Source organism: Dendrobates tinctorius, unplaced genomic scaffold (genome assembly GCF_039654945.1).
Source record: "Dendrobates tinctorius isolate UK_male_01 unplaced genomic scaffold, ASM3965494v1 ptg000192l, whole genome shotgun sequence".
Classification (NCBI taxonomy): Eukaryota; Metazoa; Chordata; class Amphibia; order Anura; family Dendrobatidae; genus Dendrobates; species Dendrobates tinctorius.
Genome location: NW_027361859.1, coordinates 7462644 through 7534732, shown reverse-complemented (window position 1 = coordinate 7534732; position 72089 = coordinate 7462644). Strand labels below are relative to the sequence as shown.

General features: G+C 46.5%; 1 protein-coding gene across 1 annotated transcript; it reads right to left on the bottom strand.

Annotated features, from left to right (window-relative positions):
• Window positions 1-19295: 19295 nt before the first annotated feature.
• LOC141055818 (C3a anaphylatoxin chemotactic receptor-like) lies at window positions 19296-64988 on the bottom strand. The gene is made up of 2 exons (XM_073552532.1): window positions 64901-64988; window positions 19296-20334 (listed from the first exon to the last, which is right to left on the bottom strand). The coding sequence occupies exons 1-2, from the start codon at window positions 64978-64980 to the stop codon at window positions 19380-19382; spliced, it is 1035 nt and encodes a 344-aa protein (XP_073408633.1). The 5' UTR covers window positions 64981-64988; the 3' UTR covers window positions 19296-19379.
• Between the last annotated feature and the right edge of the window lie 7101 nt (window positions 64989-72089).

Sequence of the window (72089 nt, the reverse complement as noted above, 5' to 3'; positions counted from 1 at the left end):
GGATGGCAAACATATCAGGGTGCGTAAGCCGCCGAACTCAGGCTCCCAATTCTTCAATTATAAGCAATACTTTTCTGTTGTATTGTTGGCTCTGGTAGACCCTCAATACAAGTTTATAATTGTTGACATTGGGGCCTATGGAAGGACGGGAGACTCTAGAGTCTTCAATACTTCCATAATGGGTCGGCGGCTACGCACCAACCAGTTGGATCTACCACCACCACGCCAGCTACCAGGCTCCCCCGAACAATCAGTCCCTTATGTCCTTGTGGCAGATGAGGCCTTTCAGTTATCACGTAATGTCATGAGGCCATATCCCCGGCGCAACCTTGACCACAGGGCAGAATTTTTAACTTGCGCCTATCACGTGCTAGGCGACTGGTGGAGTGTTCCTTTGGGATTCTTTGTGCCAAATGGCGGGTACTCCAGTCTGCCATTCAGTTGAGTGAGCAAAATGTGAATGAAGTTGTCAAAGCCTGTGTTGTTCTGCATAACTTCACCAGGATACATGATTGTTCCTCCTCTGATGGTGTTGTGCGTAGGCCGGACAATGTGCGCAGGGTGAGACCACCTATGAACCCTATACGTAGACCGCTCTCTGGCCTCAAAGTGCGTGATATTTTCACTAATTACTTTATCTCACCTGAGGGGGCAACTTCTTGGCAAGAGCATGCTGTGTCTATGTTATAATTTGTTTTTTTAAAAGTGTGTGTAAATATATATTACTCAAGCCTTTTTATGATTCTATGAGTGTTTCTTTGCATTGGTTGGTGTCTGTTAGTATGTTGTGAGGGATAGTGAAAAATCACACAGAGACGTTAACTAGAGTAGACAAATTTTTAGTTTTGCCTTTTTTTTTTTTGTTTTGCTTAAAGGCAAACATAATTTTGCCATAACACAAATTTGGCAATGGCCAAAATGACCCTTTGGGCCTTCTTTAACTTGGTGTAACATTAACATTACAGAAAAAAACTGCAACAAACATTATGCAATAACAACATTGCTGCATGCCTACATTAACCTTGATTAGGCAACAAAGGGTGAGCTCCATCACCTAAATAAAGTCAATAAGATAACACTCACATTTCCTCATAATGTTTTCCAATCATAGAATGATTCCACCATGACAGGCAAGGCTACCTCACAGCTTTCACACAGATATTACCTGTCTGTAGAACAGACAATATTTAAGAATGCTATACTGGAAAGGATGAAAATACAAAACTCACTTGTTAAGACATAGAGAGAGCGTGATATTGTGAATGCTGGTCGCCTCAAATTGTTTTACTAGAGATTGCTAATAACAAAGTTGACTACTTAACTAAAGGCAAGCACGCCTTTCCTATGCATTAGCAAGTGATTAGTGTACTTTCATCCTTTCATGTAACAGTATAGCGCATTTAAATATTCTCTTTTATACACACATGTAATATCTGTGTGAAAGGCGTGAGGTAGCGTTGCCTGTCATGATGGATTGTTTCATATGTTTGGAAAACATTGTTTAAAAATGTGAGTGTTAAATTATGTTCTAAATGTTGGTGAAGGAGAACACCTGTTTTTTTGTCTAGATTAGAAGCACCAGTTACATGTAACTGGACATCTCCAAATTTTTGATTCATAAATCCTCATATGTAGGGGATGGGGAACGGGGAGGAACAGCCTGTGGGTGCTGCTGGACATTGTGGGCAACATCGCCCTGTGTGGGGCCATACTGTTGCCCATGATGCTGTTGTTGTCCAGCCTCCTGGGCCTGTTGGTGATACTGGCCAGAGTAATGATGATGGTGAGGGGCTTCTTGTTGGCTATGGTAGGCCCGTGGCTCATACCCACCAAGATAGCCAGATCGTCCCCAACCAGGTTGGGACCAGCCTCCAACACTGGGTGGGTACAAGTGGCCATATTGGTGGGGTTGGCTTGAGGAAGACATTTGGGGCTGCGGAATAGAAGGCTGGGTAGGGGGAGGAAGGGCTTGAGGTGTTGGCCCACGTATTAGGGGCTGTTCAGACCCTGCTTGAGCAAGCATCTGTGTGGATGGTCTCATGCGCATTAAATTTCTTGGTGAGAGCTGCCACCTCTCCAGAAATTCAAACACCTCATATGGGGTATTGGGGGGGTGCTTGCATCAAGCAGGATCTGAATACATCCCCTAATACGGAGCCTGACCTCACGGGTAAGGGCACGGAGATAAAGGGTGAGGCTACGTGCATAGGCCTCCTCACCATCATCTGTAGTGACTCTGGACAAGTAATTCAGCACCCCAGTGTCCACATTGGTCCTGCTCTCTTGAATGGTGACCTGGCGCCTTCTTCTTACTCGCCGTGATGCTAGAGCAGCCTGTGGGGAGGGCCTGATCTGGGCAGTTGGGCTGCTGCTCAAGTTGCCCAGCTCTTCCAGGATGGGTGAGGTTGCAGCTGCAGACCGTCCTGGTGGTGTGTTGTGTAGGGCAGCCATTGTGTGTTCTGGTGATGCCTCCTCTTCCGCCATCCTTCTTGTAGGGGGAGAAGATGGGCCAGCCACCTCATCCCCTACAGGATCTATAATGGGCTCTGCCTCTGAGGCCGTTCCTCGATCCGTAAGGTTGGATTGAGTTCTGTTATGAAATAGAACAGAGGCATAAATACATCAATATTTTTGTCCCTGTAAAGTATTTGTGTAATGTTTTTGTGTCATGTGGTGTGAGGTATGTACTTACGGTCTCAGAGCCAGAATTGGGGCGAGGAAGTTCAGCCGGTCATAGTAGATATATTTGCGCTTTACATGGCCAGCATCCCCACTCCTGGACCGCTGCTGGCGTTCCCGGCGGTACTGGTCACGGATGCTTCTCCACCGTTTCATCACATCTTCCACTGCAATGTGACAGGAAAGATTGTCAAAATCACATATTTGAGAGGTCACATTTTCAAACAGTAGTCTAGGCATGGGGCCTTATGGGGTGTGCGTTCTACCCATGGTGGCATATGTAATTGGGCCGATACCCAGGGTCTCATTAGCTCCCCTGAAACTAATTTTAGTGGCTAGGAGGATGAGGAGCTTGTGGCCTAACCCCTAATTATGGCTGTGTGAAGCCACGTGTCACATCCTAATGTAACGGCCTCATGAGGCTAATAAAAGTACATGCACAGGAAGGGGGGTGCTGATTGTAGATTCATTTTATAGCGCGCGCTAACGTTAATTATATTTTTATGGTTGCACTTACGAATTTTATGCTGCTCATCACGTGGTCTGTCACCAAAGTCATGGTACATCTGGCGACAGATGCGCCTCCATGACGCCTCCTTTCTTGTGCGGTTCGCATAGTTTGCATCGCGTGGGTCCCATATTTCTGGACGCTCCTGCACCAGCACAATTAGCATCTCTACATTAATATATGTGGACGCCATGCTGCTGCTGTACTCCGTGGAGGCGTACTTCCTGGATGTCTGGAGCGCTTTTTGAGCTCATTTGCATGTCTACGCTTCCTGATGATGGATTGGCCCATTTCCTGTTCACCAGCCAAAAGACCTGCGTATTGCTCGCAGGTCACACGTGTGTTCCGTGTGTAATGCGTATTTTTTGCGCACCCATAGACTTGCATTGGCGTACTACGGGCGTAGTACGCTGACAATCGCAGCATGCTGCGAGTGGCACGGAGCGTAGGATACTGAGGAGAAATATACGCCTGGTGTGAGTGACCCCATAGAATCATTTGTCCGTGTCTAATGCGTGCTTTTAGCGCCTCTCACTCTCCCGTATTCCTCGCCAGTGTGACTCCAGCCATACACAGCTCACACACACACAAGTAGCTCACACAAGTAGCTCACATGCATGTATCACACAGCTCACGCTCACATGTATCACACAGGTCACACACGTATCACATATACACACAGCCTCACACACACATACACACAGCCTCACACATACACACACAGCCTTACATACACACACAGCCACACACATACACACAGCCTAACACATACACACAGCCTCACACATACACACAGCCTCACACATACACACACAGCCTCACATACACACACAGCCACACACATACACACACAGCCACACACATACACACACAGCCACTCACAGCCTCACACACAAACACACAGCCTCACATACACACACAGCCTCACATACACACACAGCCACACACATACACACACAGCCTCAAGTACACACACAGCCACACACATACACACACAGGCTCACATACACACACAGCCTCATATACACACACAGCCTCAAATACACACACAGTCACACACATACACACAGCCACACACATACACACACAGCCTCACACACTCTCCTCTGTGGTGCACGGGAGGCTGTTGTCCACGTGCAACTCTTCAGCTTCTCCTGCTCACAGCAGTACTGTCCGGCACATCCCCCGGTCTCTCCTCTCTACCGGATAGCAGATGAGAGTAGGGGGAGCTGTCACCTGCTGACAGGAGCTTATCTCTCCTTGGGAATAGCCACCTATGCATTGCCGACCTTATGCTGATGTTCCATCTTGATTGCTGCGCTGGCTCTCTCCCTCAGAGCTGCACAGGAGGACAACAGCCCCGGAGCTTTCATAGCGACGCCCCTGGAGGAGAGCAGAGAGGCGTCCTGTGCACGCCAAGACGGCCCTTTCAAATTTCTGACCTGGTCCCTGTGTGCGCGCACTCCCCTGCTTGCCGGCACTGACGAGGGCCGTGGCCACGCTGACAGACTGATGCGGGTTGCTGCGGCCCTTATCAGCGCGTGCACCAACAGGAGCGCAAGCGCACACAGAGCCTAGTCAGAAGTTTAAAAGAGCCCATTTTGTAGTTCAGAGCCGCCAGCCCACTGATGTGATCATAAACAATGTCTGACAAGCCAGCAAGTTACAGGGTCTGTTCTCCTGAGTGTCTCCAGTACAGCTGAGATATCAGGTTTCACAAAGCATAAAAAAAACCGCACCATGAGCACAGCGTTTTTGAAACCTCATAGGGTTTCATTGTTCTGTACCATGTCAGCGGAACTGCTGCGTTTCCGCAGGGCCAAAACCGCTGCGGAAGCGCAGCAGAATCCACAACATGTGCACATAGCCTTATAAAGCTTTCCCAGGAGATGTTTACCCTAATTGGAGGCAGTTTCAGCCTCCAGTACACATACCTTGTTGACATCAAAGAAGTTGATCCACATAAAAGAGCACACATATACAGGGAGGGAGGACACACAGAGAAACAGACTGAGAAGAGAGAGATGGATGCAGATTGAAGGACTTTCTCCCTTAATAATGTAATGTATGTAATGCTTGTTTTTAATTCACATGTGTTTTGTTGTTCATACTGTTTGTTATTTAATCTTATCATTTATTAAGTAAATCCAATTTAGTTTATTCATTTCTTGTGTGAGCATTTTTCTTGTTCATTACAATCCTTTTTGAATCTGTTACAATACACAGACATATATAATTATTAGTAATTAGTGTGAAGAAACCAGAGTATATCTTAATTGCCCAGATGGCTATGTTTTTGCAGGCCTGGAGGAATTGACTTTTTGTCTGTATATTTGGCTTGTGGATTTAAGTGTGGATTATGGGGGGTCAAGAAAACTGACTTGCACAATGATATACCATGTAACATAGTGTGTGCTTATCTGATGTTTGCTTATATTCTGGAATCAGTTTCTCGACTTTGAATGTAGATAGTGAAAGGCTGTGAGGGTGTACTGAAGAACACTGGGTAATTCTAAAAATAGCTTACCTGCCTCGGGTATAAAAAGACCCTGAGACAGAGAGACTAGGTCCCATCTCATCACACAGAGCTACTAGCTGGACATTCTGCTAAACACCCAACGGACGAGAAACTCTTCAGGATCCCAGCTGAGGGTATGTCTGACCCAGCTGAAAGAACACAGGACTGCCCTCGGTTATCTCCCTATGCTTGTCATGACCTCCTTTCTGTGTGTTATCACAGTTGGAATAGCGTCCCTGGGAGCTCTGACACAGCACCCACTAGCATCCTGGTGAGTCAGCTGAGGGGTGAGACATTGTAATGTGACCATCTTGGGGAAATTGCTGGAATAGTTCTGTTTGTTATTGGGTGTGGTGGTTCAATAAAGCATGGCTACACTGTTTTACCTTACCCCTATGTTGTCTATGTACTGTTCTGCCTACAGGGAGATAGAGCGGGCGTTCAGTGATATGAGCCCTGATCCATGCAGTCTTGCTAAAGACAGCCAGGCCGGCGGATGTGAGCACCCACTAACCCCATTACTCCACAATTAGTAATAAGCTGTAATATCAGTGCTATAAAGATACAAATCCATGTCCAGTAATATTCTCAGGGCACAGGACACATCCTACCAACTGCACACATGTCAGTGTTGGAGCTGGGGGGCACCACCCTGTGATTGATGGATAAATGTCTGACATTTTATTACCTCTGTAAGAAACACAACTTTATTGGGAATGTGAAATACAAATATAGATGGCACTTATCAGACTGCAGACCACTGCAGGTATGTACTGTAGGTGTAAGGGGAACCTGCCATGTAATATAAGGCTAATAATGTGCAGATATGGGGCTAATCTGCAGTCTAATAGCGTTCTTACACTGTGCGTCCCCCATACTGAGAGTCCCGTTGCCAGGAGGAAATGGACGTTATTCCCCCAGGTAGCGTTAGGGTCTCAGTCACCACTCTGTGCATATGAATTGGTGAAATAACGTTTGTTTCCTTCTCTGATTCCTTCACAATCTCCATCATCTTCCAATGTTACAGGCCTTCTTTATCATGGAGAAATAAATAGAAAAAAAGTCTTTGGCCACAACAAGGTATGTGTGGAGAAAAAAGGGCACAGAATTTCAGGAAAAGAACATCTCAACAACCATTAAGTATGGCGGTGGATTAATCATGCTTCAGGATTCGGCTGCCACCAATGGCACAGGGAACATTTCACAGGTAGAGGGAAGAATAGATTTAATGAAATGAAATGTCAACAAATTCTTGGTGCAAATATAACACCATCTGTAAAAAAGCTGAAGGTGAAAAGACAATGGCTTCCACAAATGGATAATGATCTTAAACATACTCAAAATCCACAATAGAAGACCTCAAATGGCGCAAGCGGAAGGTTTTACAATGGCCCTCACAGTCCCCTGATCTGAACACCATTGAAAATCTGTGACTAGACCTCAAAATAGCAGTGCACACTGTCATGATCCAGTCCAGAGTTTGTTTTCTGCTGTCTTCTCTTTTTACTGGTCATGCGGGGGTTTATCCCATCTGCCTCCTTCTGGAGCTAGCTGGGCTCTTTAAGTCCTCTGCAGCCTGTTGGCCAGCGTCAGCTATACTGCAAGCTTCCAAGCTAGTGCCTCTGACCTGTATTCCTTTAGTGTTCCTCCTGCCCCCTGATTACCTGGACTTGTGTATGACCTGGATTGCTCTCTGGACTCTGCTTCTGGTTTTTCCATTTCTGATATCACGCTTTCCGACTGGCTTTGACCCTTTGGCTTGTACCCTGACAACGGCTTACGTCTCATGTTTCTGATACCACATTCCTGGTAGGTCCTGACTTCTCCCTCGTCCCCGACTATGCTCTTGCTGTCTCCCTTGGAACTTCTGCTCCTGACAGTTGCTGACTTTGGCTAGTCTGACCACTCTTTCATTACCTGTGACACCTGTGCTGTTGCTCTGTGGTACTACGCTGTGTGGGTGTGTGTGCAACCTCTCTTCCCTCACCGTCACCCCCTGGTGGAGGTTGCGCTGTATTACACTGCAGCAGCACGTTACATTATAGCTGACCCAACACATTTAAAGGGAATTTTGCATTTTTTCTTCTCTCTGGTCATGGATCCACTTGGTAACTTAGCGGATCAAGTTTCCAGGCTGACAAAGGAGATGCGGGGTTTTCAGTGGAACATCAGGCCATTATCACGTCTCATACGCTTACAGAAAAAACTGTTTCATGACCGCCCCTATATTGGTTCAATCTGATTTGTCTAAACCATTTATCGTAGAGTTGGACGCCTCGGAGGTGGGAGTGGGGGCTGTGTTGTCCCATGGGCCCACCATGTTGACTAAATTAATTTTCCTCAGCTGAGGGGAATTATGATGTGGGTAACTGTGAGCTATTGGCCATTAAATTGGCGTTTGAAGAATGGAGGCATTTTTTGGAGGGAGCTGTCTATCGTATCACTGTCATTACTGATCACTAGAATTTGTCGTACGTCGAGTACGCCACATGTCTGACTCTGAGACAGGCAACTTTTCTATTACTTTCAGACCAGGGTCCAAGAATGTGAAGGCTGATGCCTTATCTCGTAGCCTGGATCCAGTTTCACCTCCTGAACCTCCTTCCACAATTCTTCAGCGCGGAGTGGTGCCTGTTGTGTCCTTGGCATTGGAATGGGAGATTCGTGAAGCCCAATCTCTTGTTCCTTCATCCATACCTGATAATAAGATCTTTGTGCCTGTTCAGTATCGGTTAAGGGTGCTTCGGGAGTTCCATGACTCAGCTCTGAGTGAGCATCCTGGAATCTTGACCACACGTAAAGCCATTACTAGGTTGTTTTGGTGGCCTTTGTTGGCTTTTGATGTCACTGGATTTGTGTTTTCTTGTGAAACTTGTGCTCGCGCTAAAACCTCCCATAACCAGCCGGCCGGGGAATTGGTGCCACTGCCAATTCCAGATAGATCATGGAATCATCTGTCCATAGATTTTATCTCCGATTTTCCCCCCACTAATGGCAAAACTGTGATCTGGGTAGTTGTTGATAGGTTCAGTAAACAGACGCATTTTGTACCTTTGGCGGGCCTCCCTAATACTGAGACTCTATCTAAACTGTTCATTGAGCATGTGGTCCAACTGCATGGTGTGCCTGTCAGTGTGGTGTCTGATAGAGGGGTGCAATTTGTGGTAATATTCTGGAGGGCTTTTTGTAAAAGGCTGGGTATCAGTCTGACCTTTTCATCGACCTACCATCCCGAGACTTATGGTCAGACTGAAAAGACTAATCAGTCTTTGGAGCAGATATTGTGATGTCTTGCTATGTCCAGACAGGATTATTGGTGCTCTGCGGTACCCATGGCAGAGTTTGTGTTCAATAATCGTGTCAATCAGTCCACTGGTACTTCCCCGTTCTTCTGCAACTATGGGTTTCACCCTCACTTTGGTGAGTTTTCCTGGCTGGATTCGGGGTGTCCAGGGGCTGATTCTGCCTTTTTGCAGTTAGGGGAGATCTGGGGGGAGGTTCAGAGAAACATTGGGGAGGCTCAGGGCAAGTATAAATTTTTGGCGGAAAAAAGACGCTCTGTGGAGCCGGCCTACCAGGTGGGGGATAAGGTATGGTTATCCACCAAGAATATTAGATTGATGATTCCTTCTGCTAAGTTGGGTCCCAAGTTTATTGGCCCTTATGAAATTTTAGAGGCGGTTAATCCTGTGGCCTTCCATCTGCACTTGCCTCCATCGTTGCGGATCCCCAATGTAGAATCATAGAATCGTAGAGTTGGAAGGGACCTCCTGAGCCATCTGGTCCAACCCCCTGCTCAAAGCAGGATTCACTAGATCATCCCAGACAGATGTCTGTCCAGCCTCTGTTTGAAGACTTCTATTGAAGGAGAACTCACCACCTCTTGTGGCAGCCTGTTCCACTCATTGATCACTCTAAGTGTCAAAAAGCTTTTTCTAATATCTAATCTGTGTCTCCTCCCATTCAGTTTCATCCCATGGCTTCTAGTCTTTCCTTGTGCAAATGAGAATAAAGAGGATCCTTCTTCAATGTGACAGCCCTTGAGATATTTTTAGACAGCTAGTAAGTTTCCTCTCAGTCTTCTCTTTTGCAAGCTAAACATTCCCAAATCCTGCAATCTTTCCTCATAAGACAGTGTTTGCAGACCGGCCACCATTCTGGTCGCTCTTTTCTGAACTTGCTCCAGTTTGTTGAAGTCTTTTTTAAAATGTGGCACCCAAAACTGGACACAGTATTCCAGATGAGGTCTGACCAAAGAGGAGTAGAGGGCAATAATGACTTCACGTGATCTAGACTGTATGCTTCTGTTAATACATTCTAGAATTGCACTGTGATCTATTAATATACCCATGTCTTTTTCACATGTGCTGTTGCTTAGCCCTATTCCTCCCATTCTGAATATGCTTTTTTTTATTTTTATTGCCCAGATGTAGTACTTTGCATTTTTCCGTTAAAAACCATTCTGTTAGTTGCTGCCCACTGCTCCAATTTATTTATATCTTTTTGAATCCTCTCTTTCTCTTCTCTAGTATTAGCTATCCCTCCTATCTGTGTTTCATCAGCAAATTTAATAAGTTTACCCTCAATTCCTTCATCTAAATCGTTGATAAAGATGTTGAACAATACAGGGCCCAGAACAGAGCCCTGTAGTACCCCACTTGAGACATTCTTCCAACTGGATGTGCAGCCATTTACGACCACTCTTTGGGTCCGATCACTAGGCTCGTTATGAATCCACCTAACAGTTGCCTTTTCCATTCCATACTTAGTCATTTTTTCAATAAGGAATGTGTGAGATACTTTGTCAAATGCTTTGCTGAAGTCAAGATATACTATATCTACAGCATTTCTCTGATCCACCCAATCTGTGATTCTGTCATAGAAGGAAATTAAGTTAGTCTGACATGACTTATTAGTTACAAACCCATGCTGACTCTGTTTAATCACTTCATTCTTATCCAGGTACTTACATACATGTTGTTTAATAATTTGTTCAAAGATCTTTCCAGGTATAGAAGTCAGACTCACCGGTCTATAGTTGCCTGGGTCCACCTTCTTACCCTTTTTGAAGATAGGAACAATATTTCCAGGGGAAGAGTCTTGAGGAGATCATTTGCATATTCCCAGTGCCTTCTGGGATAAGTGAAGAGTCTCCGCGAGCTCAACGATCACTGGGTTTTGGCCGTTGCAGCTGAAAAGAGGAAATCGGAGAAACCAGGGGAAGAGTCTTGAGGAGATCATTTGCATATTCCCAGTGCCTTCTGGGATAAGTGAAGAGTCTCCGCGAGCTCAACGATCACTGGGTTTTGGCCGTTGCAGCTGAAAAGAGGAAATCGGAGAAACCGCGCGCCGACATTTTGGCTCATCTTTCATCTTTTTAAGAAATCTCAAGATGGAAGAGGCCAGGAGCCATTTGGTGAGCTGCATTTCTTGCTACATGTTCACAGATTTACCAGTGGAAAAGCCAAACTTCACATGTCACAAATGCAAGCTTGTGACCCTGTTGGAGGAAAAGTTGCAAAATCTCGAAGAGAGGTTAGCTACGTTGAAGATCATTAAGGAAGGTGAAGAGTTCTTGGACAGAGCAGAATTATCTCTTCATGTTACAGAAAGAGAAGAAATTCAAAGTGCACCTGAAGAAACAGAGGAATGGAGACATGTGACCCAGAGAAGCAGGAGGATCAGGAGGCAGTCAGCACCCATACTGCTCAGAAACCAGTACCAGGCTCTCACGCAGGAAAACGATGAAGAAATACATCAGGATAAGACTTTGCCAACAAACAGCAACCTTGTACGCCTTCAGAGTCCTCCTGGATGGAGAAAGAAAAATGTTGTGAAGAAGAAACGGAGAGTGGTGGTCATGGGGGATTCCCTGTTGAGAGGAACAGAGGCCGCTATCTGCAGACCGGATATAACTTCAAGAGAAATGTGCTGTCTTCCAGGTGCAAAAATTAAAGATGTGTCTGACAGGATATCAGGACTCTTCAGACCTACAGATGACTACCCATTCCTGCTACTACATGTGGGGACAAATGACACCGCAAGAAATGACCTGGAAACCATCTGCAGAGACTTTGAAGACTTAGGCAAGAAAGTGAAAGAACTGGGAGCGCAGGTGGTCTTCTCTTCCATCCTCCCAGTGGATGGCCATGGAACAAGGAGGTGGAATAAGATTCTGCAGGTGAACAACTGGCTACGTCGATGGTGCCATCAGCAATGATTTGGATTTCTGGATCACGGAGTGAACTACTTATACGATGGACTACTTGCTAGAGATGGGGTGCACCTTACGAAGACTGGAAAGCAGGTATTTGGAAGTCGCCTTGCTACACTTGTAAGGAGAGCTTTAAACTAGAACAACATGGGAAGGGAAGTAAAAGACCAGAAAAAGCCATACACCTGACAAATGCTACTGAGAACTCTGCTATTAGAAGTGGAAAGGAAGAACAAAGACGAAAGAATCTAATTAAAAAAAATATTGGAGAAAGAGAAACCAATCACAAACTAAAATGTTTCTATACTAATGCACAAAGCATGGGCAACAAACAAGGAGAATTGGAACTACTAACACAGGAAAAGAAATATGATGTCATTGGAATCACTGAAACTTGGTGGGACAATACACATGATTGGAATACAAGACTAGAAGGATACAACTTATTTGCAAGAAACAGACTTGATAAACGAGGAGGGGGTGTCGCATTGTATGTTAGAAATGCGTATATCTGCACAGAGATTGAAGCTTCAGAGACTGGGAGTTCTGTGGAAACTGTTTGGGTAAGAATACAAGGACAGAACAATGGAAAGGACACCATTGTAGGCATTTACTACAGGCCGCCTGTGCAAGCTGAAGATATGGATGAACTCTTTATGCATCAAATGGCCAAGTTCTCCAAAAAATATGACATAGTTGTCATGGGAGATTTCAACTATCCAGACATTTGTTGGGAATCTCTCTCAGGCAAAACTAACAGGTCAAGGAAATTCTTATCCTCTCTTGCTGACAACTTTATTTTCCAAAAGGTAAAGGAGAAAACAAGGGGAACTGCTACCTTGGATCTAATCCTTATAAACAGGGAGGAAATGGTTGAGGAGGTAAAAGTGGCTGGGACCCTAGGAGGTAGCGACCATGCTATTTTAGAATTTTGGATAACTAGAGGCGGAAGACCTGTGAAGACTCAGACGTCAAGGTTAGATTTCAGAAAGGCATATTTTAAGGGATTCAGAAAGAGAATTGGAGGGATCCAATGGCTGGATATCCTTAAAGACAAAAATGTCCAGGAAGGATGGGAAATCTTGAAAAATGAAATTCTCAAAGCACAGTTGTTAACAATTCCGAAAAGAGGGAAGAATAGGAAGCATTTAAGGAAACCAGGATGGATGAACACAGAACTTAAGCACATGCTAAAAAGGAAGCAAAAAATGTTTATAAAATGGAAAGAAGGAGGCATATCTAAAGAAGAATATAATGCTGTCTGCAGAACCTGCAAGGCACAAATCAGATTAGCTAAAGCTGAAAATGAATTGAGGCTTGCAAGAGATGTCAAAAGCAATAATAAAGGATTTTGGGGATATGTCAAAAGTAAAAGAAAAGTCAAAGATGCTATAGGATTTTTACAGGATGAAAATGATGAAATGGTAAGACAGGATGTTGAGAAGGCTGAACTTTTAAATTCCTATTTTGCATCTGTTTTCTCTCAGAAAGGAAATGTAACATCAACTGCTATTCACTGTCCTATTAAGGGAATAGAAGAATCCAGGATATCTATAAACAGAAAGATAGTGAGGAAACACTTAGCTAACCTAAATGTATTCAAGTCTCCAGGTCCAGATGAATTACACCCCAGAGTACTGAAGGAGATAGCAGAAGAAATTTTTGAACCCCTCTCCATAATCTTTGAAAATTCTTGGAGAACAGGAGAAGTGCCAGAAGACTGGAGAAGAGCAAATGTTGTTCCTATCTTCAAAAAGGGGAAGAAGGTGGACCCAGGCAACTATAGGCCGGTGAGTCTGACTTCTATACCAGGAAAGATCTTTGAACAAATTATTAAACAACATGTATGTCAATACCTGGATAAGAATGAAGTGATTAAACAGAGTCAGCATGGTTTGTAACTAATAAGTCATGTCAGACTAATTTAATTTCCTTCTATGATGGTATTACTGATTGGGTGGATCAAGGAAATGCTGTAGATATAGTATATCTTGACTTCAGCAAAGCATTTGACAAAGTCTCTCATACAATCCTTATTGAAAAAATGACTAAGTATGGAATGGACAAGGCAACTGTTAGGTGGATTCATAGCTGGCTTAGTGATCGGACCCAAAGAGTGGTCGTAAATGGCTGCACATCCAGTTGGAAGAATGTCTCAAGTGGGGTACCACAGGGCTCTGTCCTGGGCCCTGTATTGTTCAACATCTTTATCAACGATTTAGATGAAGGAATTGAGGGTAAACTGATTAAATTTGCTGATGACACAAAGCTAGGAGGGATAGCTAATACTAGAGAAGAGAGAGAGAGGATTCAAAAAGATTTAAATAAACTGGAGAAGTGGGCAGCAACTAACAGACACATCCCGCTGACACCTGCCTGGTACCGAGTACCCCACAGCTCTGGGAGGGCGACCCATATACTGCATATGTACACACAGATATGGGTCGCCCTCCCAGGGCCATGGGGTACTTGGAACCAGGCCGGTGTCGGCGGGGTGTGTCACAGCAGCGGTGACCCGGTCCGTGGCCCTGGACGCCCAATTAATGGGGGAAGTGTAATGGTTTTGAATGAATAGTTCATGACGCCACCCGTGGTGTTCGGCAAGTGAGATGTTAGACCGATGCTGCATGTAGATCCTCTGGGGCTGGTGGTGTGTTGCAGCCAAGATGGTGAAGCTCCCCATAGGTGGAGCTGTAGCCCCAGGGCAGTGTAGATGTAGTGACACTCAGATGGTGTAATGTCTGGCGCAGGGAATGTAGCAGGGCCAGGCAGGCGGACGCAGGAAGGAATGGAGGACACCAGGGCATGTAGTTCCAACGCTTTACTCACAGTCTGTAGTGCCCGCTTCCATACCGTGTCCTCCAGGTCAGGGACTCGGTCAACCTCCAGGCAAGATAGAACTCTCTCTTCCAACACTCGGCCAACGTGCCTTTCTGAACGTCTCCTCTATAGCGCCTTTAAGTGTGAAGATCTCGTAGTACTGAGTTACACTGGAGTTCCTCCTGACAGATGTTCCCAGGAACTCTACTTGTACGGCAGACAGCTGTAGCCTGCTTCGGGGACTCCCTACTCCTGAGTCCCGGCTCACTATCCAAGTTGCTGTTGTGCCCCAAATCTTAGATGGGAGTAGTGCATTTACAGACTACTACTCCACCGGTGTCTGCTGCAGACAATAAGTGTCCATACAACCTCGGGGACCGGGCCCCGGCCTTGCTCTTAGAACTTCTAGACAGGGTTCTTCCTCTAACCCACGTCCTCTCTGTTCTCTTTACTCCTTCATTCCGTACTAATCCCTCTCTCTTATGGAAGTTCAGGTTTCAGTTCAATGTCTTTCTCCTTGTTTCCTTTCCTGTGCCAGCTGGCTCAGGTCACTGAGGCAGCTGCAGCACTCCTTCCTCCATCCCTTCTTCCAGGGATCCCCCACTCCTCTCCGACCTCCTGTCAGACTGACCTGTAATCCTAAACCTTCCCGCTCTTGTATGTATTCTCAACTCCACCCACCTCCCAGCACGTTTAGTGTTCCAAGCAGGGAACCACCAAAGGTGCTCTGCTACCCTCTGAACAAGGAGCCGCAATGTGGTTTTGCTGAACTACTCTGTTGTGTGGGATGTGAGTGTTGGAGCGTGGTCAGGAGTTCTCACCTTACCTGGATGGTGGGGCACTACACCTTAGGAGAAGGTGCAGTACCTCTGTGGCGACTGAGCCTCAGGGGTGCCACAGATACACATATATATGTATACCTACCAGGTTCTGTTGATTCAGTTGTGCAGATCCCAGGACAGTGGTTTAGGAGCAGCCATGATGAGTAGGAGGGGACACAGACACAGACAGGGCTCCAGGTACAGTGGGGCAAAAAAGTATTTAGTCAGTCAGCAATAGTGCAAGTTCCACCACTTAAAAAGATGAGAGGCGTCTGTAATTTACATCATAGGTAGACCTCAACTATGGGAGACAAACTGAGAAAAAAAAATCCAGAAAATCACATTGTCTGTTTTTTTTTCATTTTATTTGCATATTATGGTGGAAAATAAGTATTTGGTCAGAAACAAAATTTCATCTAAATACTTTGTGATATATCCTTTGTTGGCAATGACAGAGGTCAAACGTTTTCTGTAAGTCTTCACAAGGTTGCCACACACTGTTGTTGGTATGTTGGCCCATTCCTCCATGCAGATCTCCTCTAGAGCAGTGATGTTTTTGGCTTTTCGCTTGGCAACACGGACTTTCAACTCCCTCCAAAGGTTTTCTATAGGGTTGAGATCTGGAGACTGGCTAGGCCACTCCAGGACCTTGAAATGCTTCTTACGAAGCCACTCCTTCGTTGCCCTGGCGGTGTGCTTTGGATCATTGTCATGTTGAAAGACCCAGCCACGTTTCATCTTCAATGCCCTTGCTGATGGAAGGAGGTTTGCACTCAAAATCTCACGATACATGGCCCCATTCATTCTTTCATGTACCCGGATCAGTCGTCCTGGCCCCTTTGCAGAGAAACAGCCCCAAAGCATGATGTTTCCACCACCATGCTTTACAGTAGGTATGGTGTTTGATGGATGCAACTCAGTATTCTTTTTCCTCCAAACACGACAAGTTGTGTTTCTACCAAACAGTTCCAGTTTGGTTTCATCAGACCATAGGACATTCTCCCAAAACTCCTCAGGATCATCCAAATGCTCTCTAGCAAACTTCAGACGGGCCCGGACATGTACAGGCTTAAGCAGTGGGACACGTCTGGCACTGCAGGATCTGAGTCCATGGTGGCGTAGTGTGTTACTTATGGTAGGCCTTGTTACATTGGTCCCAGCTCTCTGCAGTTCATTCACTAGGTCCCCCCGCGTGGTTCTGGGATTTTTGCTCACCGTTCTTGTGATCATTCTGACCCCACGGGGTGGGATTTTGCGTGGAGCACCAGATCGAGGGAGATTATCAGTGGTCTTGTATGTCTTCCATTTTCTAATTATTGCTCCCACAGTTGATTTCTTCACTCCAAGCTGGTTGGCTATTGCAGATTCAGTCTTCCCAGCCTGGTGCAGGGCTACAATTTTGTTTCTGGTGTCCTTTGACAGCTCTTTGGTCTTCACCATAGTGGAGTTTGGAGTCAGACTGTTTGAGGGTGTGCACAGGTGTCTTTTTATTCTGATAACAAGTTTAAACAGGTGCCATTACTACAGGTAATGAGTGGAGGAAAGAGGAGACTCTTAAAGAAGAAGTTACAGGTCTGTGAGAGCCAGAAATCTTGATTGCTTGTTTCTGACCAAATACTTATTTTCCACCATAATATGCAAATAAAATGAAAAAAAAACCAGACAATGTGATTTTCTGGATTTTTTTTTCTCAGTTTGTCTCCCATAGTTGAGGTCTACCTATGATGTAAATTACAGACGCCTCTCATCTTTTTAAGTGGTGGAACTTGCACTATTGCTGACTGACTAAATACTTTTTTGCCCCACTGTATCTCCCTGACCCCCGAGTCTAAACTGTGCTGTGCTGTGAGACGGCCCCTCACTCTCAAATTCTAACCTGACACTGCCGGCTATTAAAGTTTCTCTTTAGCAGCAGGCACAAGCTTTAGCCAGCAGCCAACTCCTACCTCCTGTCATCCGCTGCTGCTTTGCTGGTGCAGGGCAAGCCCTGACTAACAGGCCCCATAGCAGTGGCGTGGTGTGCTGCTATTAGCGACACACCACTGGCTTGGGGTCTCTGAGGCAGCGGGGGCCTTATGCTACTGCAGACCCTGCATACCAGCAGATGTCAGTGCATGAGCCCACCGGAGAATCCTCCGGTGGTCCAGTCTGACCCTGCACATATCTGGTATCTGCATTCTCATAATGACCTGGAAAATCATAATGGCAGGTCAGGTTTAGCATTTGGTGAACATGGTAAAAAAATAAAAAAAATAGTGGAATTGCACTTTTTTTGCAATTTCGCTGCAGTTTGATTTTTTTCCCCAATTTTACAGTGCATTATAAGGCAAAACCAATGGTGTCAATCAAATGTACAACTCGTCCCGCAATAAACAAGCCCTATATGGCCATATTGACAAAAAAATAACAAAGTTATGGCTCTGGGAAGAAGGGGAGCAAAAAAAACCAGAAACTTAAAAATGGAATATCCCAAGGTGGTGAAGGGGTTATGTGGCGCCCCAGGAGTATGGTCACCACACTGGCTTTGCCTTCCTCCAGGGGAGGGTGATGCCAAGCTTGGAAGCAATGATGGGTCTCTCTCACAGTCAATCCATACATGCAACACAGTTCCACTCCAGGCCAGCAGGGGGAACTCTGAACTAGGATGTAAGGGAAGGGTGTCCTCTGAGGGAAGAGAGGTAGGAGTGGCAGATAGTCTGCGGAGGGTGAAGTGAGCAGACATGGGGAACGAAGCTGAGAGGTTGAGCTGCAGGCGGCGAGCTCCCTCAGCTTGAGAGCGCACGAACTGGAGACTGGTCTCCACGGTGGTACGGATACTGACGGTCCTGCTACAGATACCAGCGGAGTAGGAGGCTGTAAATGCCCTGCTCCCCACCAAAGACTTGGGAAAAACAGTAATTGAATTGAGAGCCAGGACTCAGAAGAGGAGTCCCCGAGAGAGGCTACAGCTGTCTGTCATACAAGTACGTTCTAGGAACATCTGAGGAGAAGCATTTCAGAGTAACTAAGGACTGGATTGCTTCACAATACAAAGCGCTAGGAAAGGAGACTGCTCAGCCCATCTGTGAGAGAGAATCCTGAATTGCTTCCAGGCTAGCCTGCTCTATACCAACGGTAATCAGGATCCTGGACTGCATATACTCAGTAAAGGTACAGAAACTACAACCGCTGTGTCTTGTCTGTTCCTACGCTTCCAGCACTGCTACATCCCCGTGCTGGGTACATCTACACTGCCCTGGGACTTCAGCTTCACCTTTACCATCTAAGCTGCACATACCATCAGTCCCAGCGGATCTGTAGGCAGCGTTGGCCCAACACCATATTTGCCAAACACCACAGGTGGCGTCACGAACTATTCTACCATTAAATACATTTCCCCATTGCTTGGGTGCCCAGGGCCACGGACCGGGTCACCGCTGCTGTGACACATCCCCACCTGACACCGGCCCGGTACCGAGTACCCCACAGCCCTGGGAGGGCGACCCAGTTAATTGATGTGATCTGCAGAAACTACTGGGTAACTTTATTAATATGGTGGAATTACATTTTGTTTTTCACCATTTCACTTCACTTGGGATTATTTTTTCACCCACTTTTCAGCACATTATGTGGTAACATGAAGGGAGACTTTCATAATTACATTTCATCCTGCAAATATCAGTCCTTCATGGGAAAATAATGTATTTATGATTTTTGGAACGGAAAAAGGAAAGAAATTAGAAAAATGACCCTGTCTCAAAGGGGTTAAAAGGTGTCACGTAGAGGAGATCCCAGGAATATACATTACACATCAGTAGGGCGAGTGTCTCCTGCATCTCCTCACTCTCCGCACAGGTCATTCGGATGGTCACCTAATGCTCTTTCTATCCTGGAGGGGATGGATCTGAGGAAACCTTGTTGGAAATCCGGTGTCATAAGCACATAAATGATTGGATTCAGGCAACTGTTCAGACAAGCCAGGCTGGTAGTGATAGTGGATACAGTATAAAATGCTGAGTGAAATGGATAATAGGATGCTATGTAAATACCATAAATCCAGAATATTGGTGGGCCTATGTAATATGGAAACCAGCAGATGAAGAAACACGATATAACAGCGGTGATGATCCTGGAGGATCTCTGAGATCTCTGGGATCTCTTACTTTTTCTAAGTTTGTAGAAAATGGTCACATAAGAGGTGACGATGATGAGAAACGGGATCACACACATTATAACCAATCTGATCCACTGCATGGTCTGAAGTAACTCTGGATTATAACGAAATGTGTAATGATAATATAGACACCATTCCAATAGATAACGTACATGGTATCTATACACGTAATACAGGGCACTGGCCACAGTGACGCTCAGCCCCCAGATGATCGCTGCACTGATTCTCACCAGGTTACGAGATCTATGAACTTTGGCCCAGAATGGCCACATGACGGACACCCAGCGGTCAATACTCATGGCCGTCAGGAGGAGAACACTGGCGCTCATGTTCACATTAAACAGAAACATGTTCACTGTACAATGTGCACTATCTACAAATCCTGCAGCCCACTCAGCAATTCTCAGGGGGAGAGATGTGCAGCACAGGAAGTCCGCGATGGCCAGGTGGAGGAACCACACGGCACTGATTGTGTTGTTCATCCTGAATCCGGCAATCCAGATGACTAATCCATTACCGATAATCCCGAGAGCAAAAACAATGCTGAATAATGTAATGGACGTCTTCTGCATAATGTTTTCATAATAATTACCAGGATCCATCTCATATTCGCCAGGTGACCTGAGAAGACAGAATAGGTCAGACATTAGGGGAATGAAGAATTTATAGTTTCATTAGTTTCTCCCTTGTACATGGAGGGGCTGACATCACAGTGGGATCACAATGTGGAGCTAGAGGTCAGACCACCATATTCCCCCACAGGACTCATTATTCCTTATCACTTTATTTGACCATAAACACCTAAGAACCTTTTACAATTCCTGTCATAAAATATAGGAAGTGAAATAAGACTAATCTGCAGTACATATTGCCGTACATCCAGACACCTCCCAACTTTTGAAGAATAAAAAGAGATATAGATCATGTGTAGCGCTCAGCGGCACATTTTGATCACGCCCCTGACCACACTCTAATCCACGCCCATTTACCATTTCTCCCCTTGTAGTGGCGGTGGTGGGGTGCCGAGCTGGGGGGGTGGTCCTACTTTTATACCGCGCAGAGATGATAACAGAGACACGATGAGGCAGATTCTGGGTGCAACAGGTCCAAGTTTATTGCTCACCGTCCGACTGACGGTCCTCGCGGTACACCGCGATATCTCTCTCTCTGCCCTCCGTGTCCAGGGCCGCTTCAACACCGTATGTCACACTAGGGACGTATTTATACGCAACGTCCCGTCTCACACAGTGACAATCCTGACAGCTCGGTTACTGTGGCCGCCTTAGGCCCGTACACCAACAGCACTTTACTGGTCAGTTTCGTCGTTATACATACGGTGTCTTCCACCCAGAGCCTTGTCTCTGCTGCGGTCCTTCCCTGTCAGGACCACCCCCTGACGTTTCCTCTCCTCAGTCCCCTAGGTCGGATTCTCCTCAGGGCACACAGACTGGCGTAGTCCTCCTGTCACCTGGGCTCCCCCTGGGGACTGGAACCTTCTGGAACCCTCCCTCAGTATTTATAACTCCCCCGGTTCCTTGAAACTGTCACTAACTGTCACCACGCCCCCCATGACCAACGGTTTCTAAAGCCCTAAGCTGCTGTAAAGTCCTTTGCTCACACTCCACCCTGCCATCTAATGGTCATCCCAAGGTACTGCACGTCCACTACACTTTCCTAGTTGTTTCCCCACTGTAATCACTGACTCCTACCTACACTGTGCAAACCTATCTTTCTTCACTCTGACTAGTCCGTCCGTCCGGTCACCTTCCCTACACTCCCCCTTCCTTTGTCCATTGTCGTCCTCGACAATCGTCATCCCTGCCTTCGTCGTTCTGAATCTACACCTACATTCTGTTGTCGGACCAGAAGTTGAGCCAAACCCACTATCTGCGGGGGCCGAACCATACTGGGAGCACTATGCTCTGAGCAGCCTACTGCTACTCACCAGCGCGCACGCCACATGACAACGTCTTTCAAATTGGGCAAGGTACACCCATATTCTCTCTACGGCGTGTATCTTTCCCCTACTCTCCCCTACTGTTACCTTTCACTATCCGGTATGCCATGATCGAGGCCACTCACCTACCAGATCATTGCCGGCGCCCGCCTTTCCTTCTTCAGGGGTGTCCGTGGTGTTGGGGACCTGACCTAGGATGGCTGTCTTTCTCACGTCTTCTCACTCATTTTCCTTCTTTCAATTACATGTCATGGTCGGCGTCCCGGTCTCCCAGACCTCAACTCTTAGATCCCTACCGGATCTCACACTTTCCTTTGGTCCCGCAGACCTTCCCTTAACCCGGACCTGTTGCATTTTACTTTGCATATTATACATCATACAACTTTATAATAGCACAAGTATCCCATTTTTATAAATTTTTTTTTCATTTTCTTTTGCTTTAAAACTCAACGTTCAACAATAAACATCGCCAGTACTCCTTTTCCCTCCCCCTTCCTTGGACATGAACACTCCCTCTTGTCTTCGTATCCCCGTTCTGTCAAGTTTCCAAATCAGTAAAATAACATCCTGTAAGAGGAACATTCTAAAAAAAAAACAGCTTAATCACATAAAACATTTTTTTTTTTTAAAACTAGAACTGTTCTTTTAGACTCTGACAGTCCAGGCCATCTCCTGATGGCCGGTAGCAAGGGGCCCACAGCCGTGGAACTCCTGGGGTGAAGGGAGTGTCCAATACAGTCCTCTTTACGGGGGTTCGCGTTCCTCAGGTACCGCCAGTACCGCCACCGCATAATACCCGCGGGGGCAGTATTCTTTATAATAAGAGACAAAGTCCCCTATTTCCAGGGCACGGCCATGGCGTATGGAGGCTACGTTCACGTATACCTTCTGACCAGTCTGATCACGTATGAAGCCATACCCCCGGGCCACATTGGTGTACACCAGCCGCCCCCGGGATCTTTCCACCGCCATGCCAGCCTCCCCTTTTGAATGAAGCAGGCTCCATACCTCCTGCTCTCGAACCTTCTTTTGTTTTACCACCTCCGCAACCCAAACGGAGGGTACCGCGCCAGTCCCAGAGTCCGGTGGGCGGGACCTTGCCGAGAAAGGGCGTGGGGTAGAGGCGGCCGATGATATCTGTGGCCCAGCAGCCGCTGGGGCCGGGTAGCAGATGGGAGCAGCCGTGACTCCGGAGGGCTGGTCCACAGGGCCCGATAAACAGACCCCAGCCGGTTCCAATACTGGCTTCACCGCGGCCACAGGGTAGGCCGCATCCACAACTCCCAGCAAAGCCGGAGTAACGGCCGGTTCGGGTGATGAGGCTGACACCGGCCGAGGGAGTGCAACCGCGCCTTCTATAAATAAGCTCCGCCCTGGTGACTCCGGGCGGGGAGATTCGGGAACGGGAGCTAGGGCCTTGCTCAATTCTACGTTTAGCATAGGGCCCTCCGCAGCCGGGCCTTCCGGTACACTGGAGGCTGCGTGTTGTGGCAAAATGATAGGGGCCGCTTGTGAAGCCGCCGGCAGGGCCGGGGGAACTCTCACCTTCCCCGGCGCCACGGCCTCCGTCACACCACCGCACGGCTCATCCCGCAGCCTCCGCTCTCCAACTCGCTGCACAGCGGGCCTAGCTTCCAGGCTCAGGGGCTCCGCGGGGAGACTCTCCGCCGGTATCAATGGAGGCCGCTCCTTCTGGTTCCGCACGGGCTCCGCACAGATTTCTCTTCTTGCCCATGGACCCGAAGATGACGTCTTCTGTCTCAGTTCGTTCTCCTGCCGCCACTGCCATTCTAGGCGGCCAATACCCCGACATCCGCAGCGTCTCATACCGTCCGGTGGGCAGCAATCGAATGGCGCCAAACAGTCGCTCCCAGACTTTTCTTCGGTGTCACTCCCTCTGTGGGGTGGGGCGTTGGCAGGCCTCTCCACCCACCTGTCAGGGTCCAATGTATGGAAACGTCGGCCTCCGGGCACATACTGCTGTCCACGGGGGTACGTTGGAGGGGGTCCCAGTCCATTCTGAACTACTGCGAACACCCGGACCTCGCCTCTGCGTTGAAGGAGCGCCGCCATACTGCACTGTCTCTGGTACCGCCCCGGATCCTCTACTGGCCACACAGATTCATCACTGCGCTCCTCATTTGTAATCCACTGGTAAGCCAATCGTAATCCACCGGTAATTGTAATCCAAACTGAGTAGTCCGAGTCCTTTTCCATTCTTTGAGGCAGGTCTGCCGCAGAAGATGAGGTATTAGCGGCGGCGATCCTGCCGACTACGCCAAATGTAGTGTCGGTGGTGGGGTGCCGAGCTGGGGGGGTGGTCCTACTTTTATACCGCGCAGAGATGATAACAGAGACACGATGAGGCAGATTCTGGGTGCAACAGGTCCAAGTTTATTGCTCACCGTCCGACTGACGGTCCTCGCGGTACACCGCGATATCTCTCTCTCTGCCCTCCGTGTCCAGGGCCGCTTCAACACCGTATGTCACACTAGGGACGTATTTATACGCAACGTCCCGTCTCACACAGTGACAATCCTGACAGCTCGGTTACTGTGGCCGCCTTAGGCCCGTACACCAACAGCACTTTACTGGTCAGTTTCGTCGTTATACATACGGTGTCTTCCACCCAGAGCCTTGTCTCTGCTGCGGTCCTTCCCTGTCAGGACCACCCCCTGACGTTTCTTCTCCTCAGTCCCCTAGGTCGGATTCTCCTCAGGGCACACAGACTGGCGTAGTCCTCCTGTCACCTGGGCTCCCCCTGGGGACTGGAACCTTCTGGAACCCTCCCTCAGTATTTATAACTCCCCCGGTTCCTTGAAACTGTCACTAACTGTCACCACGCCCCCCATGACCAACGGTTTCTAAAGCCCTAAGCTGCTGTAAAGTCCTTTGCTCACACTCCACCCTGCCATCTAATGGTCATCCCAAGGTACTGCACGTCCACTACACTTTCCTAGTTGTTTCCCCACTGTAATCACTGACTCCTACCTACACTGTGCAAACCTATCTTTCTTCACTCTGACTAGTCCATCCATCCGTCAGGTCACCTTCCCTACACCCTGACAGGAGGGACATTCAGTAGATGCCTGAGACTGCAGGGTGTAGACTCAAATCCAGGACTGTCCTCTGTATCCGGGACAGTTGGGACAAGCAATGAGCGGATGGAATCCCGAGTCTCTGGTCCAGGTCAGCACTACCTAGTGGCTGGATGGGAGGACATGAATCTATAACCTTCCGGCATCCCTGGTGCAGCTTCTGATGACCCAGGGCCACCTGGACGTCATCTGTGCGCCCTGCTCATCTCTAGTTGGGACTTGTGTATTATTTTTTATTTCCTCATTCATAGTCTGAGCCGCCAGAACTTTCTCATCTTTTTGTGGCGTTACTATACGACATCCGGCTTGTTTGTGTCTGTAAGGCCGTGTACACACGGTGCAGAAATACTGTGGTTTTTATTTCTGCAGGATCTGAACCAAACTACACAATAACAATCTTCTCCCCCTTATTTGATGCGTTTTTGGTGCAGATGTAAAGCTGCGTTTTTAATGTGTTTTTATGGTACAGAAACGCTTTCATTCTGCAGTTTTTTTTTCATGTGTTTTTGTTCCGGCTCCACATAGCAAACAATAGAGAACAAAAGGCCCCAAAACCACACAGATCAGCAGCGTCCTATAAACCTTATCAGCATGCACAAGAAACAAATGTACCCTGACAACAACGCAACAAAGACTAAGCAAAACCTGATTATTTTTAGGAGGTAAGAGGTAGGAGGGGAGAGAAGGAATGGGAAAAGTAAGGAAAGAAAAGGGAAAGGAAGAACAGCTGTAACCAGGTGGAGACAAGACTATAGAGAAATACTGACTGTTACATAATGTAAGATACTGTCTGTCGGAGTCTAATAGCGGCGCAGTTTTCATGGAATCACATCCACTTTGCTTGGACAGATAGACACAGCAGAATTTTTATGCAAAAACAGCAGCAGAAAATATTCAGCATTTACGCTACATGTGAACACGGTCTAAATGTCCAAGCAAAGTGGATGTGATTCTGTGGCGCCCCCAGGAGTATGGTCACCACACTGGCTTTGCCTTCCTCCAGGGTAGGGTAATGCCAGGCTTGAAGGCAATGATGGGTCTCTCTCACAGTCTATCCATGCATATAACACAGTTCCACTCCTGACCAGCAGGGGGAGCTCTGACCAGGATTGAGGGGAGGAGTGATGCCTGAGGGCCAGGAGGAAGAAGGATGAGATAGTCTGCGGAGGGTGAAGTGAGCAGACGTGGAGAATGAAGCTGAGAGGTTGAGCTGCAGGCGGCGAGCTCCCTCAGCTTGAGAGCGCACGAACTGGAGACTGGTCTCCACGGTGGTACGGATACTGACGGTCCTGCCACAGATACCAGCGGTGTAGGAGGCTGTAAATTCCCTGCTCCCCACCAAAGACTTGGGACACAACAGTAATTGAGTAGAGAACCAGGATTCAGGAGAGGAGTCCCGAGAGAGGCTATAGCTGTCTGTCATACAAGTCATGTTCTAGGAACGTCTGAGTCTGAGGAAAGGCATTTCAGAGAACTAAGGACTGGATTGCTTCACACTACGAAGTGCTAGGAAAGGAGATTGCTCAGCCCATCTGTGAGAGAGAATCCTGAATTGCTTCCAGGCTAACCTGCTTTATTCCATCTGTAATCAGGACCCTGGACTGCATATCTCCAGTAAAGGTACAGAAACTACAACCGCTGTGTCTTGTCTGTTCCTACGCTTCCAGCACCACTACATCCCCATGCTGGGTACATCTACACTGCCCTGGGACTACAGCTCCACCTGTGGGGAGCTACACCATCTCTGCTGCACCACACCATCAGTCCCAGTGGACCTGTATGCAGCGTTGGCCCCACACAATATTTGCCAAACACCACGGGTGGCGTCACAAACTATTTTACCAGTAACTACATTTCCCCATTGCTTGGGCGCCCAGGGCCACTGCTGCTGTGACACATCCCCACCTGACACCGGCCCGGTACCGAGTACCCCACAGCCCTGGGAGGGCGACCCAATTCCATGAAATCTCCACTCTGTGGTCTGAAGACGCTGCTGAACTCTGTAGCTTTGGTGCATTGTTTCTCTGTAGGCTTCTTCTGAAAAACACTGTAAGCCCACGTTGGAATCCCTCCTATTGATGTGGGCTCCAGCGCTGAGCACACATCTTTCCTGGCACATGTCAGCTGCTTTGAATTGCGATCCACCCATGGTTGTTAACCTGTTAAATGCCGCTGTCAATCTCTGACAGTGGCATTTAACTCACGTTTACCAGAAGCGCAACGGAAATCTCGCACATCATTGACCCCATCTCATGATCGCAGGCCCGGTGGTCGGCACTCATAGCAAGTGAGCATTTCTGCTACACACAGGCGATCTGATCATCGCCTGTGTGTAGCAGAGGTGATCAGACAACTGAAACTTCTAGCCTCCCATGGAGATTATTTAAGCACTCAGAAAGTAAAAAAAAAGTTTTTAAAAATATTAAAAAGTATAAAAGTTCAATTCACCCCCCTTTTTGCTCCATTCAAAATAAAACAATAAAAAAATCAAATATCCACATATTTGGTATTTCCGCTTTCAGAATCGCTCGATCTATCAAAATAAAAAAGAATTAACCTGATCACTAAACGGCGTAACGAGAATAAAATTAAAAACGTCAGAATTAAAATTTTTTGGTCGAGGCAACATTGCAATAACATGCAATAATGGGTGACAAAAAGATCGCATCTGCACCAAAATTGTATCAATAAAAGCTTCAGCTTGGCCCGCAAAAAATAAGCCCTCACCAGGTCCAAGATCCCGAGAAATGGAGACGCTACGGGTATCGGAAAATGGCACCTTTTTTTTTTTTTACCAAAGTTTGGATTTTGTTTTCACCACTTAAATAAAAAAGAACCTAGACATGTTTGGTTTCTATGAACTCGTTATGACCTGGAGAATCATAATGGCAGGTCAGTTTTAGCATTTATTGAACATGATAAAAAAAAAAACAACTGTGGAATTGCACTTTTTTTGCAATTTCACCTGACTTGAAATTTTTTTCCTGTTTTCCAGTACATGATATGCTAAAACCAATGGAGCTGTATAAAAGTACAACTCGTTCCGCAAAAAACAAGCCCTCACACGGCCATATTGGTGGAAAAATAAAAAGTTATGGCTCTGGGAAGAAGGAAAGCAATAATCGAAAATGCAAAAACGGAAATATCCTCGGTCATGAAGGAGTTAAGCGAAGAACCAAAGCTTTTCTGTACTGTTAAAAAAGCGCTAAACCCTGCTTCATATCTGCCCCAAAATCGCATCAAATAAGGGGGAGACGCATAAAGGAAATACAGCTAACAGGAAAAACAGAAAAGATGGATAATACGTCAGGAGCGGACACCTGTAGAAAAAAAAGCAGAAAGAACGCAGTATGTGAACACAGCCTCAGCATTACAGTTTTATCACATTTTTATACAGATAAATATCAATTACGCCATTATTTTTTACATAATTTACTGATCCCTGTAAATAATCTGACCGCTGCGATCTGCGGGTCCTTATGATAACAGCCACACCAAATATATTTGTGTTGCTTGCAGATTTGGATGTTAAGTATGTTAAAAAAAAATGCATTACAAATGACAATGTGTTTTTCAGTTTTACATGTTTTTCATGATTATTTATTTCTGATTTTATAGGATGAAAAAAATTACTTTTACCCCAGTAGAATACAAATCCATCTATTGTACACAGCAGTGTATTTCTATCAGTATTATCTGCCTGTAGTACGGATCAAGGACACAGAATTTATCCTTTGACTTCATCAGAGCTTGTGGCTCATCAGCCTAAAAAGCCTGTGTGTAATGTAGGCTGTGTGCACACGTTGCGGTTTTTTTGCATTTTTGCGGTGCTTTTCCGCTGTGGAAGCGCCGTGAAAATGCAAAAAAACACGCATCCCATGCAATTCTATGGGATTCCGCAATGCTGTGCTAATGCTGCAGATTTTTCCACTGCGAAATCGCATAGCGGTAAAATCTGCAGCATGCCCATTCTTTTTGCAGAATCGCGGCGATTCCGCACCCATAGGATTGCAGTGAAACACTCACTTTACGCATGTGGCTATGCCCACCATGCATAAAGTGAGCGTCTCATGTGCGGATGGTATCCAGGGCCTGGAGGAGAGGAGACTGTCCTCCAGGCCCTGGGTACCATAATCCTGTAAAAAATAGAATAAAAACAAAAAATAGTGATAAACTCACCCTCCTGCGGCCCCCGGAGCCCTTCCCGCCTCTCACCACGCTCCCGGCATCTTCCAGTCCCAGTAATGTTTTGCGCGAATGACCACGATAACGTCGTGCTCTCGCGAGCATGACATCATTCATCTCAGGTCCTTCGCGCAAAGCATTACTGGGCCCGGAAGATGCCCGGAGTGCCACAGAGCAGATCGGGGGCCGTTGGAAGATTAGAATAACAATTTTTTTTATTTTTTTTATTATTTTAACATCCTACCTATCGCATTTCCAAGCAATGCTAATCGCTTGGAAAGCGCAAACATTCTGCAAGCAAAAAACGCTTGCAAAATGCTTGTTTTCCGTGGGAAAAATGCATGCGAATTCGCATGCGTTTTACCCGCGGCGGGAGTGCGGAAATGTTGCGGAAATTTTCGCAGCATTTCTGCAACGTGGGTACATAGCCTTGGGGTTGAGGGTTTTTTTGTAATTGCTTATTATGTTTACTTCTTTTACAGGACCAAAAATTCTTGTTCCTCAACTCAGAATACAGAGACTATAAATATACATTGCTATGCACATTGTATCTCTATGACCTTGTATAACCTGCTTCTTCAGGATTCATTGTCTGTAATACAGGTCAAGATAACCAAATTCTCCTATGTTGTAGTTTGCTGTAGCTCAGTGGTGGCGCAATATCCTGGGAATGCAGAGATGCGAGTTTGTGTACTGAGGAGACAAGATCACACTGTGTGACATGAAATAGTCACCCAATTTCAGGAAACACTGTCCTTCTGCAATTGAATTTATGCAGAGAGCAGTCCTGTCCTCCAAGGAAGAGCTGTTGGAAAGGTGCGTATAGAAGCTTGGAGAAAAGCTGTGACGTGACAGGATCAAGGCTGCTATCAGGAATTTCAGGGCCTCATAGCAGCAAAAATTTCAGGTCCCCTAGAGGCTCCACCCCTCAATCCTTCCACAGACCCACTGCCCACTCTTGGAAAATTCTGACCATTGGAAACTGCATTGATCTAAAGAATGGAGAACTTTTATCCTCATTTTAAAATGCAATGGCGGGTGGGATGCCTGTCCACAGCTCCAGTCATGCTCTTTGGGGTTTACAGAAGAAGCCAAGTGCAGCCACTGAGGGAATGAATGGATCACTGGTTGAGTTGCACATGAGCTCCATTCTAAGGCCGGAGTCACACTAGTGTTGAATGTGGATGAGTGCTTTGTGAGAAAACATTGCATAACACTCGGACCATTGTTAATCTATGGGACAGCTCCCAACACCGTTTTTTTTCTCGGCCGTATTCTGCATGCAAGAGAAATCGCAGCATGCTGCGATTGTGCACGTATATTGGCCGAGTCTTGCCAATGCAAGTCTATGGGTGCGAGAAAAAATCGGACACCTCACGGACCATCAATGTGACTTGCAAGAAATACGCACACATTTTCCTTATTTCAGCCCTGTTCTGTCTCTGACATTTAATTCATAATCTTTGATTGTCTGTCTGATATTTACAGTGATTAGTGGTTAGAATATACAGAATGTACAGCTTTTCATAGATTCTATTGTTTTCAGTGTTTCTCGCTCCAGAGTCATAATCGTAGTCTTCTCTTGTTACTTTCACTTTGTCTGGACTTTTCCCTCCATTGCAGTGCATTATGGTAAGTTTTGCAGTGCTTTCTGGGAGCCCTTTGCAAAGGATTATGGTACTTCCCTCCAGTTCTCCATTTTCCTTCAGCCTGCATTCAGGAAGCATCTCATTTCTCTTCTCCCCTTGTGAGCGCATCGCTGGTACGTACTTATGCTTCCTGCACCTAATTCCTGTCTCATATTAGCCTGGTTAATTAGTCCTTCCCCTGGTTAGCTATTAGTGCAGATGTTGATTTATTATGTTTATGTATAATATGTATTCCTGATGTACCCTGTTAGGGCTGGCATTAGGGTTAGGGCTGGAATTAGGGTTAGGGCTGGAATTAGGGTTATGGCTGGAATTAGGGTTAGGGCTGGAATTAGGGTTAGGACTGGAATTAGGGTTAGAATTAGGGTAAGGGTTAGAATAAGGGTTAGAGTTGAAATTAGGGTTAGGGTTGGAATTAGGGTTGGGATTAGGGCTAGGGTTGTGATTAGGGTTGGAATTAGGGTTAAGATTAGGGTTAGGGGTGGGTTGGGGTTGGGATTAGGGTTAGGCTTGTAGTTAGGTTTAGAGTTGGGATTAGGGTTAGGGGTGTGTTGGGGTTAGGGTTGTGGTTAGGATTATTAGGGTTGGGATTAGGGTTAGGGGTGTGTTGGGGTTAGGGTTGGAGTTAGAATTGTGGGGTTTCCACTGTTTAGGCACATCACAGGGTCTCCGAACGCGACATGGCGCCACCGTTGATTTCAGCCAATTTTGCGTTTTAAAAGTCAAACAGCGCTCCCTCCATTCCGAGCCCCGATGTGTGCCCAAACAGTGGTTTACCCCCACATATGGGGTATCAGCATACTCAGGAAAAATTGCACAACACCTTTTGGGGTCTAATTTCCCCTGTTACTTTTGGGAAAATAAAAAATTGGGGGCTAAAATAATTATTTTTGTGGAAAAAAAATGATTTTTTATTTTCATGGCTCTGCGTTATAAACTTCTGTGAAGCAATTGGGGGTTCGAAATGCTCACCACACATCTAGATAAGTTCCTTGGGGGGTCTAGTTTCCAAAATGGGGTCACTTGTGGGGGGTTTCTACTGTTTAGGCACATCAGGGGCTCTGCAAACGTAACATGACGCCTGCAGACCATTCCATCAAGTTGGCATTTCAATACCTCACTACTTCCCTTCCGAGCCCTGATGTGTGCCCAAACAGTGGTTCCCCCCCACATATGGGGTACCAGCGTACTCAGGACAAACTGTACAACAACTTTTAGGATTCCAATCTCTCTTGTTACCCTTGTGAAAATAAAAAATTGTGGTATAAAAAATCATTTTTTGAGGAAAAAAAAATATTTTTTATTTTCACGCCTTTGCGTTATAAACTTCTGTGAAGAACTTGGGGGTTCAAAGTGCTCACCACACATCTAGATAAGTTCCTTGGGTGGTCTAGGTTCCAAAATGGGGTCACTTGTCAGGGGTTTCCACTGTTTAGGTGCATCAGGGGCTCTGCAAACGTAACATGACGCCCGCAGACCATTCCATCAAGTCGACATTTCAAAATATCACTACTTCCCTTCCGAGCCCCGACGTGTGCCCAAACAGTGGTTCCCCCCCACATATGCGGTACCAGCGTACTTAGGACAAACTGTACAACAACTTTTGGGGTCTAATTTCTTCTGTTACCCTTATGAAAATAAAAAATTGTGGGCTAAAAAAATCATTTTTTGAGGAAAAAAAAATATTTTTTATTTTCACGCCTTTGCGTTATAAACTTCTGTGAAGAACTTGGGGGTTCAAAGTGCTCACCACACATCTAGATAAGTTCCTTGGGTGGTCTAGTTTCCAAAATGGGGTCACTTGTAAGGGGTTTCCACTGTTTAGGTGCATCAGGGGCTCTGCAAACGTAACATGACGCCCGCAGACCATTCCATCAAGTCGACATTTCAAAATATCACTACTTCCCTTCCGAGCCCCGACGTGTGCCCAAACAGTGGTTCCCCCCCACATATGGGGTACCAGCGTACTCAGGACAAACTGTACAACAACTTTTGGGGTGCAATCTCTCCTGTTACCCTTGTGAAAAGAAACAATTGTGGGCTAAAAAATCATTTTTTGAGGAAAAAAAATATTTCTATTTTCACGGCTCTGCGCTATAAACTTCTGTGAAGCACCTGAGGGTTCAAAGCGCTCACTATCCATCTAGATAAGTTCCTTGGGGGGGTCTAGTTTCCAAAATGGGGGAATTTGTGGGGGAGCTCCAAAGTTTAGGCATGCAGGGGCTCTCCAAACACGACATGGTGTCCGCTAACGATGGAGCTAATTTTTCATTCAAAAAGTGAAATGGCGCTCCTTCCCTTCTGAGCCCTGCCGTGCGCCCAAACAGTGGTTTACCCCCACATATGGGGTACCAGCGTACTCAGGACAAACTGGACAACAACTTTTGTGGTCCAATTTCTCCTGTTAGCCTTGTGAAAATAAAAAATAGCGGGCTAAAAAATCATTTTTGAGGAAAAAAAATATTTTTTTATTTTCTCTGCTCTGCGTTATAATCTTCTGTGAAGCACTTGGGGGTTCAAAGTGCTCACCACACATCTAGATAAGTTCCTTCGGGGGTCTAGTTTCCAAAATGGGGTCACTTGTGGGGGAGCTCCAATGTTTAGGCACACAGGAACTCTCCAAACGCGACATGGTGTCCGCTAACGATTGGAGCTAATTTTTAATTCAAAAAGTCAAATGGCGCTCCTTCCCTTCCGGGCCCTGCCGTGCGTCCAAACAGTGGTTTATGACCACATATGAGGTATCAATGTACTCAGGAGAAATTGCCAAACAAATTTTAGGATCCATTTTTACCCTGTTGCCCATGTGAAAATGAAAAAACAGTCTAAAAGATAATTTTTGTGAAAAAAAAGTACTTTTTTTTAACGATCTATTTGTGAAGCACCTGGGGGTTCAAAGTACTCACTATTAGAGTTGAGCGACTTTTGGTTTTTTAGGGTCGAGTTTCGCTTCGTGAAACCCGACTTTTCCAAAAGTCGGGTCGAGTGAGATCGTCCGACTAACGGAAAAAGTCGGGTTTCGTTCAGACCGAAACATGAAACCCAATGTAAGTCAATGGGGCAGAAAAGTCGGGAGTGAAAAGAGGACAGAAAACACACTTACACTGCCCATTTGAATGCCAAAACCATAAAATCTTATTCCTGAAGCTTGTCACCCTTTATTTACTTCATAATACAAGCTACGCATTGAAAAATGGGGGATATTTGGCTAAATTTGCGTGGGGGAGGGCTGGATCCAGGTTTTCATGTGCCCTGGGCCAAAGAGCGCCCCTTTAACACATACCACAACTCATGATGCTCTGATACGGCAGAGAAATAGCGGTCTAGTACAATGAAAAATACTTCACTTTTTACATCTCATGACAGATATCCATTTAAAATTCTCCAATAGCTCCAAAAACGGACAGTATATTACTCCATACAGTATTATGGCCACCGCATAGTGCGCTATACAGAGTAATGAGGCCCATCTATTTCTCCCTACAGAATCATTGATCCCATATAATGTTTGAAACTGTATATGATGAGCTCCACATAATGCTACAGTATATGTTGGTCCACATGGATGAAGCTCCACTGTCTTATAGGCCCAAATAATGCTCCATACATAATGGACCCTATTTCTAATGCTCTAGTGTATAATGGGCCCTGTACATGCTGCTCCAGTGTCTGATGTCCACCTTTGGAATGTTCCAGTGTATGGTGGGCCCCATCTATCATTCTCCAGAGTATAGTGCTCCCCAAAAATAGCAGGCCCAACATTGAAAACAATGAAATAATTCTCCTCGCTATGGAATCCCTGTACTAGTCAGGACTCCTTGTCGTCCCCATCTTCCATCCCACTGCACTTGGCTGTTTAGGCAGAGGGCGTACAGATGTGATGTCATTGCGCTCTCTGATCAGAATATCAGTGTCAGGAAACGCGGAAGACGTCATGGCGGTGGAGCAGGGAGAGGTAAGTATTTCATCCTTGCAAGTGCTGTGATCCTGAGCAAGCAGGGGGGGCCCACTCGTTGGCGACGGCACTGGCACAGGGCCCCTCATAGTACGGCGGTGTGTCTGACGGCAGGTGGGCCGAACCTGTACTTTCATCTGCAGCTTCCTCTTTGTCACCGTGTAAGGTGGAACATTATATGAGAAGGGTAACCTGAGTTTCATCAGGGTCAGATTCAGGCTGTGTAGAGAGCGAGAGGAATGTAGTGGTCTGGGTCAATGTACCAGCAGAATCATTGAGCAGTGGCTGGGCATCAGTGCACTTGTGGCGCCCACAGGAGTATGGTCGCCACACTGGCATTACCTTCCTCCTAGGGAGTGTGATGTCATGCTTGGGAGCAACGAACGAAGGATCTCTCTAGCAGGTTAACTGATTGGGCGGCATGATTCCCACGACTCACGACCCTCCAAACAGCATCCATGAAGGCAAAATTGTAGTTTGACGTGGGCAGTATGGTTGCAAAGCTGAACCTTAAAGGAATGTCCAGAAGGGCACCACCAGGAGTGGAGCCTGCAGCGTAATTGGACTCAACACGGGCAACCTCAACCATCCAGCAACCGAAAAGATGCACGCATTGCAAGCTTAATTCCGTTAACGAACGAGACTCCGTCCTGCCCACGCGGTCCGCGTCCAGCTTACTAGAGGGACACGCGAGGCTCTGGCACGCGAGATTGGGCAATAACTGGTGTGTCAAGGCCTTACATGTCCGTGGCTGCATGCGCGCTACACCGAAAGGGCCAGCGGGTGTCGCTTACAGGTGCAGATAAGCCGCTGAACACCGTTAGTGATGGGGATCTGGGATTACAATTATTACCCGCCAACGATGATTTCCCAGTAAGTGCAGGTCAACCGCTGTTCCGGAATTAGGCCTAACCGTCATTCCTGAAAAAGGGAAAAACTTATGTGTGCAAACCACAGGTGCTGTAGCTTGCATAACAGCACGCCAGCCGTTCTCAGGCACATTATGGATTACACGTGATTGCACAAAGGTGAGAAAGGGTACCGTATCACCGGATAACATGTATGGATAGCATAGTTTACACATTAAAAATATATGTCTATACATCAGGAGGCAGGCTCAGATGGTGTCAGGCCCAGTATGGATTTGACAGCCCAGACTACACAGCGGAGGAGCAGGGAGAGGTAAAGATTGCAAATGCTGGGGCCCTGGCCAAGCACGGCTGGCTCACTCGTGGGCGTCGGTACTGGCACTGGGCCCCTCATAGTACGGCGGTGTGTCTGACGGTGGGTGTGCACCACCACTGTCAGAGACACTTGATTGCACTATGAGGGACCCTGTGCCAGTGCCCGCGCCCAAGAGTCGGCCTACCCACCTGTCAAGGGCAACGGCACTCGCACGGTTGCGTGCGCTAGCTGGTGAACCCGACCATGGGGGGGGGCAGCCCAGTTAGGGAGGTTTATACAATGGCATATGTTGATGTTGGACATTCAGCTGATGCAAAAGGCGAAATTGGTCAAGTCCCAGGAAGCGGAGGACCAAAGCAAGCCATGTTTCTGTCAACCTATGTGTCATCAGGGGAAGGTGGGACAAAATCCTTGGAAACCCATGCATGGTTCATTTTAATGAAGGTTAGATCATCCACATTTTGGGTCGACAGACGGGTCCTTTTTTCTGTCAGTATTGAACCAGCAGCACTGAAGACTCTTTCCGATAGCACACTTGCAGCTGGGCACGCGAGCTACTGTAAGGCATATTGGGCCAATTCAGGCCAGGTGTCCAGTTTTGCGGCCCAATAGTCAAAGGGGAATGACCTGTGTGGGAGAACATCGATATGGGAGGAAAAGTAGTTTGTAACCATAGTTGACAACTGCTGTCTCCTGTCACTTTCCATCGATGCAGTATTACCAGTTGTGTGAGCGGTACTTGAAAAATCAGTCCACAACATTGTCATGAAACCCCTGTCTCCAACGCCACTTCTGCTGTGTGCACCACAAACAACTCTGCCAAGCTGCCCCCGGCCCGTACGGCTCGTGTGAGAACCATCACCGCTGCTGTGTGCTGGGAATGCCTCAAGCAACCGATTTACCAGAGTTGCTTGTTTATTAGCCAATATTAGGTCAAGGTTCTCCAGTGGCATGATGTTTTGTAATTTGCCTTTATAGCATGGATCCAGGATGCTGGCCAACCAGTAGTCATCATCGTTCATCATTTTGGCAATGCGGGGGTCCCTTTTTAGGATCTGCAAGGCATAATCTGACATGTGGGCCAATGTTCCCGGTGTCAATGATGCACTGCGAGTGCTGGTTGGAGGAGCACTTTCTGGCAAATCCACATCCCTCCAGTCACGCACAAACCCTGTACCAGACCTTGCCACGCCAACATTTTCACTTGCCCCACGAGATGCATCCTCCTCCCCTAAGTAATCATCCCCATAATCATCCTCCTCCTCCTCTTCTTCCTCCACCTCGTCCAGGAGAGGTCCCTGAGCAGACAATGGCTGAATGTCATCAAGGATTCCCTCCTCGTCAACATTGGCTGCGGACGCCTGCTCCTTAAGGTGCGTCAACGTTTGCATGAGCAGACGCATAAGTGGGATGCTCATGCTTATGATGGCGTCGTCTGCGCTTACCAGCCGTGTGCATTCCGCAAAACACTGAAGGACTTTAAAGAGGTCTTTCAGCTTCGACCACTGCACACCTGTCAACTCCATGTCTGCTCTCAAAGTGCCTGGCCGTGTATCCTCCCACAAATGCATTATGACCTGCCTTTGTTCGCACAGCCGCTCAACCATGTGCAGGGTGGAGTTCCACCTTGTTGCAATGTCGATAATGAGGCGGTGGTTGGGAAGGTGGAGCAATCGCTGCAGCTTCTGCATACGAGTGGAGTGTACAGGCGACCGGCGGATGTGCGCGCACAGTCTTCGCACCTTCTGGAGCAGGGCTGTTAACTCCGGATAATTTTTGAGGAAGCACTGCACCACCAGGTTCAAGGTTTGAGCCAAGCAAGGTATGTGGCTGAGTTTTGAAAGGGCTATGGCTGCCACAAAATTACGGCCGTTATCACTAACTACCTTGCCTGCCTCAAGATGTACACTGCCCAGCCATGACTCAGTTTGTCGCTGAAAGTACTCGGCCAGCACCTCGGCGGTGTATCTGTCGCCCAAACACATCATCTGTAACACAGCCTGCTTTCCACTAGCTGCTCGATAGGGGGACACCTCGTGTGCAACAGTGGCAGCTGCAGATGGAGTGCTCGTACGACTGCGCTCTGTGGACGAGCTTTCGCTTCTGGAGGAGGAGGAGGAGGAGGAGGAGGGTCGAACGCCTACAGCCAACTGTTTCCTATACCGTGGGCTAGGCAGCACTGTCCCACCACCGCTGTCCCCTGTGGACCCTGCATCCACCACATTAACCCAGTGCGCAGTGATGGACACGTAACGGCCCTGGCCATGCCGACTGGACCATGCATCAGTTGTGAGGTGCACCTTTCCACTCACTGACTGCTTGAGTGCATGGACAATGCGGTCTTTCACATGATGGTGGAGGGCTGGGATGGCTTTGCGAGAGAAGAAGTGGCGACTGGGTAGGTCATAGCGTGGTACTGCTTAGGCCATGAGTTTGCGGAAAGCTGCGCTTTCCACCAACCGATAGGGCATCATCTCAAACGAGATTAGTTTGGCAATGTGGGCGTTCAAACCCAGTGTACGCGGATGAGAGACTGAGTACTTTCTTGACCTACTCATAGTGTCTGGGAGGGTGAGCTGGACTTGAGAGCTGCATATGGTGGAAGTAGCGGTGGACAGGGCGGACTGAGAGAGGGTTGATGATGGTGATGGAGTTGGTGTTCTTTCTGATGGCCTAGTTTCAGTATTTCGTTGATATAACAGTGGGATTCCCTGACTGCTGTGGCCTTGCAACGACACCTCAACATTTGCTGCTGTGCTGACCGGTGGGCTTACAGTGGGGGAAACAATGTAGCATTGCTGACTACCTTCTTTGTGATCAGTTGCACATGTGGTACTTGAGGTTTGGTGTTGTGTCCACGCTTGCAAGTGCATGCTGGTTAAATGTCTAAGCATGCAACTGGTATTCAAATTTTTCAGATTTTTCCCTCGGCTAAAGGTCTTTGCGCACTTCTTACAGATAACCTTGGCCTGATCATGAGGATTTGGTTCAAAAAAGTGCCACACTGCACTCTTCCTACTTTGGCAGACATTTTGCGGCCTAGCACGCTGTGATATTTTGACCCTCTGGACAAGGTGTCCAGCAACTCTTTTGATTTTTGGAACCTGTCTTTGGAGTGCTCCGTGCCTGCCAGATAACAGCTGTTGCGATGTTGATGTCTGCTGTGGATGCTCCTCATCTGAGCTATTGGAAGCAGCACCCTCTTCCCCCAATGGATGCCAATCTGGGTCAACAACTGGGTCCTCCATCACCTCCTCTTCAATGTCATGTGCACCTTCCTCTGTGTCACCGTGTATGGTGGTATAGTGTGCGGGAAGGGGCACCTGAGTCTCATCAGGGTCAGAATCTGGCTCTTTACACTGGGAGGACAATGTAGTGCTCTGAGTGAATGTACCAGCAGAATCATCTATCAGTGGCTGTGCATCAGTGCACTCCATGTCAGATTCATCTTGGCCTGGGTAATTCACCATTTCACTTGATAATCCAGGCATGGTATGTGAAAACAGCTCCATGGAGTAATCAATAGTACGGCCTGCTTCATCCTTCAATCTTGGTGGGGGTGAAGGACACAAGGAAAGGTGTGGTTCATGAACATGAGCCTCCAATGACGACTCAGTGCTTTTACTTTTTACAACTTCAGAAGAGGAGGCGATAGAGCTGGAGGCTGAGTCAGCAATGTAAGCCAAAACTTTTTCCTGCAGCTCTGGCTTTAAAAGCGGTTTGCCAACTCCTAGAAAACTAAGCCTTCGAGGCCTTGTGGAGCCAGACGATGACGCAGGCTCAACACCTCCTGCATTTGGTCCTATTTTGCTTTTGCCACTACCATCAGATCCACCACCAACACCATCATTACCAGCTGCCAACCCCCGCCCAATTCCACGGCCTCTTCCACCAGCCTTCCTCATTTTTGGTAGAAATGTAGACAAAATCCAACAAACTATATAGTAATGTAAAACAAGGTACAAAGTGTCTATAGGACAGGGGAGATTTTGAATTTCTGCACACACTTGTGGACACTGGACACTTATGGATTGTGAGAGGCCCACTGAATATCACAACGCTATGTCACAGGCTCGATGGCACAGGTGTGAAAAAAGTGTCTATAGGACAGGGGATATTTTGAATTTATGCACACACTTGTGGACACTGGACACTTATGGATTGTGAGAGGCCCACTGAATATCACAGCGCTATGTCACAGGCTCGATGGCACAGGTGTGAAAAAAGTGTCTATAGGACAGGGGAGATTTTGAAATTCTGCACACACTTGTGGACACTGGACACTTATGGATTGTGAGAGGCCCACTGAATATCACAGCGCTATGTCACAGGCTCAATGGCACAGGTGTGAAAAAAGTGTCTATAGGACAGGGGAGATTTTGAATTTCTGCACACACTTGTGGACACTGGACACTTATGGATTGTGTGAGGCCCACTGAATATCACAGCGCTATGTCACAGGCTCGATGGCACAGGTGTGAAAAAAGTGTCTATAGGACAGGGGAGATTTTGAAGTTCTGCACACACTTGTGGACACTGGACACTTATGGATGGATTGTGAGAGGCCCACTGAATATCAGAGCGCTATGTCACAGGCAGAAATTGGCTAATGTATCACAAACTACAAGGTGTATATAGAATTGGGCAGAATTGGAATCTCCCTAGAGTGTAGGTCTGTAAGAACGGAACAAGTCCTCCACTTATCCTTCCACAGTGACACACAGATAGCTTCACTGTGGCCGTGATAACAGCCGTTACACGGTACTGAGAGGCGCGTGCACGTACACGGCTGTCCGGTGTATGTAAAATTGTCAAGCTCCGTGTTTTTTAAGTATACGGACTGACACACGCTGTCTCTCTATAGTTTTGAATGTGGTCAAACAGCAAATATATTTAACTGTTTGAAAGCTAGACAAAACTAGAAAGTGCAGGTCTATAAGAACGGAACATGTCCTCGACTTATTCTCACAGAGTGACACTGACACACAGATAGCTTCACTGTGGCTGTGATAACAGCCGTTACACGGTACTGAGAGAGGAGCGCACACCGCTGTACGGTGTGTGAAAAATGAACGCTCAGTAACTCACAAGGACAAAACAATAAAATCTGGATTGCTTTGAAAAAAGCAGTTTGATCAGCAGTGTGCACACAGCAATGCAGCTACCAGGTAGCCTATTAACCAGCAGAGCTGATGCACCAAGATATGGCCTCCCCTTGCCCTGCACAGTGACTGGTGTGTTGTACAGGCAAAATCGCTAGCAGCAGAATCAGTTTTTGGTATCTTCTTCCCTGCCTAACGCTCTCCCTACAGAATCTTCTTCAGCAGCAGCTCTCCCTATTCTGAGATCAGCATGAGTAACATGGCGGTCGGCGTCCCCGCCCTTTTATACCCCCTGTGACGCCCCACAAAGCAAGCCAATCACATGGTACACACTAATCAAAATAAAAATATTCCCACTTTTTCTACCGCTTTCAGTTCAGATTACAAGGGTGTTATTAAAATCATAAATAAACATCTTCCCTTACTGCATCAAGATCCAGTCTTATCGCAGATATTGGCTGGTGGACATAGGTGTGTTCCAAAGAGAGCTAAAAATTTGAGTCATTTTTTGTCCCCCTCATTGTATTTGTCTGATTGCACTAAACCTACGTGGTTAAATTACTTGGGCAATTATAAGTGTGGTGAAAAATTGTGTGGTTTGTGCCGCTATATGGATATTACAGATAGATTTGTTAATTTTAGTACACAACAAACCTACAAAATTAAAACCTACATGAATTGTAACACCACACAGTGTATATGGCAGAGTGCACATTGTGCAGTTTATATTACATTGGCTGCACTACACGCAGCCTGAAGAGGAGACTAAGTGAGCACATCACCGCTTCTAATCCAGAGTCTATGTCCAGTCGTAGGAATGTGTCTGGCTTGTCCAAACATTTCCTTGAAATACACAAGGGTAATTTATGCAGTCTTAAAGTTAAGGGAATAGAACGGGTATTGAAACCCCCCAGAGGGGGTGACTGGGAACATTTACTACACTGTCGGGAAGCCTTCTGGATACTTGCGCTTGATGCACGATATCCGCAAGGTCTAAATTATAGAAATGATCTTATGTATTTCTATTGAGTGCTGAGATTTTTGCTGTTTTTTTTTTTTTTTTTTTTTTTTTTGGGGGGGGGGTTTGTTTTTTTTTTTTTTTTTTTTTTATTGGGGTTTTTTTTTTTTTTTTTTTCTGTTTGTCATTTGATAGTTGCTATGTATTTATGCATTTATACGTGTGTATTGCACATGTTTTTATTTATTCTATGTCTTGTCCATTGTTGTATTGGTCTTTTCCTTTTTTTTTTTTCTTTCTTCTTGCAAGGGAGTGACCCAGTGATTTGAGGGCTTAGTTGTCTGCCTCTTTGATTATACACATGTGTGGAGTCCCTCTGCTGATTAGGAATGTTTATAATCATTTTGTGAACTGTTTTGTTTTATGTCTCTGAGGAAGAACCTGGTGTAAGGTTCGAAACGCGTCAGGCGTGGGGGGTCTGTTTTCCCCTTTATGTTTTTATCATGAAATTATGTGAATAAAACTTATCGTGGATTTTATTAAGTCTCCAGTGCCGGATCTTCCTTCTCTCTTCACAATCACTTGCATGCCCTTCTCCAAGATGGTGGTGACCCCTGCCTATGTCATCACGTTGCCCACAGTGTCCGTGGATCCTGATTGGCTGAAAAAGAGCGCAAAAAAAGCTTTTGAAACGCGACTTTGGCGCGTAAGTTGCCGACATCGTGGCCGACCTCATCCTAGGGTCGGGTTTCGTTTCATGAAACCTGACTTTGCCAAAAGTCGGCGACTTTTGAAATTTGTCAACCCGTTTCGCTCAACTCTACTCACTATGCATCTAGATAAGTTCCCTGGAGGGTCTAGTTTCCAAAATGGGGTCACTTGTGGGGGAGCTCCAATGTTTAGGCACACAGGGACTCTCCAAACGCGACATGGCAACACTAAATATTCCAGCATATTTTCCATTCAAAAAGTCAAATGGCGCTCCTTCCCTTCTGAGCCCTGCCGTGTGCCCAAACAGTGGTTTATGACCACATATGAGGTATCGGTGTACTCAGGAGAAATTTCCCAACAAATTTTATGATCCATTTTACCCTGTTGCCCATGTGACAATGAAAAACCTGAGGCTAAAAGAAAATTTTTGTGAAAAAAAAGTACTTTTTTTTCTACGGATCAATTTGTGAAGCACCTGGGGGTTCAAAGTGCTCATTATGCATCTAGAGAAGTTCCTTGGAGGGTCTAGTTTCCAAAATGGGGTCACTTGTGGGTGAGCTCCAATGTTTAGGCACACAGGGTCTTTCCAAACGTGACATGGCACCCGATAAATATTCCAGCATATTTTCCATTCAAAAAGTCAAATGGCGCTCCTTCCCTTCTGAGCCCTGCCGTGCACCCAAACAGTGGTTTATGACCACATATGAGGTATCGGGATACTCAGAAGAAATTCCCCAACAAATTTTAGGATCCATTTTATCCTGTTGCCCATGTGAAAATGAAAAAAATGATGCTAAAAGAAAGTTTTTGTTGGAAAAATTAAAATGTCCATTTTTTCCTTCCATGTTACTTTAGTCCCTGTGAAGCACCTGAAGGGTTAATAATCTTCTTGAATGTAGTTTTCAGTAGCTTGAGGGGTGCAGTTTTTAGAATGGTGTCACTTTTGGGTATTTTCTGCCATATAGACCCCTCAAAGTGACTTCAAATGTGAGGTGGTCCCTAAAAAAATGGTTTTGTAAATTTCGTTGTAAAAATGAGAAATCGCTGGTCAACTTTTAACCCTTATAATTTCCTAACCAAAAAAACTTTTTGTTTCCAAAATTGTGCTGATGTAAAGTAGACATGTGGGAAATGTTATTTATTAACTATTTTGTGTCATATAACTCTCTGGTTTAACAGAATAAAAATTCAAAATTTGAAAATTGCGAAATGTTCAAAATTTTCGCCAAATTTCCATTTTTTTCACAAATAAACGCAAAAATTATCAACCTCAATTTACCACTAACATGAAGTCCAATATGTCACGAATAAACAATCTCGGAATCGCTAGGATGCGTTGAAGCGTTCCTGAGTTATTACCTCATAAAGGGACACTGGTCAGAATTGCAAAAAATGGCCAGGTCATTAAGGTCAAAATAGGCTGGGTCATGAAGGGGTTAATTAAAAAACAAACAAACTGGTGAGTTCAGACTGATACATCACTTGTCGCACCCATAGGGTCGCTTGGTGAATGATGGCATTAGTGCGAAAGAGGCTTCAGTGGCATATGCTTCATTTGATCAGGCAGTCAATGCCAATGTGAATTGGAAAGGCATTCAAGGGCTAACATGGTCGCAAGTGCTGATTGAAGTGGTTCACATCTCTAGATTGACGGCCTCCACAGTTATCTTGGTGCTGCATGCGGGGGAAAACGATTTAGATGCGATACAACTGACGGAGCTTCTCACACTAATGCGAGCGGGTATTGATAAAGTTCCGGGTTTTTCTCCCAACTCGTCATAGTTTGGTCAGGAATAATCCCCAGGGTGGTGTGGCGCGGTGTTCGAGAGTGGGCTGGCATCGAATGTTCTCGGAGAGCTATACAGTAAATCACCGAATATCTCATTTTTTCATTTTAAGGGGGGTGTTATAGATCGGCACAGGCAATTGAAAGGTAACAATGCCAGGCTGATGCGTCGAGATGGGGTACATTTAACGGATATTTGGCTTGGACAGTTTTTCTTTCAGGTTTATAAGATGGTATTCAAGAGGTGCTATTTGTTCTGTGTGGGGGGTCGTAGCTCTACTGCATCTCACTACTCCTTGGCGGAAGAATAAGTCGGGTTAACATGTGCCGGGAGTTCGGTGACATATCACCCACAGCTTCCGGTGTTTAATTAATCCAGAGCTGTGACCTTACCCCTCCAACAATGGGTTTTTGAGAAGATGAGAGTTATTGTAAATGTGTTACTCTCCATTAAAGATATGTTTTCGTTAATGGCTGGATTCTTTCTTTGCGTTGGGGAAAAGGGGCAAGGGTTTTTCTTGAGGTATGAGCAGTCAAGTCTAAACATGCCGTGGCTGTGTGGCTCGGTCAGGTAGAAATCAGTTTCTCGAATTCTGGGGATTGCTGAAGTTTCAAAACCCACCTGTTGATAGCTTTTATGATGTAGATTCAAAAATATAGGTTTCCTACTTCTATGCCTAATCTGCATCATTATATACTAGTTTGAATGAACAAAGAAACCATGTGCCATGTGCTTTTAAACAATGGCTGGTTTTGGCTGGTCAGCAGCTCACATTACACCAGCCTGTGTAGCTGGAGGAGGGGGGAGGGGGCTGGAATCACACACAGACTTCCCAGTGGGCATAGCATCCTTACTGCAGAGACTTAGAGCAGGGAAGGCTCAGGTTCGCAGCATCTCCCTGCTTCCTGCTTTTACCCCTGAGGATCCAACTTTACCCTGAGAAGAGACTGCAGAGACTTAGGCCTCTTTCACACATCAGTTTTTTAGCATCAGTCGAAATCTGTCATTTTTGGGAAAAAAAAGGGATCCTGTGACTGATGCCGCTGGATCTGAATTTTTTCTCATAGACTTGTATTAGCGATGGATTGTGACGGGTGGCCTCACGTTTCGTCCGTTGTTCGCTGAATCCGTCGGAATTTGTTTGTCCGTCGTCTGGTGACGACGGACAAAGTAATGTTTTTTTTGTTTACGTCAAAAAGTCGGACAGCGATGGATCCAGCGCCGTCCGTTGTTGGCTATAATGGAAGCCTATGGGAACAAGATCCGTTGCTGTCCTTCAAATGACGGAATCCAGCGACAGATTCCGTTTTTTTAACTGAGCATGCTCCAAATCTTATTTTGTAATCAATTGGCCAGACAGCCCCAAATCTATATAAACCTGCCAGGTAAGGCTCCACTCCTCAATGTGCCAGCAAGCATACAGCCAGCATCCAGCCAGCATGCAGCCACACAGAGGCCAGCGTGAGTCCTGCTAGAGTGTGTCTGAGTGCGGCATGTGTGTGAGTGCGGCATGTGTGTGAGTCCTGCCAGAGTGTGTGTGCGGCAAGTGTGTGTGCGGCCAGTGTGTGTGTCCAGCCAAGTTTTTTTTATTTTTCATACTGTACTTGTATTTCCAACAAAGTGCTGTGGCGTGTGTGTGAGTGCAGCGTGTGTGAGTGTGAGGAGTGTGTGTGTGTCCAGCCAAGCTTTCTTTAGTTTTCCTTTATTGTACTTGCATTTAAAATAAAGAGCAGTGTAGCTCCTACTTGCTTTGACAAAAAGTAAAAAAAAGTTAAAAAAATAAAAAAATAAAAATTGCTACTGTAGTATCATTTCACTTTAAAATTGTGGGTTATGTCACACAGGAAAGCACAACATGCAATACAGAGGTGTTTGAGGTTCTATTTAAAAAAAAAAGGTATATACAAATGGGGAATGCAGCAATTGGGTATTTAATATTTTACCAGAGTTTTTAAAACATTGCATCTGTGGTCAATAGATATTCAAGTGGGGGTTTAGAGATTTAAAGTTGGAAGGAGGGTAGTGATTGAAAGGTATAGGTTTGGTTTTTTTTTCGAAATACAGGCGGTGGAGGGTTTGCCAGCTTGCACATCACGCATATCAAGTTGGAAGGAGGGTATTAGGTGTTGGCAAGGTATTACTTGGGTGGCTGTGTTAGGTTTGGGTTTTTTGGGGAAATACAGGAGGTGGAGGGTTTGCCTGCTTGCGCATCACGCATATCTAAAATTGCAGAGGGGGGTGGTTTAGAAACCTACTAAAGAACTTAACATTTTTTGTTTGGGGGGGCATAGGTGAATTTTTTTTAGGGGGGAAGGTTTGAAATCCTAATAGCTCTGGAGCTACCTTTTTTTCTAATTCAGCTTACAACACATCAGTATAATAGCTAACAAGTGTCTTTATACTTGCAGATACTACAAGAAACGGCCAGCAGTACCCAAGCCAGGGGACCAGTGCAAGTTGTGATGTAAGTATTAAAGGCCAGAAAGCTTAATGTATGATTTGTATAGTAGCTAACAATTGTCTTTATACTTGCAGAGACTTCGAGAAAACCAGACATTATGTCTTCCTCTGGGAGCCCTACCTCACAGCGTCGGCGAACTGATGTAATTAAAATTTTTATCTTTGGTGATGGTAACCTGGGTCTGCTGGCACGGGAAAGGAAAGAAGGAGAAAGACATTGAACTGAAACCTCATCTTCCATAAGAGAGAGAGATTAGTATGGAACGAAGGAGTAAAAGGGAACAGAGGACGTGGGTTAGAAGAGAACCGTGCCTAGAAGTTCTAAGCGCAAGGCTGGGTGTTATGAATGGGTCACCGAGGAGAAAAAAAGCAACACACGCTAAGTCTCAGAAAACTAGAGAGGTTGGTAACTATGCAAATTGCAGATCCCTGATCTTAACACACAACTAGCAGCAGTCGTGGAGCGTGCCTACGATGGTCCTGGACGCCTCGTCACAACCGGAGAGCTAAATAAGCCTAAAGTAAGAAAAGAGGAAAACTAACTCCCCCAGAGCAGACCCCAAAGGAAAGACAGCCCCCCACAAGTATTGATGGTGAAGCAAGATGAAAACACAAACAAAGGAAGAAAAATAGGCTGAGCAAACGATGGGGCCAAACTAACTTGAAAGGACTGGAAAGGAAAGATACTGTCTGCAATCTGCCAAAAAACCCTACCCAAAATAATGTCCAACACTTCTGATAACAAAATCAACCCTGAAGTCACTAGACTTCTCCCACTATATCAGCACTCTGAAATATTCTGAGACAGAGCAAAAAAGAGGCCAATCTAATAAAGGACAAAAAGGCAAATTGGCAAATACAGATAAATAAGAGTGGAAATTCAGCACAGCCCAGCCGGGCTGGCTGACCACACAAAAACTGAGTAGACCAACAAGAGCAAGTGTGAACATTAGCAAAAACAAACTTAACTTGAGAAGACTGGAGCAGAGCTGAAGTCCAAGACCTGAGAAGCAGACTGAATCACCAGCAACAGGATAGGGCGTCGGCTGTCTTATATCCAGTCTGATACTCCAGAGATCCAATCATTATCCTCCTCGTCAGGTGGCAGACCATTACCAATTAAACCAACCTCACTACCTCATGTCACCACCAGAGGGAGAACGGAAGGAGAACTCCTAGCTGGTGGAGCAGAAAATGAGCTCATAACAGCCGGGGCCCGGTCCCCGAGGTTGTATGGATGCTAATGGTCCTGCAGCAGACACCGGTGGAGTAGTGGGCTGTAAATGCACTACTCCCATCTAAGACTTGGGGGCATAACAGCAACTTGGATAGTGAGCCGGGACTCAGGAGTAGGGAGTCCCCGAAGCAGGCTACAGCTGTCTGCCGTATAAGTAGAGTACTTGGGAACATCTGTCAGGAGGCACTCCAGTGTAACTCAGTACTGGGAGTACTTCACACTTAAAGGCGCTATAAGAGGAGAAGTTCAGAAAGGTAAATGTTGGTGGAGCGTTGGAAGGGAGCACTCCATCGGACCGGGAGGTTGGTTGAGCCTCTGACCTGGAAGACACAGTACGGAGGCAGGCACCTGTGTGTACTACAGACTGGGAGTAAAGCTTTGGAATTACAAGCCCTGGTGTCCTCCATTGATTCTTGCGCCAACACACACAGCACTGCTACCTTTGGGTACCAGCTTCTATACCGCTTGTGCCTCTCCTCTAACTCCACATCTACACTGCCCTGGGGCTACAGCTTCACCTGTTGGGAGCTTCACCATCTTGGCTGCAACACTCCACCATCCCCAGAGGATCTGCAAGCAGCGTCGGCTTAAGATCTCACTTGCCGAACACCACAGGTGGCGTCACAAACTATTCCAATAACTATAGTCCACCATTTCCATTCCCCCATTACTTGGGCGCCAAGGGCCACGGACCGGGTCACTGTTGCTGTGACACATCCTGCCGACACCGGCCCGGTACCGAGTACCCCACGGCTCTGGGAGGGCGACCCAACTTGGCGTCACGAACAGGATGACGAGACCCGATGCCATCGGGTTCTGTGTGCCTAAGACTTAAAGTTTTGAAGATGTGCCGAAGACCCAGTTCAATAGACTGTAAAATGAACATTAAAAATGGCTGCTGGTGCGATGAAGAAGGGCGTGACGATATGGGAGATCCTAGGAAAAGACCACGAACAGTCTTGGGCCTCCCCTGCCTGAATTACTATGTGACAGCAACATGGCCCACTGTTGTGAGTTCATTTTCTGGTCTACCAGTTGTGAGTTCTCCTTCCAGGCTCTCTCTGGTGGTAACAGGAGGTAGTGAGGAGGTAGAGATCTGCCACCTGATAATGAGGATGACGATTGAACCTCAGGAATCTGACTGGATTTAAGACAGCCGACGCCCTATTCTGGTGCTGGTGATTCCTTCTGGCTTTTCAGGTCTTGGTTTTCAGCTCTGTTCCAGTCATCTCAAGCTAAATTTTTCTGCTAATGTTCACACTTGATTTTGTTGGTATATTCAGTTTATTGTGTGGTCAGCCAGCCCCAGCTGGGGCTGTGCTGAATTTCCACTCTTATTTATCTGTATTTGCCAATTTTCTTTTTGTCCCTTATTAGATTGGCCTCTTTTTGCTCTGTCTCAGAATATTTCAGAGTGCTGATATAGTGGGAGAAGTCTAGTGACTTCAGGGTTAATTTTGCTATCAGAAGTGTTGGACATTATTTTTGTAGGGTTTTTGGCAGATTGCAGACAGTGTCTTTCCTTTCCTATCCTTTCTAGTTAGTTTGGGCCCCATAGTTTGCTCAGCCTATTTTCCTGCCTGTGTTTGTGCTTTCATCTTGTTTCACCGTCAATACATGTGTGGGGGCTGTCTTTCCTTTGGGTTCTGCTCTGGGGCTTATTTAGTCCTCCGGCTGTGATGAGGCATCTAGATTCATCGTAGGAACACTCCACGGCTGCTGCTAGTTGTGTGGTTAGGATCAGGGATCTGCAATCTGCATAGTTACCAACCTCTCTGGTTTTCTGTGACTTAGCTTGTTTAGTTTTTTTCTCCTCGGTGACCCATTCATAACAGCCCACCCCCCAGTTTAATAGACTGTAAAATGAACACTAAAAATGGCCGCTGGCGTGGTGAAGAAGGGCGTGATAGCATTGGAGGTCCTAAGAAAAGGCCGCGAACTGTCCTAGGCCTCCCCTGCCTGAATTACTATGCAACGGCGACATGGCCCACCCCCCGAGGGGTTCGTGTACTGGCTTGGTATGGAGGCGCTGGAAGAAGACGCCACCCCAAGAAGGAGGAGCAGAAGACAGTGGCGAGAAAGGGGCCGAGGCAGGAAGAGGAACGCCAGAACACCGTGATGGAAGAAGAGGGAAGGAGGCCTGCGGAGCGCGGAGAGGTGGATCTCCCCGGCGCCATGGCTGAAGGCTCGGACCCTGCTTCTAGGCTGAAATGACGGCAGCTAGAGGAGGAGATTGCCCGGCTGACCCAATGTTTGCAGCTGAGGCAGGAGGCCTTGTGGAGGCTGAATTGGCAGCGCGCCCGGGAGGGGCCTACACCTGCGGTACCCGCGACACCGGTACCCGCCGCTGCTGCACTGGACCTTTCCAGGCAGACCCTGTGGAGCCTGCAACCGCTGCCATGCCACCGGCAGCATACCTTGTTCCCTCCCTGCCGTTACTACCGGAAGAGTTGTACACAGCACAGGGAGCTGAAGCGGAGGAAGAGAAGCCCCCATCCGGACCTGACGTGGCCGCGCAGGCCCCTACAGAGACCCCCGCGGATCCGGAGCCGCCATTAGCTCCACCGCCATCCCCGGTATCACACCAAACGGCATCCACTGCCACTACGCCTGCACTGGAGCAGAGACCGCACCGTCGGGAGGCGCCAGGTATATATCCCGGCCCCCCTAACAGATTGCCCTCCGACTTCACGTTGTCAGAGGCTGGCTTGTGGGAACTTGAAATTGGGCAGTTGGAAGAATCAGCTGGGGACACTAGGCTGTCGGAGATGGGGAGGTGGAGGAGGTCCCTGCTGAGGAGGGTACGGCTGCAACAGGCACGCACGATCCGGCATCTTCAGGGCCTGGAGGAGTTTAGGTCGCTCTGGGATAGCGACCTTGAGATTCCTTGGCTGCCAAACCCCCGTGTAGAGAATATGGGAAGCAAGGTGTATCACAGTCCGCGCTGCTGAGTCCACAAAATTACCTGGGATGCAAGATGTTGTAACAAAGTACTTCTTTATTCCTTCCTACGCGTTTCGGCACCCTTCCTGGCACCTTCCTCAGGGTTATCCCAGGTAATTTTGTGGACTCAGCAGTGCGGACTGTGATACACCTTGCTTCCCATATTCTCTGGCAGTTTTTCCACATTGGAGTGGTCAGTGGAGGTCCTGCAGCAGCTGATACCGTGTTATGTTTTTTTCAAGCCAGTTGTGGGTCACACAACTGGAATAGGTGAGTGGAACTGCATTATACCACTCGCATTGTAGTGTCACTAGTGATAGGGCACTATTGCGCCTCTTGTTCCCCCACCCTTTTTGTATTAACCCCCGTGTAGCCGCTTACCAGCACCAACAGGCCATGACCTCCATGGATGTTCGGCCGCGCACCAAGGCAACGGAACCACCCACCAATGGAGAACAGCTGATGGGCATTGATATGCATCCTGGGTTCCCTCTACCACAGTTTCGGTGCCCTATAGCCAACAACCAGCAACAGGATGAAGATACCCAAAGCATCTCCACTGGAAACAACAGCCCAAAGAACCAGTTTTCAGAAACCCCAGGAGGGGACAACAACCACAATTAATGAAAAAATGCTATTTTAAAGTAAATCTCGTTGCCCAGGAGGGTATTTGCACAGTTGTGCCATTGTTTTCTATTTTTGCACCAGTTTCCTATTTTTGGTTATCATGTCCTAGTTTATTTTCCCAGAGTTGCCCTGTTGTGTTGGCAGCTTTTCCATTTGAATTACAGTGATCATGAACGCCGAATGGTCCAGAACTGCTATTGTAAATAGTTGCACCTCTTTAGGTGCCCTCTCTTGGTTTTACATAGACACTTTGCGAAGATAAGGTCTACCTCATCTGGAGTATGACTCCAATCAAAGGACACTGCAAGAGATCCCGGCTGGGAGCGGTGTCCAGCGTTTACAAGAATTGTTGAAAGTTTAATGTGAAGTATTTGATAATGATGTATCTTATGAGAGTATTGGTAACTAGGAAATGGCTTTTATATAGAGTTAGGAATGTTTTGATAGAGAGATGAGAGATTTGAATAAAGAATAAAGAATTGAAAAATATAGGTGATGAACCAGGCACCACGGTTGTCACTCAGAGTTAAAAGAAAGTAGAAAATGTGCACTAAAGATGGAAGGACTTGTGTTGATGAAGAATGCTGAAGTGATAGTGAGTAACAGACAATAGCACTTTGAATTACGTATTGTATTGAAAATTGCACTTTTGACTTAAGATTTTAGATAGTTAATTAAGGATTGTTTGCAACGTTCAAGAATGAGTAAAAACAAAAAGCAAAAAACACAAATATCCTGAACTAAAAAATAAAAAATAAAATGCAAATAATGCATAAAGGTAATAATAATAATAAGGGTATTTAGTAAACATAATTTTGATCAAAATAATGTACAAGCCATCCCGCCACGTCACGGCAACCCTTGTGGGACAGTCCCTACTCTAGTATTTAAAACCTTTTCACTTGCCAAGTGACTTGAATGTGAACAAGGATCGAGCAGCTGAACCACTAGTAAAAGCTTAGGCCAGACAGGATGGTTTTCCCAGCTCAGAAAGAGGGCGGTCACACCCATATATGCACTGAATGCACAATGAAATGAATAAAAAACGAATCTGAGTACCCCACAGCCCTGGGAGGGCGACCCAGCTGGAATGGACATAGACCTCATCATCAATGAGGTATGAGAGCAGGAGCCGCTGTGGAACATGGTTGACCTTGTTGTGACCCGTTGGCTCTGGGAGGAAGTTTGTTTTATAGTTGTGGACGACTGGGAGAACCTTGAAGCTCTGGCCCAGAATCAAGCGCATAAGTATTCACAGTTCATTAAGTTATGTTGCAGGATGTAATGTGTTGTATACTAACTAATTTGTGCTTTTACTTTACAGGTGAAAGGGTTATCAAGCAGTGGCAGTCACTCAGGGATCGCTTCAAGTGGGAGTTCAACAAGGAGATGCAGTCCCCGAGTGGATTGGGAGTACGCAGGAGCAAGTACAATTATGCTAGAGCCTTGTCGTTCCTCCGGTCGACGATGGTGAGCAGAAGGTAAATATTCCCCACCCCATTTATTAAGTCAAAATGTTTACATGTCTAACCTTATTTTTTGGTTTCAACCAGGGCAATTCAACAACAATATATTAATTTTTTTTTTTCTTTGTACCACAGCACCGTCTGCAGCACTCAGGAACCTGCTGCTGAGTTAGACCCTTCTGGAGCGATCCCTCAGGAGTCCACCACCGGGGACCACGTCGAGAGACCCGACTCCTCTACACCTTCCCTCACGTCTGAGCCTTCGGCCCCATCCACAAGCGCTGGAGCATCATGGCAGACTTTGTCACATGAGGCTGCTAGTGATGATGTAGCTTTCCCTTTACCCCACCCCTCTGACACTGCCGCCACCTCTAGAACACCTTTGGGTTCTGGCCGGCAGCACCAGAGAGGTCAGGAAAGGAGTTATGCGCCCGAGTTCTTGCATCTAAATGCAGCCTTCCAGAACTCGATCATGCTTTTGGCCAAGCAAATGACTGCTGGATTCAACCTCATGCACAACAGCATGGCTGAATTCAGCAGTCGTCTGGATAGGATGCAGTTAGATGCAAGGAATTTGCCGAATCATTGCTTTTTTCAGGCAGTACTCGAGCGCATGGAAAAGCTATCTCCTGACCATCAGATGCATGTCATGCAAGCCTGCCAGGTTGCTCTAGCGCAGGTCACCTCCCAAGCCCCTCCACCTGCCTCGGAAGTTCCTCCCACATCTACCCCCCCTCCAGCTACTGTCCCTCCTCCCACTCCTCAGTACCAGCTTCCTTCCCCGTTACAGATTCCTTCCTCGTGCCAGCTTCCTTCACCGTACCAGCTCCCACCTACACCATCTGTACCTCCACTCCCTGCCCAACCTGTACTCCCTGCCAAACCTCATGTTTTCTCCACCCCTTCCACTTCAGATCAACCCCAACCCGGTCTCCATTTCCCCACTATCGACGTGATCCGCCCTGTCAGCCCCTCCGGTACTATCTCCACCTCAAACTACATGAATATGTAAATATGTTATAAAGAAAAATAATTTGTTTTTCAAAAAACATTTATTGTCTTTCATTTTTTTAATGATAAGTTACAACACTTTGGGTTAAGGTACAAAAGGTACAATACTTTTGGTAAAATGGACAAAACGTACAAAATTTATCGAAATAAGTACAAAACATGCAAAAATTGTGGTAAAGTTACAAAATGTACAACACTTTGGGGAAAAAGGTACAAAACGTAGAATACTTTGGGTAAAAGGTAAAAAACTTGGGGTAAAGCTACAAAAAGTTTGATACTCCAACATACATTATATCAAAAGCCAAAGATATCAAACCAGCTCATCATGCCATTCTACATTCTACTCTTCCTTGAGGTGACATAAAGTACTCAGCAAATTTGTCCCTCATTCTGGAAACTGCCACAGGACTCGGAAAAGTAATATTTTGATAATCACGCAAGGTGGTTTCAAGCACATTGTCATCCATGGCAACCTGTTCCTTGCATATGACAAAATTGTGCAGGACCACACAAGCCTTCACCACCTCATCCACAGTCTCAGTCTTCAGTTTAATAGCAGTCAACAGAACTCACCATTTCGATGTTAGAATGCCAAAAGCACATTCCACCACTCTTTGCGCTCCTGTTAACTGATAATTGAATACTCTTTTAGTTGGCGTCAAGCCACTACTTCCATATGGCTTCAGCAGGTGTTGCGAAAGTTGGAAGGCTTCATCTCCAGCACATGCAAATGGCATTGGTGGCCCAGAGGTTCCAGGGAGCGGTCTTGGAGGTGGAAATTGGAATGTGTCTCCGCATAAATTATGCCCCATTGCAAACATTTTAAAAACCTGAGAATCATTGGAGCGGCCATAGGCCCCAATATCCACTGCTATAAACTTGCATTGTGCTTCTGCAATGGCCATAAGCACAATTGAGAAATATTTTTTATTATTAAAATATTCTGAGCCAGATGCAGCTGATTTGACAATCCTTATATGGTTTCCATCCACTGCACCCAAGCAATTGGGGAACTGGCAAATCTTTTCAAAGTTTTCTGCTATGTCCAGCCACCTCTCCGTTGTGGGATGTGGGATATACTCCTCGTGCAAACAGTCCCACAATGCTCGGCAGGTCTGTTTTACAATCCCCGATATCATTGAAATCCCAAGCCTGAATTGATAATGTAGTGAGGAAAGCGATTCGCCAGTTGCAAGGAATCTGTTCAAAAAGTCAAAGACAATAATTAATACAAACTACCAGCAACAACATTACAGTTATAAGTCTGCAGGAGAAGAAACAATAAAAATGGCTTACCGAAGAGTAACCATCAAACGCTCAAACGTGATATGGAGAAGCGGCAATACGTGTCATTTCTCCTGATTACTTCTCCAACACGTTTCACCCAAAAAAATCAAAATTTTGCGCTCTCATGCGTACATAGTTGAAAAACTTCTCGGGGTTTACTCTCAATTCCATATACAGCACTGAATAGACGCCACGTGTCATTCGCTGTGCAGTGATTTGGTGGATCCAAAGACGTCACTGCCGCCGCAGACACAGGATGCGCTGTCTTGCTTCCTCCTTTTCCCAAATGATCACTGCCAAACGATTTACCTCAAAAGCAAAATCCGCATAGATGTTCACAATCTTTGCTATAACTCTTTCCATTTCAGCCACTTACTCTACAACCTTTCAAACATGGGGTGTTAAAACTCTATATATACACTCACTGGCCACTTTATTAGGTACACCATGCTAGTAAGGGGTTGGACCCCCTTTTGCCTTCAGAACTGCCTCAATTCTTCGTGGCAGAGATTCAACAAGGTGCTGGAAGCATTCCTCAGAGATTTTGGACCATATTGACATGATGGCATCACACAGTTGGCGCAGATTTGTCGACTGCACATCCCTGATGCGAATCTCCCGTTCCACCACATCCCAAAGATGCTCTATTGGATTGAGATCTGGTGACTGAGGAGGCCATTTGAGTACAGTAAACTCATTGTCATGTTCAAGAAACCAATCTGAGATGATTCGAGCTTTATGACATGGTGCATTATCCTGCTGAAAGTAGCCATCAGATGTTGGGTACATTGTGGTCATAAAGGGATGGACATGGTCAGCAACAATACTCAGGTAGGCTGTGGCGTTGCAACGATGCTCAATTGGTACCAAGGGGCCCAAAGAGTGCCCAGAAAAAATTCCCCACACCATGACACCACCACCACCAGCCTGAACCGTTGATACAAGGCAGGATGGATCCATGCTTTCATGTTGTTTACGCCAAATTCTGACCCTACCATCCGAATGTCGCAGCAGAAATCGAGACTCATCAGACCAGGCAACGTTTTTCCAATCTTCTACTGTCCAATTTCGATGAGCTTGTGCAAATTGTAGCCTCAGTTTCCTGTTCTTAGCTGAGAGGAGTGGTACCCAGTGTGGTCTTCTGCTGCTGTAGCCCATCTGCCTCAAAGTTCGACGCACTGTGCGTTCAGAGATGCTCTTCTGCCTACCTTGGTTGTAACGGGTGGCAATTTGAGTCACTGTTGCCTTTCTATCAGCTCGAACCAGTCTGCCCATTCTCCTTTGACCTCTGGCATCAACATGGCATTTCCGGCCACAGAACTGCCGCTCACTGGATTTTTTTTCTTTTTCGGACCATTCTCTGTAAACCCTAGAGATGGTTGTGCGTGAAAATCCCAGTAGATCAGCAGTTTCTGAAATTCTCAGACCAGCCCTTCTGGCACCAACAATCATGCCACGTTCAAAGGCACTCAAATCACCTTTCTTCCCCAAACTGATGCTCGGTTTGAACTGCAGGAGATTGTCTTGACCATGTCTACATGCCTAAATGCACTGAGTTGCCGCCATGTGATTGGCTGATTAGAAATTAAGTCTTAACACACAGTTGGACAGGTGTACCTAATAAAGTGGCCAGTGAGTGTAGGTTTCCAGTAGCCAATAACGTTTAGAGAGCCTCCCTTCTGGCGTTTTTAAAAAACGGATCCATCGAAAAATGGAAGAAACAGATGAAAAAAACGGATGCGACAGATGCGTTTTTTCGACGGATCCGACTAGCGGATCTGTTGCATCAGTTTTTCACAATTTTCAACGCGGCCTTAACCCCTGAGGTTCCAGCTACATCCCGAGGAGACTACAGCTTTCCCCGACTGATAAGTCAACAGTCTCAACTCTGCATAACTGTTTAGTAGTTTTCTTAGTCTATTTGGCTGTTTATATTGTTACTCTTACTCATTTAGTCCCCTTACTGCTCCTCCCTGCATGGAGAATTTACCTTCTGTAAATAAACCCTTTAACTCTTGGTCTGTCTCTGATCCGTGACGACATCCTTAGTACCTGCAGGTTATTACATATATACAGCACTCACCCTCCTATCGTGTATATACAGCACTCAGTCTCCTATCATGTATATGTGGCGCCCCCAGGAGTATGGCCGCCACAGTGACTTTGCCCTCCTCCAGGGAGGGTGAAGTCATGCTTGGAAGCAGTGAAAGGTCTCTCTCGCAGTTAACCTATACATGCAACACAGTTCCACTCCAGGCCAGCAGGGGGAACTCTGAACCAGAATGGAAGGGAGGAGTGCTCTCTGAGGGCAAAGAGGAAGGAGTGTTCAGTTAGTGTGAGGAGATCCACGTGTGCAGACGTGTGGAGAGAGGCTGGAGGTTGAGCTGAGGAAGGAGAGCTCCCTCACAGCGAGAGCGCATGAGCTGGAGCCTGGTCTCCACGGTTGTACGGATACTAACGGTCCTGCAACAGACACCAGAGGACTAGGAGGCTGTAAATGCCCTGCTCCCATCTAATAGACTGGGTAGTTAGCGTGCACTCTAGTCAAATATAGACGAGGTGCAGGTGCAATGGACCAGTAGGTTCTAATCGCAAGTTAATTCACCGCACACTCAAATAGACTTTATGCAAATAGGTATTCATTTTATTACATGTGGGAGCCAAACAGGAATATAGCACACAGTGGAAGCGATATAAATAAAAGACGTTTCGGCTCAGCCCGAGCCTTTATCATATTATCGCTTATTCCAATATTGGAGGTTTGTATAGGGTTCAGAAGGAGAGGAGAATCTCTCAAGAAGAAATACCAAGATAAATGGCTGATGTGTGCTGAGAGAAGGAAGCGCTCCCGCGCCTGGCGTGGGACATCTGTCAGGAGGAACTCCAGTGTAACTCAGTACTAGGAGTACTTCATCCAAATAGGCACTAGGAAGGAGACTGCACAGCCCTTCTGCTGAGAGAGAATCCTGAGCTGCTTCCAGGCTAGACTGCTCTGATACCATCTGTAATCAGGATCCTGGACTGCATTTATCAAGTAAAGGTACAGAAACTGCACCCCGCTGTGTCTTGTCTGCTTCCTACCCTTCTGGCACTGCTACATCCCCGTGCCAACCATCTACACTGCCCTGGGACTACAGCTTCACCTGTGGGGAGCTTTGACACCCTTGCTGCACCATACCATCAGTCCCAGTGGATCTGCATGCAGCGTCGGCTTAACATCTCACTTGCCGAACACCACGGGTGGCGTCACGAATTATTCCATTAACTACATTCCATCATTTCAATTCCCCCATTACTTGGGCGCCCAGGGCCACGGACCGGGTCACCGCTGCTGTGACACATCCCGCTGACACCGGCCCAGTACCGAGTACCCTACGGCCCTGGGAGGGCGACCCAACTTGGTGTCACGAACAGGATTACAGAGCCCGGTACCCCCGGGTCCTGTGTGCCGTAGACTGTGTTTGTGAAAAAGACTGTCTGTGAAATTGGCGCCAATTGCCGCCATTGCTGTGCTGCTTGGCGCGCGCGGGAAGAAAGAGGGGCGGCCTTCATGGGCGGAGCCTGCCACAGAGCGTGAAGAAGTGACGTGCCGCGCGGGAAGAGAGGATGGCGCGTGAGAAGGGGAGGAGCTGAGGCCTAGAGTCCGGAGCATCGGGCCTGTGAAGCGGCCGCCGGTGAGCTCCCACAACCCCCGGTCCTGGCTAACGTTAACCAGGGGGGGAAGAGAATGTCCGCGCCGGGCAGCAATGCAGCAGCAGACGCCGTTGCTAACCCCGCAGCACCGCCAGGAGGAGCGCCCGCCACAGCGGTCTCCATAATGCCGCTGTCTATGCCCTATATACCGGGAGTGGCCTGGCAACCGCAGTACTCGGGTGAGTCACATACCCTGAGTGAATTCAAAGAGAGACTGTGTAGTTTGTTTAAAGTCTACCCTCTATCTGAAAGCCAGAAAGTGAATATCCTGATTCGACAGCTAACGGGTGCAGCGCAGAGAGAAGTGAAAGCCTGGCAGTACACTGATAAAGAGACTGTTGCAAAGATCCTGGCCAAGCTGAGAAGCAATTTGACACCCGCACTGCAGCTGAAATCAAGATGAGGTTCTTTGGCTGTAAACAGAAGGCGCAGGACAGTATCAGGGACTGTGCTCTCAATCTGCAGGAGGCGCTGCGAGCAGTTAAACAAGTTGATCCTGACAGTGTGAAGGAAGAAGATAAACTGTTAAAGGAGCAGTTTATTGAAGGACTCCTATCCAGTACCCACAGAGGGCAGCTGCGCATCATAACCCTGCAAAACCCTGATTTTAAGGACAGGGCTATTCGGATACTGCAGGAATCAACTGACGGCCGTCCAGCGCCCCCTAGGCGTCCAGCGATCACCTACCATCAGGAAGCAACATCTTTTCCTTCCATCCCTGTGGAGACGGATGCACAGACTCTGGATAAAGATCCTACAGAAGAGCTGCGTCTTCAGGTCCAGGAGTTGACCAAAGGGATGGCTGCATTTACCACAACCGTGCAGTCCCTGCAGGTGTCCTCCAAAGAAAAGATCCAGCTTGCTTCCAGTCCAGAGGATGTCCCGTTGCTCCGGAGGAGGAGAACCCCACCACTTCGAGGAAGGAACAACGATCGCTATGACCAGGACGGACGTCCCATCTGTCGTCGCTGCTACAAGGCAGGTCATCTTGCAAGATTCTGTCCTTTAAACGAGCAACCACTGGGGCAGATTGCCAACCCCCTGGAGTAGGACCACAAGGCCCAAGGAACTGGAGAGCCAAGTATGTTGGAAGGAGACCGATCCTCCCTGTGGTGATTGATGGCATCCCCATGAACGCTTTGCTGGACACTGGCTCCCAGGTGACCACCATGCCCTATATCCTCTACAAGCGGTATTGGGCTGATTCCGAACTCACCTGTGGCCCCACTTTTGAACTAGCAGTAGTTGCCAGTAATGGCCAGTCCTTGCCGCAGATAGGATGTAAAGAAATTACTGTTAAAGTGGGGAGGGTGGAGTTAAAGTCTCAAGGTCTGATAGTTGTGGATATTGATCGACGTGAATGTAATCCCATGATGACTCGTGGTACAAATGTAATTGAAAACTGTCTGTCCGAGGTTATTGGCTTGTTGCAACAGGTGGCTGAGACTGCTGGTTCCAGTGAACAACGAGTCCTGCAGAAGGAGATCAGAGCCCTGATGCAAAGACAACAGGTAGAACTCTCTGGTGGAGAAATTGGCAACGTCAGAGTGAGTGACCCCTTCCCCATTGCAATACTCCCCAGATGTGAAATGTTGATTTGGTGTCGGGCAGCTATAGGTCTCAGAGGGAGAGATTACCAGGCATTGGTTGAACCAGTATACTCCGAAAGCAGGCCCACTGTCCTGACAGCCAGAGGGGTGGTTGATGTACATTAGGGCGACCGGATCTCATAGGGGGGGGGGGAATGTCGGAATCTTGTTCGTCTGGACCCCACAAAACAATTCCCCTTTCCAGATATTGAGATAGCCAAAATTTGAGCTCGATCAAACGACGTTAACCCGTGCCGCTCGTTGCTCAAAGTTTGAAAAAATCCAAATTTTTGGCCAAAAAGCTGACATATGGAGCCATAACTCCAGAACGGTAAATAATAAAAACACGCTTAATATCTCAAAAGAAAGCTAATATTGTTCTTCAAAATTTATATTTTATACATAATTGTTGTTATTTTAAGTCAAATTGAGTTACAACAGCTTTTAGCCCCAAGAACGTGACCTGGTACCACTAGGAGCATACTTCGTATATTGTGTTATTAAGTGATAAATTTTGTTTTTTTTGTATATTTTTGAGTTTAAAGTAGAAATATAACAAAAAACAAGTAATACTGATAAGTCTAATGACATTTTTTATTTTAAAATAAAAAAAAATGAGGTATATAATACATACAAAACAGACACAGAAAAGATACAGACGTAGTACCTACATGAGTTGATAATTTTACATAGTTATCTAATCTAATCTAGAGCTTTTGTTAAAGTAGTTTTTGAAACGTCAGAATATAATGCTCGGCATTTGCTTACAACTTGCAGGACATATTGCTTTTGTTCTTCATCTTTTGTCAGAAGGTCGTTAAAGTCGGATTATTAATTTAACACCACGCTCAGCCATATCATTAACTACTTTTAATGTTTTGACAATTTTCAATCCTTCTTGGAAGTCATTATTTTGAGGCCAGGTGTTTGGATTTTGTCTTAGGAAATCTGTTTTTATATTAAATCGGTCAAAGAATGTAAATGTTTCTTTGGTAAGTAAATTTACCAATCCTCCATCAACTACCTCTTTTAATTTTTCTTTCCTAACTTTTGGATTTACAACCCTAGCGTGCTCTGATGGTTCATCTGTGCTACTGAGCAATTTATTAGCCATTAACAACTTTTCATGGTCTGTAATGGTGGGATCAAAAAACGATAATCCCACCAACTCTGCATTCAAATACCACAAATGGTTCGAAAATTTGGTCAGGGCTATTTCTGCAATGTTGTTGTCACATTCTTTATAGTCTAACAGACTATGCAAAATACCTAAATCTTGCTTTGGCGCAAGATGAGCTTTTTCAAACTTTGAGCGACGAGCGGCACGGGTTAACGTCGTTTGATCGAGCTCAAATTTTGGCTATCTCAATATCTGGAAAGGGGAATCGTTTTGCGGGGTCCAGACGGACAAAATTCCGACATCGATTTTTTTTGCGGTCACCCTAATGTACATAAAGAGAGAGTTACCTGTATGCCTTTTGAATTGTGGGGAGGAGGAGGAGGCTACAATACCTCGGTACGCCACAGTTGCTAAGCTGCTCACTGTTAATAACAACTCTTTGCAGGCAGCAGAGCCCTTGGTCTCGTCCGATCAAGTGGAGGACAATGGCTCTGTGAAACAGATGGAAGAGTGGTGCCAGCAACTGTAGGTGGGGACCGACTCTACACCTTCATACCAGAAAAATGTTGTTTACAGTGTGACACAAGAGTATGAGCGGGTGTTCAGCAAACACCCACTAGATTTTGGGCAGGCAAACGGGGTTCAGCATCATATCCCCACTGGAGACCATCCAGCCATAAAGGAGAGGTACAGACCTATATCCCCAACACAATACCATTGTGCAAAAGGGATGTTGAGAGAGATGAAGGAAGCAGGGGTTATCAGAGATAGTTGTAGCCCCTGGGCAGCTCCAATACTTTTTGTAAAGAAAAAGGATGGTACCATGAGAATGTGTGTTGATTACAGGAAAATTAACAGCATTACACATAAAGATGCCTACCCATTACCCAGAATTGAAGAGTCATTAGCTGCACTTAAAACTGCTATCTACTTTTCCACCTTAGATCTCACCAGTGGGTGTTGGCAGGTTCCCGTGGCAGAGGCAGACAAGGAGAAAACAGCATTTACCACTCCAATGGGTCTCTGCGAGTTCAATTATATGCCATTTGGGCTCTGCACTGCTCCAGGGACATTTCAACGGCTAATGGAGTGCTGCCTGGGACACATGAACTTTGAGACAGTCCTGTTGTACCTGGATGATGTCATTGTTTTCTCCAAGACCTATGAAGATCATCTGGAACACCTGGCTGAAGCTTTGTCCAATTTTGGCCTGAAGGTGAAGCCTTCAAATGCCACCTCCTGAAGCCCAAGGTGCAGTACCTCGGTCATGTGGTCAGTGCAGAAGGTGTGGCACCAGATCCTGACAAGGTCACAGTCATCCGGGACTGGACGAAGCCCAGCAACCTCCATGAGGTACGCCTGTGTATATACAGCACTTGGCCTCCTATCATGTATATATACAGCACTCAGGAGGCAAAGTGCTGTATATATACATGATAGGAGGCCGAGTGCTGTATATACATGATAGGAGGCAGAGTGCTGTATATACATGATAGGAGGCAGAGTGCTGTATATACATGATAGGAGGCAGAGTGCTGAATATACATGATAGGAGGCAGAGTGCTGAATATACATGATAGGAGGCAGAGTGCTGAATATACATGATAGGAGGCAGAGTGATGTATATACATGACAGCACTTTGTCTACTATCGTGTATATTCTGCACTCAACCTCCTATCATGTATATACAGCACTCAGGATAGTACTATATACAGGAGCCACAGTGCAGAGCCGAATCCTCTGCACTACAGACACCACTGACTCCTGATGGGCGACACTGAGGACAGAGGGGCTTGATGGGTTATCCAGAGTTTCCGTCATTATGGTAGGAATAATCGCTGCATGTAGAGCTGATTTATCTGTGACACCCCAGAGTCCGGTTGTCACAGTGACATTACCTACCTCTAATGGGTAAAGTCATGCTTGGAGGCAGAAGGGGGGCCCCCATGCCAGGTAACATAGATTAAATCACAATTCCTGCTGCAGGTCAGAAAAGGGAGCTGCCTTATAAATTCTGACCAGCAGATGGGGTTGGTGAGTCAGCTAGAAGTCAGCTGAGGGAGTTGTCATGGGAACGAGAGCAGCTGTGAGCAAAATGACAAGACAGTTGAGCTGAGGTAAAAAAATCTTTCTGGAAGGTCCAGTCAGTTCAGGACGGGGAGCTGATCTAGGAGGAGTTCAGGTCGGGGAGCTGATCTGTGAAGAGGGAAAGGGACAACAGCAGAAACAGAGAGGCTCTAGGGAATCTAAAAACTGCGTATAGCAGACCCCAGAGCGAAGTGCTAATAGTGAGAAAAGGGACGCCAGAGTCCTTGATGGTCAGGAGCTGTATGTCCTGATCGCCGAATCTGAAAGGACAGGGGACTATAAGTTCCTGTGCAAGATTGAACACCTGAGGGCACGGCAGCAGATAAGGAGCCCGGGGCTGACGGTGAAAAGGATGGTACCCATGCAATAGGCTCACGCTGTCAGCCATACAGGTTAGAGAAACCATCAAGAAATAGAGGGTCACAGCTTAGTTACAAACAGCAGAGACCAACACACAAAGCGCAGAAGGAAGGTCCCAAACCCCCACCTGGCAAGGTGGATCCCCTGAATGCCTCCAGGCGAGCCGGACTCATTTTATCACCTGTATGTGGTATTCCGGATTGCAACCAATTGCCAGTAAAAGGTAAAGAAACTGCACCTCTCTGTGTCCTCTCACTTCTCTGCACCCCAACGTCCACCGCCATCTTAACTATTAATCAAATATATTTGCCCTGGGACTATTGCTCTACAAGTGGGGAGCTATTTTCACCTCAGCTGCGACACACCAGTAGACTCAGGGGAACAACACCGCAGCGCTGGTCACCTCTGACCAGAATACCACAGGTGGCATCACGTATTCATCTATAAACTTTATCTTCATTTTTACCACACTTCAATATCACAAAACTTTCCCCTATTTTATTTACTGGACGCCCCAGGGTCACGGACCGGGTCACCGCCGCCGCAACATCCCCCATTGAAGTCAACGGGCCCGGTACCGAGTACCCCATGGCCCTGCACGGGGCGCTCCATATCCCCATGAATATGGATGTAATCGGGGAGGAGGCTCGGATATAGATGAGAATGGAGTCCGCACTTATGTCTCAAGAGAAATAAAGAATTGGGAATATAAACTTACCAGTCGCTGTAGTCCAGAGTTGTATTAAATGTGGTCAGATTATCATAATTATCATATTCATCAACAGCAGCATCGTCCATTCTGAGGATTCACCTACAAGTAATAATAATACAACAGACCATGTAATCACCGTATCTGTACAGTAGGATCTTGTGGTAAAGGAGCTCTCCAGCCATTGTTTCCTCATTGTCCCACTGTTAGGAATCAGTAATTTGTGTAGTAAGTGTATTACATTACTGACCAGTCACCATCTTTTGCCGTTTCCAGCTTTCTTTGCCTCGTTCTGTGTCTCATAGACTAATACTGAAAAGTGACCTCCGGCCACAGAGAAGTGGAGTGGATCCGGAGTAGACTGGAGCAGCGCTGGAAACGGCAGATGACGGCGGCTGGTAAGTAGTGTTGAGCATTCCGATACCGCAAGTATCGGGTATCGGCCGATACTTGCTGTATCGGAATTCCGATACCGACTTCCGATATTTTTTCAATATCGGAATTCGGCATCGGAATCGGAAGTTCAGTTGATTGACGGCCTGACGTCATCATGATGCGCGGTGTGTGCGCATCATGATGCGCCGTCATTTCGGGCCTTCCGGGGGTCTCTGCCGGCCTGCCGGGGGGCTGTGCCGGCCTGCCGGGGGGCTGTGTGGACTGCCCAGGGTCTGTACCGGCCTGCCGGGGGGCTGTGCCGGCCTGCCGGTGGTCTGTGCAGCCTGTGGGGGTCTGTACCGGCCTGCCGGGGGGCTGTGCCGGCCTGCCGGGGGGCTGTGCTGATGTCCGGGGGTCTGTGCAAGTCCCATCGGGCGATGCCTGCTACCATGACAGTGATTGACACATTAGCCAATGATGGGACAGTAGTAGTCCCATCATCCGGCTAATGTGTTAAATGTTAAAAAAAAAAAAAAAAAAATACTACATACATACTACATGCATGCTACATACATACTACATGCTACATACATACTACATACATACTACATACATGCTACATACATACTACATGCATGCTACATACATACTACATGCTACATACATACTACATGCATGCTACATACATACTACATACATGCTACATACATACTGCATGCTACATACATACTACATACATACTACATGCATGCTACATACATACTACATATATACTACATGCATGCTACATACATACTACATGCTACATACATACTACATATATACTACATACATACTACATACATGCTACATACATACTGCATGCTACATACATACTACATACATACTACATACATACTACATGCATGCTACATACATACTACATGCATGCTACATACATACTACATGCATGCTACATACATACTACATGCATGCTACATACATACTACATGCATGCTACATACATACCACATACATACTACATACATGCTACATATATACTACATGCATGCTACATACATACTACATATATACTACATGCATGCTACATACATACTACATGCTACATGCATGCTACATACATACGACATACATACTACATGCTACATACATACCACATATATACTACATACATACAATACATTCATACAATACATACTTAGACATACAGTACATATAACATAGAGTAACTTACTTACCAATACTTGTCACATTGTTCCCCGAAGCCATTGTCTTTTCCGGGATAAATATTAACATAACAAACCACAAAAATACTCACCCACGATTCGAAGCAGTCCACGAGTGTGTCCCACGACGATCTTGGGTAGAGAACTGCAGCATCAGATGATGCTGCCGTTCTCTACGGGCTGCAGGAATCCAATGACGGAAGGTAGGTATCCTTCCGCACTGTATTCCTCCGCCACTTAAAAAAAAAAAAGTCCCTAGTCTCACTTTATGCCATTGCTGCGTGGGAATTTCCCACACAGCAATGGCATAAAGTGAGACTAGGGACTTTTTTTTTTTTAAGTGGCGGAGGAATACAGTGCGGAAGGATACCTACCTTCCGTCATTGGATTCCTGCAGCCCGTAGAGAACGGCAGCAACAGCTGATGCTGCAGTTCTCTACCCAAGATCGTCGTGGGACACACTCGTGGACTGCTTCGGATCGTGGGTGAGTATTTTTGTGGTTTGTTATGTTAATATTTATTCCGGAAAAGACAATGGCTTCGGGGAACAATGTGACAAGTATTGGTAAGTATGTTACTCTATGTTATATGTACTGTATGTCTATGTATGTATTGTATGAATGTATTGTATGTATGTAGTATATATGTGGTATGTGTGTAGCATGTAGTATGTATGTAGTATGTATGTAGCATGTAGTATGTAGCATGCATGTAGTATATATGTAGTATGTATGTAGCATGTAGTATGTATGTAGCATGCATGTAGTATATATGTAGTATGTATGTAGCATGTAGTATGTATATAGCATGCATGTAGTATGTATGTAGCATGCATGTAGTATGTATATGGTATGTATGTAGCATGTAGTATGTATGTAGCATGCATGTAGTATATATGTGTTATGTATGTGGTATGTATGTAGCATGCATGTAGTATGTATGTAGTATGTATGTAGTATATATGTAGTATGTATGTAGCATGTAGTATGTATGTAGTATGTATGTAGCATGCATGTAGCATGCAGTATGTATGTAGCATGCATGTAGTATATATGTAGTATGTATGTAGCATGTAGTATGTAGCATGCATGTAGTATATATGTAGTATGTAGCATGTAGTATGTATGTAGCATGCATGTAGTATATATGTGTTATGTATGTAGCATGTAGCATGCATGTAGCATGCATGTAGTATATATGTAGTATATATGTGGTATGTATGTAGCATGCAGTATGTATGTAGCATGCATGTAGTATATATGTAGTATGTATGTTGCATGTAGTATTTATGTAGTATGAATGTAGCATGTATGTAGTATGTAGTATGAATGTAGCATGTATGTAGTATGCATGTTGTATGTATGTAGCATGTAATTTTTTTTTTTTTTTTTACATTTAACACATTAGCCGGATGATGGGACTACTACTGTCCCATCATTGGCTAATGTGTCAATCACTGTCATGGTAGCAGGCATCGCCCGATGGGACTTGTAGTCCCATCGGACGATGCCTGCACAGACCCCCGGAGCCTGCACAGACCACCGGCAGGCCGGCACAGCCCCCCGGCAGGCCGGCACAGCCCCCCGGAGCCTGCACAGCCCCCCGGCAGGCCGGCACAGCCCCCCGGCAGGCCGGCACAGCCCCCCGGAGCCTGCACAGACCACCGGCAGGCCGGCACAGACCACCGGAGCCTGCACAGACCCCCTGGCAGGCCGGCACAGCCCCCCGAAAGGCCCGTACAGACCCCAGAGAGGCTGTACAAGGGCAGGAAAGGGTTTTTCTTATTCCGATACCGGAAGTCCCATAGACTTGAATGGGACTTCCGGTATCGGAATCGGCGATACCGATACTTTTTTTAAAGATCGGCCGATACCATCCGATACGATACTTTGAAGTATCGGACGGTATCGCTCAACTCTACTGGTAAGTAATGGAATACACTCTCTACACACATTACTGATCACTAACGGGGGGACAATAAGCACATCGGGGGCTCCTGTAATCACACGTAGCTCCAGCTTACACTATGGGGGGATTTATATAAAGCCGGCTGGAGTAAGATGAGCTGCACGCTGTATAGTTATAGTTCATGGGATCAGGATCCAAAAATATTGGTGCTGGGGAAAGCTTAGAAATGTGTGGAATATTAATATTTTCTTATTTTATATGGGGGGCAGGGACAAATTACCACAAATCTAACAATCTTGTGGGCAGCAAACAGGTCTCCAAGGAAAGGAACCGGTTATTAACAAATTTGTATCTCACCACTGATAAAGACATCTTTATCTGCTGTGGAATGACTTCTTACAGATTTATCATTATCACTCATCACACTAGACATAACACCCGAACCAATCAGGGCAATATCTTCTGGAGATGCCTCATGGGAATCTGTCAGCACAATCCTTTCCCCAATTGTGTATATGGTCGTGTTCCTCTCTGACAATACTGAGAAGACACAGCACGACCATATACACAGATTGGGGGAATTGTGCCGACAGATAAATAGATCATAGACAGATGATATATAGATAATAGAAATGCTAGATAATGGATAAATAATAGATGACAGAAAATATATAGATGATAGATAATAGATAAATAGATAATATATAGATAATAGATAGATGATAGATTTCATTACCTTCCTTTCTTCTCCGCCAGGATCCCTTCCCTTTGGTCAGTGAGTGCAGCTGATCCTCTGCCCATAACCAGTATTGTTGCTGCATATACTGTGTGTATATATATATATATAAACATTTATATATATAATATATGGTATTCGGCAATGAAGATGTTAAGCTGACGCTGCAGACAGATCCTCTGGGACAGATGGTGTGGTGCAGCAATGATAGTGTAGCCCTCCACAGGCAGGGCTGTATTCCCAGGGCAGAGTAGGTGAAGTGACACTTAGATGGTATAGTGTCGGGCGTAGGGGAGGTAGCGGTGCTGGGCAGGTTGATGCAGGAATAAGTGGAGGACACCAGGCATGTAGTTCCAAGGCTTTACTCACAGTCTGTTGTGGCACAAGAGCCCGCATCCGTGCCGTGTCCTCCGGGTCAGGAGCTCAGCCAACTCCAGGCAAGATGAAGTACTCCTTTCCAACACTCCGCCAACATATGTGCCTTTTCTGAACGTCTCCCTCTTAGCGCCTTTAGTGAAGTACTCACAGTACTGAGGTACAGTGGAGTTCCTCCTGTCAGATGTTCCTATGAACTCTACTTGTACGGCAGACAGCTGTAGCCTGCTTCAGGGACTCCTGGCTGCTAAGTCCCGGCTCACTATCGTTGCTGTTGTGCCCCCAAGTCTTGTGTGGGAATAAAGTGGTGATAACTTCTATTCCTCTGGTGTCTGTCACAGGACCATTAGTATCCATACAACCTCGGGGACCGGACCCCGGCCTTGCGCTTAGAACTTGGGAAGGGTTCTCCTCTAACCCTAATCCTTACTTCTCCTCTTCTCATGTTCCGTACTAATCCTTTCCTTCTTATGGAGAGTCAGGCTTTCTATCAAAGTTTCTTTTCCTGTGCCAGCGGACCCAGATCACTGAGGTCGGCTGCAGCACTCCCTTCATCCATCCCACTCAGGGGATCTCCTCTAACAGATTGACCTTGTCAGACTCCTGTGACAAACTGACTGCATCCTAAACTCTTCCCGCTCTTTTCGTGCAAAACTAAACTCCACCCGCCTCCCAGCACTCTTCGTGTTCCAAGCAGGGAGCCACCAAAGGGTGCTTTGCTGAACTACTGTGTTGTGTGGGATGCAGGTGTTGGAGTGTGGTCAGGTGTCTCCACCTTACCTGGATGGTGGGGTACCACACCTCAGGAAGAGGTGCAGTACCTCTGTGGCGACTGAACCCTCAGGGGCGCCACAGATGTCCACGAAAAAAACTAGACTCATTGTTGAAGAAGTTAAACCCCCATTCCAGACTCCATTGCTCTATTACTGCATCTGTTCTCCATTTGGAGACCATGTGGGCAATACATTAAACGGGCCAACACAAGTGAACAGCACACAAGTCCTATTGCTGAGATTATGTTGTGGGGGCAGCATAATCTACGATAGCCACTCTGCACTATAGGGGATTTATACTGTATTTATAAAAAGCCACTAGAATAAGCTCCTCCATATGCTTCTTAATAAGTTAGTGGCATCTCTGTCCATCTTTCTATGATTTAGAGGGGGTGGCTAGTAGTGATGAGCGAACATGCTCGCCACTACTCGATACTCGCCCAAGTATCATGGTACTCGGCGTACTCGGCGAGCAGCAAGCATTTCCGGGATTACTACAGGGGACCTTGGGTCTCCACCCAGCGTTTTTGGTAGACTTTAGAGACCAAATCATGATGCAGGGATTGTCTGCCAGGCAATGCCGCAGCCATCTTTGTTGTGGTCGTGAAGTGATTGACTGGCCGCACAGCATCATCAGGGGTATAAGAGACCGGATGCCGCCCTGCTCGGCAGATTCAACTCCGGATTTAGTGTTGGGAGAGCTGCTGCCAAGAGGGTCAGATTTGGGGATTTATTAGTCAGTGTGGAGTCTACCATCGTAAACTACTCAAATTCAACTAAACCAACAGTCCTTCTAAGGATTAATTCCGGAGTATATAGGTTCCAGTGTTAGGCAGGCAGGGTAGTGCACATCGCTCTATACATATTAGTGCAAGACCTGCAGGCAATGTATGTGTGTGTATATAGATCATTGCATACATCAAGAGGTCAATACATCCATTCCCTTCCTGTGTACTGGTGCTGCTGCTGCTATCTATAGGATATATTGACCGTATATACCTAGCTCCAGGTCTAATTGGCTTGGAAAAATTTTTTGGCCAGGGTTAATAGAGCTTTTTTATTGCAAATCAATCCAGAGTTCTTTTTTTTTCTCCATTTGCTTTTTGACAGTGCACAATACAGCCAGATCCTTTTCCTAGTGTAGGTAGGGGGGCCGACTGGGGGAGTGGTCCTCTTACCGCCGCGAACAGACTGAGACAGAGACTGTAGTGCGTCCAACAGGTCCTCTTTATTAGCCATCCTCTCGACGACCCGCAGCACCACACAGCAGCTGCTCGACTCCGCAGCACCACACAGCAGCTGCTCGACTCTGCAGCACCACACAGCAGCTGCTCGACTCTGCAGCACCACACAGCAGCTGCTCGACTCCTCACACAGGCCCGGGTATCTTCACTTCCTTCCTTTCCTGTTTGATGTCCCTCATGGCTCTTTCACTGTGGCTGCCCTAGGCCTACCACCACAGTGCTTCACCCGTCCAAGTCCGCCATCTTGTGGTACTCCAGGCACTCTCTCTGTCTGCGGCTTCGCCTGTCAGGGCCACCCACCTGTCTCTGTAGCCAGTCCCTTCCGGAGCTTCTTCTTTGTCCACCTATCCCTTTAGTCTTCTCTCCTGAGCTCCTCTCCTGGACTGAACGCTTCTAGAACTCTCTGTCTTCCTTTTATCCCTCTCCTTCGGAACTTCCCCTAGTGTCTTTGTAACCCTGTCCCCCATGACTGTGCGGTTTCATAGCCCTAAGCTGATGTTCAGTCCTTTTTTTGCAACTCTCTACTGCCATCTTGTGGCCAAACTTCAGTATTACACCCAT

Excerpts from the sequence above, each read along its gene's own strand:
- LOC141055818 (XM_073552532.1), bottom strand. The coding sequence starts at position 64,980 with ATGGACGATGCTGCTGTTGATGAATATGATAATTATGATAATCTGACC. Across the intron at positions 20,335-64,900 it reads ACTCTGGACTACAGCGACTG|GTCACCTGGCGAATATGAGA; the intron begins GTAAGTTTATAT and ends CTGTCTTCTCAG.